Source organism: Helianthus annuus, chromosome 12 (genome assembly GCF_002127325.2).
Source record: "Helianthus annuus cultivar XRQ/B chromosome 12, HanXRQr2.0-SUNRISE, whole genome shotgun sequence".
NCBI lineage: Eukaryota > Viridiplantae > Streptophyta > Magnoliopsida > Asterales > Asteraceae > Helianthus > Helianthus annuus.
In genome coordinates, this window is record NC_035444.2 from 29,509,616 (window position 1) to 29,581,704 (window position 72,089).

Here is a 72,089-nt window from a genome sequence, read left to right on the forward strand (position 1 = left end):
CATGGTTTTCTTTTAATCGTTGTAACTCTTCGAATATGAGATAATTATTTCTATAGAACTAGTTTGAAGACCCTTTAATACACGGGTTGAATGAGTAAAAAATTGTTTTATTTTTTGTAATAATAATTGATCCATGCTAACAAATTGTTTGTAAAAGTTGTTGGGTGGAGATGAAGATCAGAGATAAGATGAAAAAATGGAATTTTATAATTTAAATAGGATCAATTTTCTAGGAATTATGTACTTTTTTCTAGAAACTTGATACCCTAAAATACTTTCCTCCGAAACACATTATGAATTATTAAGATACTAAGTACTAAACCAATTCAACACATTCTAATCGTACGCCATTCAAAAAAAATTAAGTGATAAAAGAGTTTTTTCTTAAACTAGTATTTACCAAAATTATATTCCTTTAAAACTAGTTACCAAAATAATGCTTCTTGTTTATTTTGTGTTTGTGTTTTCTTTTTTAACCAACATATTAAAACATTTTTTATATTTCTATTAAATTTAACCAACATATTAAACTCTTTTTAACCAACATATTAAACTCTTTTTACATCGATTAAATCAAAATTTAAATAATATTTATTTTAGTAAATTGCCATTCTGGTCTTTGTGGTTTGGGCACTTTACCATTTTAGTTCAAATCTCAAACTTTTTAAATCTGGGTCCCTGTGGTTTCAATTTTGTTGTCATTTTAGTTCAAATTTCAAATTTGGCTAAATTCCCTAATTTAAACCCCCTGTTTTTTCCTTTTGCTCAGGGGTATTTTCGTCATTTTGGTCATTAAAAAGTTTGAGATCTGCACTTCATTAACATCAGATCTGCACTGCAACACCCCCTTTCTCGTCGAAACTGCTCCAGCCAAACACCACAACCTCCACCACCACCGTCATGACCCCCACCGTCACCTTCACCACCCCCTGTCACTACCTATTCCCATCGCTCACTACCGTCGCCGCTCACCACCATCAATAACGTCATTCCTACTGTCGATTAAAAAACCGTTTCATTTGTTTGATTTGGGGGTTTCATAAATGAACATACATGTATACATAACCTGATTCCAAGCTTCATCCGCCATTTTCTCCAACTCTGACATAACCTGATTCCTCTGCCTTTGCCTCACAATATTACCGGCGGTAAACCATCATTCATCTCTTCTTGAGGCAAACAAAAATCAAATACAATGCAGCTAAACCGAAGATTTTGCATCTGAATCCTAATTTGGGGGTTGAATTTTTAGGGTTTGGGGGTTGAATTTTTAGGGTTTGGATACAGAGGCGATGGTGGTAGAGGATGTAGTGGCGGTGATGTGGCATTGACGGCAAGGGGAAGGTGAGTGGTGGTGACAGCGGCGGTGGGGACAGTCAATGGAGGTAGATGATGATGATTCAGTGTAGATGGTGGCGGTGGGTGGCGGTGAACGATGTAGTGGCGGTGGGGTGGGTGTTGATGGTGGTGGTGGTGAGAAGGGGGAGGAGGTGGCGGTAGAGGAGGTGGCGGTGGTGGTGCTTGTGGCGGCAGAGAGGAGAGAAAGAGAGAGAGGGGGTGAGAGAGTAATGTAAGAAGGGTTTATATATATACATATATATATATATATATATATAGGTAGAGGATCCTGCAAAAAAAGAATAAAGTGTGAGAAGGGTAAGAAAGAATCTCAGCCATTAGATCTTTTGATCTAATGGTTGAGATCAATAGGGACCAAATTGTAAAATATTTTCATTAATTTGGACTGATTTGAAATATCTAGGGGCAATATAGTCTTTTAAACTCACTAGAAATTAGGTAATGCACATGTAACTTCCCCCCGTCTTTTTTAAACGTCAATAACTTTTTATACGTAACTTTTTTTTAAAAAAAATAAACCATAATAACGAGCGTTTTTTATCTTTAATATGAATACCATATTGCTATACTTATATAGAGAAAAAAATATGTTTCGATCAGATGTTTAGTAAATGAATAGTGTTATATACTTGCAGAATGGTGTTATATACTTGCTAAATGGTTTATATACTTACTGAATGGTGTTATATACTTGCTGAATGGTGTTATATACTTGCTGAATGGTGTTATATACTTACTGAATGGTGTTATATACTTGCTGAATGCTGAATGGTGTTATATACTTGCTGAATGGTGTTATATACTTACTGAATGGTGTTATATACTTGCTGAATGAAGTTATATACTTTCTATAATTAAGGTGACGGTTATAGGAAGTTTTTAATTAATTGAATTAATGATAAAATTACTTGTTTACCCTTTTCAATTAATTTAGATCTAATAGCTGAGATTCTTTCTTACTTTTCTCACACTTTTGGTCTTTTTTACAATAACCTTACCCTATATATATATATATATATAATGCTTAAAATGACTAAAATGCCCCTGAACAAAAGGACAAAACAATCAGGTTGCAACAGTCAAAATAGGAGTTTTTTGGATTTTGGACTAAAATGACAATAAAAGTGAAACCACATGGATCCAGATTTAAAAAATTTGAAATTTTGACTAAAATGGCAAAAGTACCCAAACCTCAGGAACCAAAATCGCAGTTTACTCTATTTATTTATACATTAATATGTGCAACTCTTTTGTACACACAAAGTTACGTCTGCACATGCATTTGGCTTCATCTAAAGTTAGGTTTACTATTTTCTCTATTATATATGTATCACACACGTATGTGTATCTGAATACATTTGGCATCATCTAAACTTAGGTTTGCTATTTCCCTATTATGTATGCATCACATCTACGTATCTGTATACATTTGGCTTCATCTAAACTTAGGTTTACTATTTTCCCTATTATGTATGCATCACACCTACGTATCTGTATACATTTGGCTTCATCTAAACTTAGGTTTGCTATTTCCCTATTATATGTGTATCACACTCACGTATCTATTATTATTTATGCTATAATTCCTAAAGAAAGTTGAAGAGTAACCTAATTTTATTGTATATTTTTAGTTGTCTGTTATTTTATTATTATAATTACTTTTAATTGTTTATAACTTTTAAAATTAAATTATTTATATAGTTACGATTTACATTTGTGACGTGGTTATTTTCATCTACGTCTAGATATAAATTTGACTAAAAAACAAGTTCTGAATAGTAATATACACTATCAAAGCACAAATGCAATTCTCATAATCTCATCAAAGGTAAACGATGTCAGTTTATATATAAAAAACTTACGTGTACATTCATATTCACAACTCAGTTTTAAACAAAAGTTATATTAAGACGTAGATAAATATAAGAATAACGTAACAACGTACTTGAAACTTTATAAGAATATCAACACATAGATAAATATTCATTCAAAAAAACTAAATATATATATATATATATATATAATATGATACAAAAGGAAAAAACTTGTGAACAGTAGCGTTTGTGAGTAAACAAACATTATATAATATTTTATTATTTATTATTTTTCATATATTAAAAAGAAACTTTCATAAAGAGTAACTTTAATAATTTAATAATATATTAGTTTTAATCTTATAATATTTAAATTTTAAAGCAATATATTCAAAAAAATAATTAGAGTAATAAATAAAATAAATAAATAAAAACTTATGAACAGTAGCATTTATGACTAAACACACATTTACTATTAGTAAAGAACTACAAATAAGCCAAATATGTCTCCTTTATTTTATTTATTTTTTTTGAACGGCAAATTTGGATCACTGACGGACCACTGGAGTATTATCGTGCTACCAGCGGAACCACCCGATCATATTCATCTACACTAGGCATAATGCCTATACACCAATTCAGGAGGAAACCCAATAAATATGGGAAAAACCCCATTGTGGGAATCGAACTCAGAACCAATTAGTTCAAAAGTCTTATTTCACCCCAAAATGCCACTAGGCTATAAAGCCATGGGCATGACTCATTTATTTTACACCCTTCAATTTACTAACCACTTTCAGTAGCGTTTGTGGGTAAACAAACATTATATAATGTCACACCCCCAAAATACCACCTAGGGAGTGTCCCTGTTAGGCGTGTGACGTACCAACAATGAGCCACTAATCACATTGAACCCATACAAGTCTCTAAATAACTTTTTCAATCATTCACAAGTTTTAAATGAAAACCAACATGTTCAGCGGAAGCAAATATTAAACCAAGTTAAACTGTTTCAAAACCAAAGTATAGTATCAAGAAATCAATCACATAAACCCTTCTAGTCGACCCATGACCACCCCAGCTACTCCAGACAGCAAGTTCCCAAATCCAAGATATCTAACAACCTGCGAGCATGCAACAAGTGTATCAGACAACGCTGGTGAGTTCATAGTTTTGCGAAAACGTTGGTTACCAAGTGTTTAGTTAATCCATTGAAATTAATTCCGAAAGTAATGCTGAAAACAATGTTGATAATACCCCGATACAAGACGGCTTCTGATTATTTTGCCCTTTCTCCAATGCTCCTATCAAAGCATTGGTCATGACTAGGTCATTAGTTCAACACCCGTCCTCCCAGGTACGGGGTGAGGTTGCCAAACCTAAGTAGCGCTACTAACTAATATCTTGTTACCTCTCAGGTAACCAAACAAAACGGAGGGACTTTAAAGGTGATAGGATGAGTATATTATCCAACATTCCCGTTTTTTACCCAGAAGACTTATCCCTCCCCGGGATACCCACTGACTGTCCCAACCACCGGGACGCATGCTCAAGAGAGATGAACTCACCTTTGATTTGCTCAGTAAGATTGTCTACTTAATTACCAGTTGATCAAATGCGTCTTAACATGGTTATCGGTAACGATCAGTTTTAATGTACACATAGATTGCATATCTCATATACAATTAACTCTCGCATTCCTTATCCACATAACACACAACTACCGTACATGTAGCACACACGTAAAGTTCAAGCCATAACAGTCAATCAAATAGTCTCTTGCATAGACTTAGCTCATAAGCCAATCCGTCACATTGATTCATATGAACAAAACACGCAACAGTTAATCCGCTAATCCGAAAGTGTGCATCGTACAAATCAGTAATACACAATTAATCAACACATTTCATGAACACATAACCAACCCTTCTGATGTGCATTCTATGTATCGGCCCAATGTAAATAATTTAATACGAGTGTGTGGCCAGTTGCTTTACCCAACCCAAGCCAAGGTAGCGTGGCCTAATGGTTAGCCCGCTGCTTCCATATGCAGCCCAAGACTTATCCATTTTTAACTCATGGCACGTGAGTTACACCGAAGGTTTTCCATATTCATAAATGTTTTCTTAAAATCACACAATCCTCCACTATCATTAACAATCAATACCCACTTATCAACCCAATCATGACAATAGTTTTCATAAGTTTTCATAACCCTACCTATGATTTCTATATATCAGTACCCCATATTTCTATTTAGTCGATCACATTCATTACTTCAATAATCTGAGTATAAGTTTATGCCAGAGTAATTTCCATATCATGAATCCATATGACCCTACAAGCCCATGATCCAATCAGGTTGATACCACATACGTACATTATCACATGATTTCATTAATTAACATGTATTCCTAACTGGTAACATCTAAAAACAACATGCAATTAATCCCCCAACTGATTATCATAACAAGCTGGTAACAATTACAACCAATACATAGATGCATATCATATTCTCACTATCCGAATCTAATATACATGCAACCCTAATCAAGATACAATTCAACCGATAACGTACACCACACCCGAGCCTATTTACTACACATATATAGCACTTCACGTACACTTTCTTTGTAAATTAAGCACACATACGAACAAGATCACACAATTAAACTTAACACAAATACAGAATTACTAACCAAGAAACTTGTTCAGATGAGATGATGTTGCCTCGAATGGGGTATCTTCTGCCGTTACGGAATAAAGGGGTGTAGGGTTGTTTTTGGTTTAAAGTTTATATTAAATAGTTATAACAAGTATGCTATAAGTGATAAAAGTGTGGGGCGGTTACTGTTGACCGAGGTGGGCTTAAGCCCATGTAAGTGGGCTACCGCCAATGTGTAACGAGGGGGTGAATGAGTATACAAAAAAACTATGAATCGCAGGGACCGAGATATACAATCACATGGCCAAAAATTAAGAATCATATGGACCGAGATGGACACGTGATTGACTGTCGAAGTTAATCTTTTAGTGGTCCTTTTGTATTGGGCCGAGATACTTTGTCAGGTCATCATGATTCCCACTAAATGAAATTTGCAACATTATCAATTCACCTCTGATTTACTATTGGATCAAATGCTAGGTTTGATATAATTGTAGATCACATGGGTTATTAATTGTATTAAGATAAATTCTTACATTACTCATTAACAACTCTACATCACATTAGATCAACTATTCGTCAAATATGTAGGTTACAACACAAACAATTATGAAAGAATTAGTGTGAAACAAGTAACGTGTTAAGGAAAGACGTTGAAAACTCGGGTTGCCACATCATCCCCAATTTGAAAGAAATTTCGTCCCGAATTTAACAAGTAAGCACAGAGGAGTGAAGTTAGAAATCAAGATTGTTGCGGATTTTCCTCAAGTGCCACATCATCCCCAACTTGAAGAGGAATTTCGTCCCGAAATTCACCAGTTTTACCAGTATTAGATTGGTCATTAGGAAAGAGTTGGGGATACTTGAGCTTCATCTGATCCTCGCGTTCCCACGTGAATGCCGGTCCACATCTTGAGTTCCAACGAACTCTCACAATCGAGATACGACTATGTTAACTAACCTTGATTTCCTGGTCCTTGTGTTTGATAAATTACTCCAGTAAAAGGTATCGCACGTGTTTCATCAGACAACCACTGCCTTAAATCCGAAACATTAATGACATCGCGTACGTTACCCGATTCACCGGGTAACTTGTGACACCCCGCGAAAACGCTTAACAAAACTAGCTTCTTCAGTGACCGTTTGCTAAATTTCGGGACGAAATTTCTTTCAAGTTGGGGATGATGTGACAACCCGAACTCTCATGGTTTGTAACGCTGAATCTTGTTATCTTAACTCCTCGAACTCCTTTCTCTCTGTATTAAACGTTCTGTTCGTATAACTCCGTTAAGTCTACTCGTACGATAACTTGTTATTTTAGGTATTGGCATTTTGGGCCGCACCTCTTTGGGCCGCAAGTTCACTATTTAAAATCTGTTAATGCATCAGCCCACAACATTCGGAACCCACTATACACTTGCATGTTTTCACAATTTGTATATCTTGTAGTCTCGGCCCAACTTTTGTATCGTCTGAATAATAAGCCCAACAGACCGTTGATTAGTTAACTGGCCCAACACCCCATATGTATTGATCCTTAGTGATTAGTAATCGGCCCAACTGTTGTCTATTGTCTAGATGGTGTAACCAGCCCAACACCTTAATCCTTTCAAATGGGGAATACGTATTATATTCCAAATAGAATTCTATCTAGTTTAAATCCATAACAAACTCTACCCTTCTCTCTCTCTCTCTCTAATCTACGTTCGGCAGCAGAGAAACCCCCCCCCCTTTCGAAGACATCAGCCTATCGATCTTGTCTTTTGGGTTAGTAAATACATGCTTATTCTAAATTGATAATTGGGTTTATGTGTATTATATGTTTGATATTAAACGTGAGCGCTCTTGCATGATTATCAATGCTTAGGGTTCATGTTAGCACATATTAGTAAGAAACAAATTTATATCAAATTGTGATGCTGAAAGGCTTATAATTATGTCGACTATGTTTGTTGTGATATGGGCTAATGATGACAAATCCACTAATTATATCTGGTCCAATTAAAAGTGTCCACTAGATTTACAAAATTCAAGTAAACTAGTTATGAAGTATCAGTAGACTAACATGATGGTCTTGAACTAATCAAAAGTGGGTCTTGAACATAAGTGGCGGCCATGTGTAGTCACATGGGTATTCTAGTGAGGTTGACATTTGATAGCCTAGGGAATGACAAACATTATTCTATGATGGCTTGTGAAGTATAGGGAAATTAAATAAATAGGACTAGATCGATCAGATTCTATATGATAATGACAAATTGTTTTTTTTCAAGATTAGTAAATTGTAAAATACCACTCATGATTATCTATTTGATTGACATATGCCTTTATTGAATGATGAATTGATTTCTTAGTACCATGTGTATCTGCTAAATGATAAGAGATTGTGGATTGATCTTTGTTATTAATTGCCGCACACATTTGATTCGGAATAGGGCCGCATGAAGTCCGGTTGGTTTTGGGCCGCCCAAACCAGAAATAAAACATGGATTTCAGGACACGGACTAGACGGGTTGTACAAAAGGGAGGGTGTTGGGCTGAGTAGTCGATGTGGGTAGAACCTGTTTGGGCCAATCTCATTTAAATATCCTATTGAGTAATTAAGGGAAGTTAGGAATGCATGACTTGTATCGGCTTAAACAGTAGTGAAATGATAAAACATGATTAACCGTGTGACGTACGAAACTATGGTATTAAGTGAAACTGTGAAGCTTAGGTATAATCCGATGTGTGCACTGAATGACAAAAGTTATCATGGGAGTATGTTGTCTTATGCAAGACGGTAACTAAGTGCTTTGTGTGTATCAGAATAAAGTGCTTGCTATGTGTTGGTTGTGAACTGATAGGTGCCTAAATAACTTACATGATATTGTACGGTGTTACTTGGGTAATGTGTGTATGGAATATGAGATTAAGTAATACACGACTGATTGTCAATGGTAATCATGTTAGGATTGTTTTGAGCAACTTGAGCACGTAAATAGTCTACCGAGCAAACCAAGGTGAGTTCACTGCACTTTTCTCAAGCATGCGTCCCGGTGGTTTGGGACAACTGGTAAACATTTGGAAGGGAAACATTGGGTAAATAACTTAATCGGTTTTGGTTATTGCCTGGAGGGCAATGGGGGTGATTAGTTGATAGCGCTATTAGGTACTAATTATCTGGGTTTCACTATGGTTGTTTAGAGGCACACTCCTCGGTTACGTAAGGGCGGTTCCCCTAGGGTAACTAACTGGACAACATAGTGGGTTGCTAAGAGGCACACTCCTCGGTTACGTAAGGGCGTAGTCCCTAGGGTAACTAACTTGAGCAACATCGTAACGCACCATTGAATCGCATTAACATATAACTGGTAACACAACACGTAAGCAACACTTTGAACTCACCAGCGTAGTCTGACACACTTGTTTGCATGCTTGTAGGTCATTATCGTTTGGAACATGGACTTGCTATCTGGGAGTGCTGGAGTGGTCATGGATCGAGACTCTTGGGTGATTTATAAACGTTACATTGATTTTGAATGTTATCATGAAACTATTACTAAACGAATTAATACATGCTTCCGCTACACAACTTTTGAGAATTGATAACATGTTGACATTTTATAATAGTAGTTAATGTCATGACTTATTTAATATCTATCATTGGTTCAATGTGATTGGTGGCTCGAACTCTGATGCGTAACACGCCTCGCGAGGTTTCCGCAGGTGGAATTTTGGGGGTGTTACAGTTGGTATCAGAGCCACTGGTTATAGTGAACTAGGTTTTAAAACGTTTTGTAAAACCAGACTATAACCGAACAACTTCGAAAATCGATCATGACACTCAGCTCCAGATTGCAAGGTTCGTCTCTCTCTCACTTTATGCATTGCTTGCTTAGTAGTCACACACTCACAGCATACATGAACTGAAACGTTTAACACCATAAGTGACTTGATAGTGTGACACTACTCTTCGACTCATTTAAACCATAGAACTGTGATATCATCTGTTGTGTTGTTTGAACGGGGGAAACTTCGAGCGCAAGCTAAGAGGCACTGAGATAAGCATGCAAATTGCCTTATTATTATGGGTGCACACTTAATAATAACGCGGGGTGCATGCAAATCCCAGTGAGGCTTAATGAGCGTGAGAAGGGTTCTGCCCTATTGTGTGTAAACTTGGTAGTTTGTAGATTTCAATGTGATACTCGACTTTTACCCCATTTCGACCCTTAAGATTGTTCCCTTCTCTTATATAGAACCATGAGGGACAACGGAGGACGGAGGTATAAGTTAATCAACTCCCGGATAAACATGATGATATAAACAATAATCTTACTCCTTGTATTGCTAGAATTGCTATTACATAACAGTTTTCCTCTCTAAACTAGTCTATCCCCTAGCCCTTGCCTTGGCCGACGCTTACCGTTTAAGGTGACAGTTAGATACTGTTCTTGATATAGATAAACCTATCATTCCATTATCATGGTCACACTACATTCTCGATTGTCTACGCATAAACTCCTATAAAATTGTGCTCTAGTTTAAAAATAACCTGATAAACTCTTCTTTTGATACGTAGTGATCACTTCTTGTACTCTGAGGATGGTTGTGTATTATTTTATGACCATATCATTTCGAAAATATTTTCGTGTCCTTGTAATGAAACCTTTTGGTGACGTACTTGATGTTCCTAATACACACGCCTTAGTTCAACCCTTCAAAGTTGGCTTCATACATGTTCGACTAATTACACACTCAATTTCGTACATAGATTTTAGTAAACCATTCTTATTCGCATACGGCAGGCTCGATGACTGTGGAAAACGCTCCGATTAAACCGGATCACTATGAATTCGACCAACCGTTACTCTTCAACATAATTCTTATTGTGTCAACACCCTCAATGTAACGCTTCCAATGACCGGTAGTGTCACCTTATTTATACTTATACCGCTTGTGTGTGCAACCAACTACACCATCATCATCGGATTTGCTACTTTACTCATGATTCTAAAACAATTAGATGGAACAGATTGATGATAAACCGCGTTTTGGTATATTCTTCGCGTCTTATCTTGTTGTGCTAAAATGAATACCATAGTTCTTGCATAGCCCTGTTATACGCTAATCCTCGTTTGGCTAAATCACTCTCTACGAACGTCACTCGAGGAATGAGTCATACTTAAGATCATCAATGTGCAATAACATAAAAATAAAATTATTACTTACGTAAGGTATGCCAAGGTCAAAATTCCCTCTTGTGTGAAAGCACCATACTCGTGTATAGCTTCATCGACCTCTTTGTTCCATGCTTATCTCCCTTTGACCGAAGGCTGGTCATCTACTACAACCAACTGCGACCAAAATATCACGATCAATATCAACTGAAAATCTCTTTTCCCTCTGAACGAACGAGTCAAGATGATACCAGTCTGAAATAGGGATTAATGCCTAACTTGAGTTTTCATTCAATCGATTGATTGGATTGCTTGAATCACCTGTTCCAAGAAATTATATTTTCTTTCTCGAATTCTTACATACGATGGCATCACCTCTGATCTTCGATAGGGGTGACTGCACCAGTTCTGATCGCCGGTAGCGATACCATATATAAACATATACCTCTTACACTCACTTTATCGCATTCACATATTTTGCTTCGAAAAAAATCTTGGTAGTGCGCCCGACACACGTGATTTGAGGGTTGAGCATTTTAGCCTGTAACAAACTACCTTAACACATTTCCAGTTCGGTTTATCTCGTCGACCCTTCGTTTATGATGTACGACATTCGCCTCAATTCTGGTAAGCTCTAGATATACAAATGATACACTCGCGCGACCGCAATGCGACGAACCTCCCTGTTGTGCCATGCCGCCATGCACCACTACTGGAAATTACTTCTAGACAACAAATTTGCTGGCCAAATCCTTCGGATGTTTAATGGACCCCTGTTTCGCTCGATTCTTTGTACGAACCTCATTAATTCCCTATTTCTTTGATTGGCAACTGATATAACAAAACGCTAACCACCATACCATGATTTCCACCGATCACAAGATTAGCCCCCAGACGTTGTAAGGTATCTATAGATCGAGTTCGTCGGAACTCACTTCAAGCCATTGTTTTAGATCAATTTTCGGGACGAAAATTCTTTCAAGTAGGGGATGATGTGACACCCCGCGAAAACACTTAACAAAACTAGCTTCTTCAGTGACTGTTTGCTAAATTTCGGGACGAAATTTCTTTCAAGTTGGGGATGATGTGACAACCCGAACTCTCATGGTTTGTAACGCTGAATCTTGTTATCTTAACTCCTCGAACTCCTTTCTCTCTGTATTAAACGTTCTGTTCGTATAACTCCGTTAAGTCTACTCGTACGATAACTTGTTATTTTAGGTATTGGCATTTTGGGCCGCACCTCTTTGGGCCGCAAGTTCACTATTTAAAATCTGTTAATGCATCAGCCCACAACATTCGGAACCCACTATACACTTGCATGTTTTCACAATTTGTATATCTTGTAGTCTCGGCCCAACTTTTGTATCGTCTGAATAATAAGCCCAACAGACCGTTGATTAGTTAACTGGCCCAACGCCCCATATGTATTGATCCTTAGTGATTAGTAATCGGCCCAACTGTTGTCTATTGTCTAGATGGTGTAACCAGCCCAACACCTTAATCCTTTCAAATGGGGAATACGTATTATATTCCAAATAGAATTCTATCTAGTTTAAATCCATAACAAACTCTACCCTTCTCTCTCTCTCTCTAATCTACGTTCGGCAGCAGAGAAACCCCCCCCCCCTTTCGAAGACATCAGCCTATCGATCTTGTCTTTTGGGTTAGTAAATACATGCTTATTCTAAATTGATAATTGGGTTTATGTGTATTATATGTTTGATATTAAACGTGAGCGCTCTTGCATGATTATCAATGCTTAGGGTTCATGTTAGCACATATTAGTAAGAAACAAATTTATATCAAATTGTGATGCTGAAAGGCTTATAATTATGTCGACTATGTTTGTTGTGATATGGGCTAATGATGACAAATCCACTAATTATATCTGGTCCAATTAAAAGTGTCCACTAGATTTACAAAATTCAAGTAAACTAGTTATGAAGTATCAGTAGACTAACATGATGGTCTTGAACTAATCAAAAGTGGGTCTTGAACATAAGTGGCGGCCATGTGTAGTCACATGGGTATTCTAGTGAGGTTGACATTTGATAGCCTAGGGAATGACAAACATTATTCTATGATGGCTTGTGAAGTATAGGGAAATTAAATAAATAGGACTAGATCGATCAGATTCTATATGATAATGACAAATTGTTTTTTTTTCAAGATTAGTAAATTGTAAAATACCACTCATGATTATCTATTTGATTGACATATGCCTTTATTGAATGATGAATTGATTTCTTAGTACCATGTGTATCTGCTAAATGATAAGAGATTGTGGATTGATCTTTGTTATTAATTGCCGCACACATTTGATTCGGAATAGGGCCGCATGAAGTCCGGTTGGTTTTGGGCCGCCCAAACCAGAAATAAAACATGGATTTCAGGACATGGACTAGACGGGTTGTACAAAAGGGAGGGTGTTGGGCTGAGTAGTCGATGTGGGTAGAACCTGTTTGGGCCAATCTCATTTAAATATCCTATTGAGTAATTAAGGGAAGTTAGGAATGCATGACTTGTATCGGCTTAAACAGTAGTGAAATGATAAAACATGATTAACCGTGTGACGTACGAAACTATGGTATTAAGTGAAACTGTGAAGCTTAGGTATAATCCGATGTGTGCACTGAATGACAAAAGTTATCATGGGAGTATGTTGTCTTATGCAAGACGGTAACTAAGTGCTTTGTGTGTATCCGAATAAAGTGCTTGCTATGTGTTGGTTGTGAACTGATAGGTGCCTAAATAACTTACATGATATTGTACGGTGTTACTTGGGTAATGTGTGTATGGAATATGAGATTAAGTAATACACGACTGATTGTCAATGGTAATCATGTTAGGATTGTTTTGAGCAACTTGAGCACGTAAATAGTCTACCGAGCAAACCAAGGTGAGTTCACTGCACTTTTCTCAAGCATGCGTCCCGGTGGTTTGGGACAACTGGTAAACATTTGGAAGGGAAACATTGGGTAAATAACTTAATCGGTTTTGGTTATTGCCTGGAGGGCAATGGGGGTGATTAGTTGATAGCGCTATTAGGTACTAATTATCTGGGTTTCACTATGGTTGTTTAGAGGCACACTCCTCGGTTACGTAAGGGCGGTTCCCCTAGGGTAACTAACTGGACAACATAGTGGGTTGCTAAGAGGCACACTCCTCGGTTACGTAAGGGCGTAGTCCCTAGGGTAACTAACTTGAGCAACATCGTAACGCACCATTGAATCGCATTAACATATAACTGGTAACACAACACGTAAGCAACACTTTGAACTCACCAGCGTAGTCTGACACACTTGTTTGCATGCTTGTAGGTCATTATCGTTTGGAACATGGACTTGCTATCTGGGAGTGCTGGAGTGGTCATGGATCGAGACTCTTGGGTGATTTATAAACGTTACATTGATTTTGAATGTTATCATGAAACTATTACTAAACGAATTAATACATGCTTCCGCTACACAACTTTTGAGAATTGATAACATGTTGACATTTTATAATAGTAGTTAATGTCATGACTTATTTAATATCTATCATTGGTTCAATGTGATTGGTGGCTCGAACTCTGATGCGTAACACGCCTCGCGAGGTTTCCGCAGGTGGAATTTTGGGGGTGTTACATAACTCGAGTTTGTAGATTACGCTACCGATTCTTCCCAGACCGTTGAATAACTCAACGTAACGTAAGTTAAGCTTGCCACGCTTCTCAAGCGTACCACACCCTCCCAGGGTTTTCGACATGATTCGACCGCCTACAATGAACTTCCAGTGTTATCCGATCCCATCAATCTTCCCAAGAGTTTCGAGTACAAGTCCTAAACCTGTGATTAGGTTGTCATCCATCCCAGTCTATCAAGAAGGTTGGCATTATTGTCTTATGTAATGCCTCAACAGAGCTGTCTGGTTACCAAGATGATAACTGTCGCAGTAGTACTCAACCATAGGTATGAGTCCTTCTAATTTGCACCAAAGCCAGTCACACACATGCTCGCAACATGTCTTCGGGTGACAGGAGAGTTCGTTCTCTCTGATCGTCTGCCCAACGGCGATAAGCAATGCTCTGGTCCTAACGTGAGCCAAGGGTGTTGTGTATTGCCTGCATAGATCAAATTCAGAGGTAACAGGAGTTGGCACCTCGTGCCTAGAAGCCGCCTCTCTCAGAGGAACATTCACAACTGTGAAGACTTGTCAGTTTTCTTGCTTGCAAGAAAGTGTGCTAGTAACGTGTGGCCATCAACGATCATCCAGGTGATAATGTTTCCGTTTCAAGTTGTAAGTAGACTAGTGATAAAATCCATGGCAGTCCGTTCCCATTTCTTGTGTTTTTGGTTACCAATATCCCACCTTGACTTTCCCACAAGTCAAACATCGTTCTCATGCGTTGCTATGTGGGCATTCAGGCCCGGTCATCCGTACATGGTCTTCAGGTTTTAATTCATCCTATCTAAACTCAGATGAATATGATATCGAGGCCTATGTGCTTCGCTTGCACCAGTTCCCTAAGGTTGTTGTATAGTGAGGTCCATATTCGTTCCATGAAGTAGCAAATATCGTTCGACCTGCCAAAGGTTGCTTCCCCATGCCCCGCATGGGTCAATCTTGAGAACTCTCTACCTTCAGTTCTTCAGTTCGAGCAAAGCGAGTCTGATCAGGTATGTTAGAGTCAATAGCAAGCTGCAAGGCTCATGCACGTCCAGGTTTCACGGTCGTACTCATTCAAAAGTTCCATCCAGCGATGCCATCACATGTTTAGCTTTCTTGAAACAAGGGTACACGGGAGGCTCTTGTGATCGGTCTAAGTGGTGCATTAGGTACCGTCCAAGTAATGCCTCCAATTTAAACCCAAAGTCTACGGTTTCCACCGCAGGTCGTGACTCGTGCAGTTCTTCCTGTAGGTCCATTACGTAAGTCATCGCTCTCTCATGTTGCATTGGCGTGTAACTGGGACTCTGATCCGGAGCATCATGGTATACAGCTAGATCATCAGTACCCTCAGGTAGAAGCAATGCTCAGTGCGTTGCAGGGTTGGGTTTCAAATGCTGAAAAGACGTCCTCCTGTTTTATTTCCCATGAATTCACAGCTCCCCGTCGTGTTAAAGAGGTTGAGGTTGCGCAATCTTCGAGATTCCCTTGATGAATCTGCGATAATATACAGCGAACCCAAGGGATTGTTGTATCCCAGAAGGAATCCGAAATTGCATAAGATCAATCTGAAATTCCACCTGATGAGGTGTAGGTAAACCAGGTAACTCTTCAGAAAACATACCAGAGAATTCACGAACAACTGGAAGATACTCGATCTCCCTTTCTTCAGGTTGCGAATCGGTGACGAGAGATAGAATAGCAGAGTAGCCCTTCTGTAGACACTTCTGGGCTTTTATGACTAAGACGATGCCAACAATGGCACCACTACGATGATCTTGAACTGATAAGGATTCCCCACTATGGAGAGGGATACGCACGATTTTCTCTTTACAGAGGATTTCCGCTTGTTGCATAGATAACCAAATCCATGTCAACGACCATGTCAAAACTTACAAGGGTATCGAGAAGTAGGTCAATATCGAACACTTGACCCATGAGATCAAGTTTACAACCAAAAAGAACATAAGAAGCTTCTATCGATTTACTATCAGCTAATTCTACTACATGCTTATATTACAAGAGGGGTGGGAGTCAGTCCTAACTGGCGACTGAACTCCAAAGACACATAACTCAAATCGGCACAAAAGTCGAATAAAACATAAGCAAAAGATCATTCAAAGGAAACGTACCGGTCTCAACATTGCCATCATTGCGAGCTTCCCCCAGCACCAATAGTGAATACTCTTCCACGTGCTCCGTTCCCACCAGTGTTCCCATTGTTGTCGCTCCCAATATTGTTGTTGTTGCCAGCATTCTGATTAAGCTGAGGGCAATCCCTCTTAAAATGACCCTCATCACCACACTGAAAGCACCCCTTTTGATTTCCCCGGTTCTGTTGAGACTGTTGCCTCTCCTGTTGCTGGGGATGCTGCGACGGCTTTGGGAGCCAGACCCTACAATCTTTAGCCATATGGCCCACCTTGTTGCACCTATGACATACCCGGGTGCACGGCCCGCGATGGTGGAACATACACTTATCACACTTCGGTAGCTTTCCCGCGTAAGAACCCTGATTTGAATTGTTGCTCTGATTCTGATTCACAAAAGACGACTGGCTGAAACTACGATGGATGCTGTTGTCTGCCCTTTTCTGAGATTGGCTGGCACTGGTAGCTTTGTCAGTATCATTCCATTTTCGCTTGTGATCACTAGCAGGTGTGGTAGCTGTAGCAGTCGAGGTAATAGCAGAAACACGTGGCGGCAAGTTGCCACGTTCGACCTCTTGGTCAGTAATCTTATGTGCCAAACGGACGATACGGGGCAGATTGTCTAAGTTTGCAGCAGTAATGTACCCCTTAACAGCTGGTGCTAAGCCCTTGAGATACAACTCAATCCGCCAAGGTGGGGGTCGAGACATGTTAGGGCACAAAGTTGCTAAATCATTAGACCTCCTAGTGTATGCTTCAATCTCAGATCCCTCCATTTTCAGATTATAGTACTCGTTTTCTAGTTTCTGAACCTCATCACGAGGACAATACTCCTCCCTCATCAACTCTTTGAAATCATCCCAAGTAGTAGCATTCGCCATCTCAATACCCAACATCTGAACTTGGGCATTCCACCATGTCAGGGCACCATCCTCGAGTGTGCCTGTAGCATACTTCACTCTGTCCCCAGCAGGACAATTACACATTGCAAATACCGACTCGGCCTTCTCAAACCATCGCAGGAGTCCTACAGCCCCTTCAGTCCCACGGAAGGTCTGTGGCTTACAATCCATGAACATCTTGTACGTACAAGCAGGTGGATTGTTTTGATTCACAGGTTGACCTAAAACGTAAGAACGTACAGTGCACGGGTAAGATTCGAGTATACGACACAAGGATAGAGAGTAATTGGCACATATCGTACCAGCCTGGTAAGCCGCTAGGGCTTCAGCTACACGAGTGTTGATCAAGTTGGTTAATTCGGCCTGCGTCATAGCAATGTGGCCACGTCCATGGCCTCGTCCGCTCATGTTTCTATACAAGAAGATGAAGGATTTAAAATGCAAGTTCGAGTAAGAGTCAAGTATTACTATGACCTCTATAGACTACTGAATTCTAATCATAAAGCCAATCAACAGAGCGGAACCCTTTTCACACTCGTTAAGCCTCACTGGGACTCACATGCACCTCACGTTATTATTATGTGTGCACCCATAATAATAAGGTAACCTGCATGCTTATCTCAGTGCCTCTCAACTTGCGCTAAAAGGTTCCCCACATTCAAATAACAAACGAAAGGTTTTACAGGATCAAGATTCACAATAATTGAAGGGTAGTGTCACACTAACAATTCACACAACAAGGGTTGGTAACATAAGGGCTCATACTGTTGTGCCAAGTGTGCATTCACGTGCAATGTCATACATAAGTGTACACTAGATATACTATGCAATAGTAAATGAGAAACGAACCTTGCAGTCTGGAGCTGAGTGTCATGGTCGATTTCGGTGCTGTTCAGTTATAGTCTGGTTTTATCAAAACGTTTTAAAACCAAGTTCACTATAACCAGTGGCTCTGATACCAAACTGTCACACCCCCAAAATACCACCTAGGGAGTGTCCCTGTTAGGCGTGTGACGTACCAACAATGAGCCACTAATCACATTGAACCCATACAAGTCTCTAAATAACTTTTTCAATCATTCACAAGTTTTAAATGAAAACCAATATGTTCAGCGGAAGCAAATATTAAACTAAGTTAAACTGTTTCAAAACCAAAGTATAGTATCAAGAAATCAATCACATAAACCCTTCTAGTCGACCCATGACCACTCTAGCTACTCCAGACAGCAAGTTCCCAAATCCAAGATATCTAACAACCTGCGAGCATGCAACAAGTGTATCAGACAACGCTGGTGAGTTCATAGTTTTGCGAAAACGTTGGTTACCAAGTGTTTAGTTAATCCATTGAAATTAATTCCGAAAGTAATGCTGAAAACAATGTTGATAATACCCCGATACAAGACGGCTTCTGATTATTTTGCCCTTTCTCCAATGCTCCTATCAAAGCATTGGTCATGACTAGGTCATTAGTTCAACACCCGTCCTCCCAGGTACGGGGTGAGGTTGCCAAACCTAAGTAGCGCTACTAACTAATATCTTGTTACCTCTCAGGTAACCAAACAAAACGGAGGGACTTTAAAGGTGATAGGATGAGTATATTATCCAACATTCCCGTTTTTTACCCAAAAGACTTATCCCTCCCCGGGATACCCACTGACTGTCCCAACCACCGGGACGCATGCTCAAGAGAGATGAACTCACCTTTGATTTGCTCGGTAAGATTGTCTACTTAATTACCAGTTGATCAAATGCATCTTAACATGGTTATCGATAACGATCAATTTTAATGTACACATAGATTGCATATCTCATATACAATTAACTCTCGCATTCCTTATCCACATAACACACAACTACCGTACATGTAGCACACACGTAAAGTTCAAGCCATAACAGTCAATCAAATAGTCACTTGCATAGACTTAGCTCATAAGCCAATCCGTCACATTGATTCATATGAACAAAACACGCAACAGTTAATCCGCTAATCCGAAAGTGTGCATCGTACAAATCAGTAATACACAATTAATCAACACATTTCATGAACACATAACCAACCCTTCTGATGTGCATTCTATGTATCGGCCCAATGTAAATAATTTAATACGTGTGTGTGGCCAGTTGCTTTACCCAACCCAAGCCAAGGTAGCGTGGCCTAATGGTTAGCCCGCTGCTTCCATATGCAGCCCAAGACTTATCCATTTTTAACTCATGGCACGTGAGTTACACCGAAGGTTTTCCATATTCATAAATGTTTTCTTAAAATCACACAATCCTCCACTATCATTAACAATCAATACCCACTTATCAACCCAATCATGACAATAGTTTTCATAAGTTTTCATAACCCTACCTATGATTTCTATATATCAATACCCCATATTTCTATTTAGTCGATCACATTCATTACTTCAATAATCTGAGTATAAGTTTATGCCAGAGTAATTTCCATATCATGAATCCATATGACCCTACAAGCCCATGATCCAATCAGGTTGATACCACATACGTACATTATCACATGATTTCATTAATTAACATGTATTCCTAACTGGTAACATCTAAAAACAACATGCAATTAATCTCCCAACTGATTATCATAACAAGCTGGTAACAATTACAACCAATACATAGATGCATATCATATTCTCACTATCCGAATCTAATATACATGCAACCCTAATCAAGATACAATTCAACCGATAACGTACACCACACCCGAGCCTATTTACTACACATATATAGCACTTCACGTACACTTTCTTTGTAAATTAAGCACACATACGAACAAGATCACACAATTAAACTTAACACAAATACAGAATTACTAACCAAGAAACTTGTTCAGACGAGATGATGTTGCCTCGAATGGGGTATCTTCTGCCGTTACGGAATAAAGGGGTGTAGGGTTGTTTTTGGTTTAAAGTTTATATTAAATAGTTATAACAAGTATGCTATAAGTGATAAAAGTGTGGGGCGGTTACTGTTGACCGAGGTGGGCTTAAGCCCATGTAAGTGGGCTACCGCCAATGTGTAACGAGGGTGTGAATGAGTATACAAAAAAACTATGAATCGCAGGGACCGAGATATACAATCACATGGCCAACAATTAAGAATCATATGGACCGAGATGGACACGTGATTGACTGTCGAAGTTAATCTTTTAGTGGTCCTTTTGTATTGGGCCGAGATACTTTGTCAGGTCATCATGATTCCCACTAAATGAAATTTGCAACATTATCAATTCACCTCTGATTTACTATTGGATCAAATGCTAGGTTTGATATAATTGTAGATCACATGGGTTATTAATTGTATTAAGATAAATTCTTACATTACTCATTAACAACTCTACATCACATTAGATCAACTATTCGTCAAATATGTAGGTTACAACACAAACAATTATGAAAGAATTAGTGTGAAACAAGTAACGTGTTAAGGAAAGACGTTGAAAACTCGGGTTGCCACATCATCCCCAATTTGAAAGAAATTTCGTCCCGAATTTAACAAGTAAGCACAGAGGAGTGAAGTTAGAAATCAAGATTGTTGCGGATTTTCCTCAAGTGCCACATATAATATTTTATTATTTATTATTTTTCTATTTCTTACATTAGACTTGACATAAACTTCACAGTTGTATTTAAATTTACTTAAAAGATTATACATTAAAAGTTATAAAAGCTAAATAGAATTATATTTTAAGTATAAATCAAAACTAATAAATACAATGTAAAATAATCACATCAAATAAGTGTCACTGTTAAAATGATTAGTGGAAATAGGTTACCTCATTATCTAAAATAATATCATCTTCTTGCCACAGCTTAGATAATTTAAAATTGGTCCATTAAATAATAGATATTAAGAAAGTGTGAACTTAGCTAATGTATAATTAACAATTGTTTTTATTATATTAATAAACTATCATTTAATCAACTCATAATAAGATTAACAACAAACTCATAAATATTATATGGATTTTTGTAAAAATTACCCAATTAAAAGGTTATTTAAAAACTCATTTTTTTTCAAAAATAACAGCAACCAACTCCAGAAAAACTAAGACTATATATATTCTTATAATTTATTATAGAATATATGCGAAAAGTGAAAAAAAGAAGGAAAAAGAAAACGAGAATATATTCAAACAAAAATAAATAAAGAAATGAAATAAAGCTGTTTGGTTTATTATCCTCCATCACAATAACAATAATTGTTGGTTTATTCTTTTAAAATATCTTACAACTAAAAATGTTGATCGCACCAGAAAAAAAAAAAAAAAAAACAATATGTCAATATTAAAATCCTATATCTGATATTGGTTTGGTTTTTATGTAACTGGATCAACCGGTTGAACCGGTTAAATCGTGGAACGTCTGCATAACCGGTCAGCTATGTCGTTGACTAGTTGAACCATCTAACTAAATTGATGATTGAACCGAATTTTAAAAATACATATATTTTTATTTTTATTTTTTGCCTTTCAAAATCTCATTTAGTAACTTGTTAACAATGTTTAATTTTGGTTTATAATGACTAAAAACCGTAGTTAAGTAACTATTTGGCCTATAAAAAACATCCAAACTGAACTATGAACAACCTACAGTTAGATATGATTCAAGCACAAAGAAAAAAGTTAAATTTATTTGTAGCACAAAGAAAAAAAAAGTTAAATTTATTTGTACTTATTTGAATATTCATATAAATCTTAGAGCATTCACATCCATTCCATCATATTTTCACCCTAAATTACACTAAAAAACACTATATTTTCTCTCTCCGTTTCAATTAAATAATATTTTTTATACCTTTATTATTACCTTTTCTCTCTCCTCCACTCACAAGCACTTTCAAAATATATTAAAAAATTATAAGGGGTGAACAGTGTCCCCCCAAATATACAAATGAACAGTAACATTTTCTCTCTCCTCTACTCACAACCACTTTTTATAGTCTTTATATTATAAAAACTCTACACACATAATTTGATTGTTTGGATGTGAATGCTCTTATTTGAACCATCCTTGATGAGTCTAATAGGAAATTTATTTACGTGTTACTAAATTCAATGGTTCAAGTTTCCTCAACCGCATTATCCTTCATAGTTTTATGTTAGGTGTTTTTAAGGCAAATAATTTTGACGAGTTAATTCCATAGTTAGGTTTGTGGAAAGTAACAATCCTTAGCACTAATAGTTAAAAATAACAAGCTGAGTTTTAATATTTTATAACAGTGTGGGGGTACTAAGGGCATGTTTGGTTAAGCTTTTTGAAACAACTTATTGACTTATTGGCTTTTTGAAAAGTTATAAGCTTCAAAATGATGTTTGGTAATGAGGGTGTATGTGAGGGGGAAAAGCCAATAAGTCAATAAGTCTAGTAAACTGCAATTTTACCCCCTGAGGTTTAAGCCAATTGGCACTCTGACCCCTCCCTGGAAAAATTGCAATTTGGCCCCCCAACATTGTTGTTCTGTCACAAGATTACCCCCTGCCGTCAGTCAACAGTTGTTTGACTATTATAGGTAAGGGTATTTTGGTAATCTTACCCCATATTTATTATTATTATTATTATTATTATTATTATTATTATTATTATTATTATTATTATTATTATTATTAAAACCCATATAACCTAAAGCATCTGCATATCCAAATCTTGTATCCATGACCACCGCCTCCACACCTCCCATCACCACCCACTTCATCTCTCAAACACACCCTTTCAAACCAAGAACCATTTAATAATTGTCAACTAACCTTCACACCACAACAATTCCCCTTCAGAGTTTATCAATTTTCGTTTCAATTCCTCTCAAAACTCTCAAATTAAGAGAAACAAACATGGGGTTCCAGTTCAAACAACATCAGGGAGCTCCAATTAGCCACACAGTGGCGGTTTCAGATGAAAAATATAAGCCTGGAACTTTATTCGCATCTAATCGGTCAAGTATCTACTTGCATGTGGTTGAAATCTCCAACGAAATTAGAGGAATGGAAACTCCACCGGAGAAATAACAGCCTCCATTGTTCCTGTGAAGTCAGTTGCCGCCGGTGAAGATGAAGCTAATTGGAGCGGGCAATTTATGTTTTCAAGTATTAAGCATAAGTTTATGAAACCTAATAGTCTTAAGAAGACTTGTGATGGGCATATTCTGTTATTTAACATCAGATTGGAGGGCTTCTTTCCTTATTATAGTTTTTTTTTCGTCCCGTTTTCTACATTCACCTTAGCTTTCATTTCCCTTCCTTTTTTCCTTCTAAGTACTTTTGTTATTTGGTTACCAGTATTAAGTAAACTGCTTTGATTCTCTCTATAGTTGTGTTTCTTTCCACTCTATCTGTTGTTCTTACAGTTCTTAGAACCAAATATTTTTGGTAATGGCACTTCCTTTTCTGACATTTGAACTTGTGCAGCTCCTTACCAGAGTGCTGAAGGAAGTCAAGAAGAGAGTGACCCGAACAATACAACTGTGGGTGTTTCTGTGTTTATCTTTGGCTAATCTCTCCATTAAATCCCATATTGTTAGTAAGCATTTGGATTTACAGACTGTAATCTTTAACTTTGTCATTCCACTTAGGCCTTTGCTAGAGTGCTTTACTTGTTTATCAATCGAATTTTTGTTTATATAATTTTGTATCATTAATACTCATTTTCCTGCAGGGGGTAATGTTTGCAAGAAAATATAACACTGGGGGTTAATATTGCATAGTACAGAAAACCATAGGGGGTAACAGGAAAGGGCAATATAGTCATTTTACTTCGGGGGTAATATTGCAGAGTAGAACAAATCATAGGGGGTAATATGAAAGGGTAAAATAGTCATTTTACATACCATTTAACAATCAAACAACCTTTGACTGACGGCAGGGGGTAATCTTGCGACAGAACAACAATGTTAGGAGGGCAAATTGCAATTTTTCCAGTGAGGGGGTTAGAGTGCCAATTGGCTCTAACCACAGGGGGTAAAATTGCAGTTTATTCCAATAAGTCACTCCATACTAACTTTTCTAAAAAGTCAATAAGTCAATAAGTTGTTTTAAAAAGCTTAGCCAAACATACTCTAAGATTAACAGATGTTAGTTTTGTAGTTAGGTTTAAGGGCATTTAAGTCATTCACATCTAAAAGGACTAATTTTGTAACTTTATGGCTAATGAGGAGCTGTTTTTGTAATTTACTCAAAACTTTAATTATGTTCATCTCCATTTTCATCTAAGGGGCCTTATTAATCTCGAGGCTAAGAACTTGAAATTTATCCATGGTGAAGCACGTGCAAATTTGAAGATCATGAAAATTTGATCTGATATAAAAGTAGTTTCTTTGACTTGCTTAACTTTTTTTGCCTTCACCCCACTAATCACACTTTTGAATAAATAGACTAGAAGAACAATTCATTGACATTGTTGATAATCAACACCACTCTATTAGACTGTGGGGTGTGGAGTGGTTTGAGTTGGAGACATTACTTGACTCGTGACAGATGTGGGCTCCACCAGTCTACACCAAAAAAAGTGGGGTGTCAGAGCAGTGTGACCATGCCGGCGTGGGGTGCCATTTGGTTTTTTTTAAGTTGAAAATTATATAAAAAAACACAACTCATATTAATTTAAAAAAAAAGTTACATAAAAGACAATCTTAAATTAAAAAAAAAAAACCTACTTAATAAATCCTAAAAATAAAAAATAAAAACCTACTTATTAAATCCTAAAAAATAAAAATAAACCTACACTCCGCTTGTGGAATCGAGGACAATTGTCTTTACCGTTCGTTATTTTTCACCTTGTTTTTTTTTCAAATGCATCTGGTTCTTGGCATGGATTCTGTATAATATAAACATTAAAGAGATATACACTTTCTTAAATCATATATGCAATCATATAACTTTTTAACTACGTCTGGTTCTGCTCTTTTATCGTTTTCTTTAATTTTGCCGTCATTGTTATAGTAATAGTATGTAAGTTTGTAATTATTTTGTTTTTATGTATATCAAATTCATGTGCTTGTATGACTTTGATGATTAAAGATCTTGTACAAAGGGCGCAAAGTGTGAGAAGTTTGAGAAATATTATAAAGATCTTTGATGATTAAATACATGTATTCTCATTCTAAATTAATTCAAAAGGGTAAACAAGTAATTTTCTCATTGATTCCATTAATTGATAACCTTCCATAACCGTCACCCTTTATTATAGGAATACGGATTTGTATTTTTTTAAGATCCATTAAGATTATGTGACCTATCGTTCATCAATTATAATTTCTGAAGATCACAAAATGAAGATTTTTATACAGTATTATAGTGTTATATAGTTTTATAGTATTATATTTTTTGGTAGCAGGTCTATGATGGATATATAGTATTATATAGGGTTATATAGTGTTACATAGTGTTATATAGGGTTATATAGTGTTATATAGTATTATATAGTGTTTATATAGTGTTATAATCTTATAGTGTTATATTTTCTGGTAGCAGTTACATGTTTTCAGATTCGTAGAATAAGGATGAACAAGGATCGCTGGAATTTAGGAGAGGTTACCTTATTTTAAACATATAAAAAGACACTATTACCCCTACAATTTTCAAATTAGCCCAAATAATTAAAACACAATTTACAATTTGGTTCCTACTAATCTCAACCATTAGATCAAAAATCTAATGATTTAAAACACTTCTCACACTTTATGCTCTTTTTATACTATCCTTACCCTGATTTTGATTATATGACTTTGATTTTTCCTTCTTTCTAGTTCAACAATCTGAGGAGGATAAAAATAAGAATTTCAAATTTTTTTTTTGTTATTTTAGTTTAAGAAATTTACATAAATGACCTTTTAAGATATAAAGGGTGTTTTGGTTATCCAGTTGAAACTTAACAGAAAAAACTAACATTTGTCAGTCTTAGTACCCTAAATTGTTACAAAATCAAAAGTTAAAACCTTATATTGTTACTTTAAACTATTAGTATCGAAGGTTGTTACTTTCCACAAACCACATGGACTAATAATATAATTAACTCTAATTTTGATTAGGTATTGGAAAGTTTATAAATAATATTATACTAGTCTAAGTACCCGTGTAATACACGGGTGGCTAAACAACAAATAAATTATACTTTGACACGTAAATACTTTGTTACAGGTTCGTTCGAAATATTATGATGTATTTTAATCTACGTAAAGGTAAAGTTAGTACCTCAGAATATTATGATCAATGATGCCTATTGATAATACCCGCGAATATCGCGGTGTTGAACAATGATATGTTTCTTACTTTTTCAAAACAAAATACGTTGTTATCATATCAATTTGAATTTAAAATATAAAAAAAAACAAATTCATCGTACTACAAATGTAAAAAAGGGGATCGATGATGTGTATGTAAGAAATATGATTTTCGGATGTTCAATATAAATTTAAAATCTGTTACTCTAACACTTATGGTTGCTGGAGTTTCGTAACAAATAACTTCGTATTCGTTTTAGACCAATTGAAAAAACAATTAGTTGTACATTACTTTACTTGTAAATAGATTTACAATTAGTTGTAAAAATATTAAACATCTAATAACAAATTTATATCCTAAAATAAACAAAACAATAACTATTAAAATTGTTTGAGTAAAATATATAAAAGTAAAAATTTGTTACCAAAAATTACCGTCGAATTTACTATTATTTTAATAAATATTTACGGAAAATATCTATGAGGATAACATTTAAGTAAAAAATCATCATTACAAATATATCATATCAAGTTCTGCAAAATCAGCTTACCTTCTTCACATGCTTCAAGAAACATCAACGGCGGTTCAAAGAATTGGTAAAGGTAACTTCCGACTTCATCTCCGATCAGTTGTAAGAAGATTGTTACTTGATTTACCAACTAAATTTATCATCCGTATTACAAACAACTCACGAATTGTGTTTATTTGCAACGATTAATGAAGAATTAGACGTGAAATCAGAGTTAGGTTTTTATTAAATTGAAAGTTCTGTATGTTATATGTATTTAAGAAGGAGTATATGTATTGCATGTGTTTGAGTGTATATAATTTCGGTTAATAGTTTGATTTGGTTGATAGATTTTGATCATATTGTTATGAAAAAAAATGTTAGTTAATAGTGTGATTTGGATGATTGAATAGATATGATTATCATTTTAAATTTATGATCCAGAATTTTTTTTGTTGAATTGTATTCAAAACAAGATTATATTTAACTCATATTGAACACTATAAAAGGATAATTTTTGGTAAAAAATAATTGACACATTTAACTATTTGTAATATTCTATATAAATATAATGATCAGATAAAAGTTGCTTTAGTCTTGTTTATATGTATATTGTATATAGTAATTGTATCAGCAAAATGTGTGTGAAAATCTGTTTAAAAGGTTATTTTCTTATTGATATGAACATATATGTATCGATTCAAGTTCAACACTAAATGTTTATAACATATGTTGGTATAATGCAGGTTTAAAAAATGAGTCCCTCATGCATTGCAATCTTAGAAGAGCCATCCTCGTTAAAACTTGTATGTATAAAGCTTACAAAATAATATATATAACTTGTATTACAAATTATGTGAAACCTAAATTTAACCGCAGGTGCTGCCAATTGATTTTGTTAAGAATGTATATGGAGAATATTGGCAAAGGAAAAAAGTAATGATAAATCATGAAAGTCGTAGAAGTTGACCAGTTTCTTTAAGAAGTGTAAGTGGGGAATCCATTATAACCGACGGATGGAGTAATGTAGTAAGGGATCTTGAAATGACAAAAAGGACGATATTACGATTAAGGATAATGGAGGACAAAAGTATGGAAATCAGTTGCTTCGTTGAAAACATATGTGGTGAATCTTTTGTCACATTCAATCGTTACAACATTTTAAAGATAATAGTAAGTATACTATTATTTCTTAATGAATTTTTATTTTGTCATACTTGAAATATAAATGATTTACATAAATATATATCAATAAAATGTTACATTACTTTTCAGGTGCTACCAGAAACTTATGTCACAAAATGTTACTCGTACGTACCAATGAACGACTGTTATAACATAAATGCAGCAGGTCATAGTTGGAAAGTTGAGACGGACAAAATCAATGATAATTATGTTTTTACAAAAGGTTGTCCGAAGTTATTTCATGATCTTGGAATAGAAGAAGATGATTTACTGTTGTTGACGAAAACTGACAACGCGACATTTGAGATAAAGATATATCGTAGAGGAGTTGAGTTAGTTCTGAACATCAAAGAAGAAAGTGATGATGAATCTGTGCTGGAAATACCTAAAGACACATACTACAAAAACCTTGACTTTGTAAGTATTTTATACTAAATTATAAGAGTTTAGTAAAAATTCTGACTTACTTACGTATGTTATTGTATGACAGGCTTTCTGTGGAGATGATGATTCAATTGATCAGTTTATGTGTGAGGTACTAAGCTTCCATTTATGTAGATTAATATACATTAGAATAAGCTTTTGTGATTTTACTAAGTATCAATGTATGATAAACAGATGAATGAAAGTCGTAACAAAGAGGAGGTGAGTAAGAACGTTGGTGGAGAAGAAGTCTCGAACGTGGAAACAAAGAGTGTGATGAGAGAAGAGATAAACCAACAACCAAAAGAAGATGTAATAATTTGAATCATAATAATACATGATAGTACTTTTAATATGTTTAGCCATATTTATTTTTTACTTCTTGGTTATTGATGTCTAAAATAAGAAGTTGTGTTAACAGGTTAAGAAAAAAAGGAAAACAGATTGAGGGATATTGTAAGGCAGACGACAGTAAGGCGCTGATATGCGGAAGAAGTGGAAATGCAAACCGTTTCAACAGTTGAAAAAAGAACACGCAGCCGGTTGGTACGTATAACAACATTTATTTATGATTAACTGAAACAAATTAAGATATATAATACATATAATACATATTTTATTTTAAACATTATGTGTTTCTGTAATAATTAGGAAAAAGACATTAGAAAGAGATCTGGTAGTAAATTGAAGATATTAGATGTTGCACCAAAACGTGTTGCAAGGAAGAATTCTGTTGATAAAGATGGTAACTATGAATTTACACAGAAGGGAGATAACAGAATGGTATGTTTTTACAATACTAATTGATAAACAGTAAGACTATAACATTCATAAGGCTGATTAAATTGTTAATTATCATATTCATGCAGAGATTGCCTGCTAATGTTGTAAGAATTGGCGGATTCAAAAACAAAGTGCATGAGTTAAAAGTGAGGAACATGAAGGGAAAAACAATCGATATGAATCTTAGGCGGCAAAAGAATGGAGATGCTGTGAGGTATGCAATCGAAGGTTGGCCAATGTTCATGAAAGAGAATGGGCTTCGTTTGGGTGACACAATGCATTTCAAATTTGTAAGCACAGGAAATCTGCTGATCTTATCAGACGTGGATGAAGTTAATGCAGGTTGAAAAGGTAAATTTAAAAGCTAATGATGAAGGTTTTTGCGTACTTGAAATCACGACTCTTTAATGCTACTTATGTTATGTTTACTTTTGTTTTGGACATGTAATCAGTGGTTATGATGTTATGTTTACTTTTGTTTTGGACATGTAATCAATGGTTAACCTTAAAGACAATTAGTGTTATATCATCAACCAAAAAACCATATTTTTTAATGTAAGTAACCTTGGTATCGTCTATAAAAGGTTGTTGATTAAGAATGTGTATGTATATATATTTACATAATAAGTTGTTGTTTTTTATATGTGAATCGGATTCTTTATATAATGTTTTATTTTGTTCATAGGTAGTTTAAGGTTAAAGACAATTAGTATTATATCATCGAACCACGTACCATATTTTTTAATGTAATTAACAGTTGGTATCGTGTATAAACAGTTGTTGATAATCAATGTTTAAATAGATATATTTAGAAACTAAGTTTTGGTTGTTTATATGTGATTCGGATTGCTTATATAAGTTGGAAGTAAAGAGGTACTACAAATGTAATATAACACATGCCAATACATGTTATCTCCTTAATCATTAATATAGGTTCTTTCGGATTGCTAAATATTTAAATCATAAATACAGGATTAAAAAAAAAAAACATTAATTACAATTATGAAATGACTAAATATTTAAATCTTTTATTTTATAATGATTTGGAAATTGGAAATACGAAACTTTAATAAAGTGTTAATATCGATAGTAAATCAAAATAATATCGGTAACATCAACTCATAAATACTAAATAGGTGAGACAACAGTCTCTTCAAACGATGCTACTTTGTATAGTCCTCGAAAGGCCTCAGCGTCTCGTAAGTATTGAAAATCTTTCAGTCCAATTTGTATCTCAAGAATACCACAGCGATCGATCTCAAAAGACCAAGTGTCACCTTTGTTCTCAGCTAATTTGTTACGCCATGAATCAAATGAAATTGGATTTACGTTTGTAAAATACGACACTTCTGACCATCGTTCGTCTTCAAATTTAAATAGCTTCACATTTTTTTCAGGGGTGTTTCCAAAAATAAACATATGAAGTGTGTTGCGGATTTTGAAAAAACTGCTTTGGCGACCAATAACATCAGTACATTGTGGTATGGAAACCTTCGAGAAAGTTTCAGAATCCACATCAAAAGCAATCGTATAACTTTTAGCAGGCGTCCAATAGTGTGGAGATGGAAAATATAAAACATTATTGCATAAAGTTCCGGAAGACAACCAATATAAACTTGAACCGTAATCCGGTCCTTTCAAGAAAGTAAGAGTTTTCCATTCATATGTGTTCCGAGAATACACACGCAGTATAACATCATCCTTACGACGTTGGAGAAGTAATATTTTAACATCGTTAGATGAATCAATATAAATCCCAACTACATCTTTCTTTAAATCAAAAAAATTTTTAGCTTTCTTATCACACAAATTCAAAAATTGGTTAGTTGTTGGATTCCAAAGAATCAATTCGTTCAGTAACCAATGGATGGAGATCAGTAAAAGACCATATTCAAAAGCAAGAATTGTTAGATTTGAAAGACAGGTGTCAACGGGGAAGGAAATAATCTTACTTGAAGAAATGTCTACCTTTCCACTAATCAAGTTATGAAGATCAATTGATGACTTGGTCAGCGTGATAAGCTTACGATCTTCATATTTAGCGGTACGACGATAGTGAATAATCGCAAACAAATGTGACGGCAATTCGTATCGCCATTGTTTGGAAACACATCTTAATCGAGCAACACACTTTGTTGGTAGCCTTGATAGGATTTCGTTAGCAAACATTTGAAATTCAAGACGTTCCATCCTACAAAATATTTGATAAGAAATAATTGATGAGAATTATGTACTCGAATTTGTGAAGTAAGCAACCAAGTTGCATGAATGATATACAAAACATATAATATAGCAAAACTGAATCGTATGAAGATTAATGGCAAATTATAAACAGAACATAATGAAAGATACATAACCAAACCGAAATTCTGAATTGGAGATAATTACCTTTTCTCTCAACACAAATAATCTGACCAATTAAAATGTGCTTTATTTATAATTGCATTGGAAAGTAAACTTTATAATTAATGGGGATATTTTATTTTAAGAATATGATATATAAGATATAATCCATTAATCCATTAAATTTATTAAATAAGAAAATAAATGAAAATATTGTCTCCAAAATTAGATAAATGAACCATTCAGAACCATGTAAGTTGGAAATGATGTACCTAATGATAATTTTAATTTCGACATTTATTAGAATATATAAATAAGTGTAACTAATTTTATGTGATTGACCAATTTTCATATTTACATATAAACTATAAATTTTAAAGTAAGAAAGTTTGGAAAATGATGTACATAATTGTAACTTAAAATTCGACATTCATTGAAATAAATAAATAATTGTAACTAATTGTATGTGATTGTGAAATCTCCATATAAACTATATATTTTAAATTTAAAAAAATTGCCTAAAGTTAAACATAAGAATACAAACTTTTATCTTCTATAATTTGTTTGAAAATAGTTTGTTCTATTTAAGATGCTAGATTAAATAAGGAAAAAAATAATTAATGATAACATATAGCTTATTAATCGTTAATCGATTAAGAAAGTAATTAGTCGTTACTATATTAACATAGTCAATTCCTTGAAAAAAGAATTATAAATGGAATGATATATATCATTATTTTTTGTCAAATTAATTAATATAATATGAAGATGTAACAAATATAAACAAATAATAGAATATTCGTAAGGTAAGTTGTGCTAATTGATAATTTCCCAAAATTAATTAAAAAAAACAGTTGACTTATTTCGGTTAAGTACCCGGGCACTACACGGGTGGCTGAAACACCAAGTAAACACATAGAAATACTATACGTTTAAGCGTTAAACTATTATTTCGAAACCAAAATATTAAAAGATTGTTAACCATACGTTTAAGCGTTAAACAATAATGCCAGTACAATTTTGCACACGTATAGAAAGCCTAATTCTGTTGAATATACTTTAATGCGTAAATACTTCGTTATAGGTTTCTTCGAATATAAACAAAAATGATACAAAGTACGTGAAGTAAGATAAAAAGATGATAAACATAAAAACCTCACAATCCATTGAATATCTCTTTATATACAACATTCATTGTTTTATTTGTAGGTCTGCCTTCATTGTCAAGTATTACTAACTTGATTCCATCTCGTCTTGTAACCCTGGATAAAGCTACGTACAATTGACCATGTGTGAAAACTGGTTGTCTTAAGTACAAACCAACCTTAGATAGTGACTGGCCCTGGCTTTTGTTAATCGTCATCGCAAAACATACCGTTATTGGAAACTGCCTCCTTTGAAATGCAAAAGGAATCTTTCTGTCCGGAGGTACCAAATTCATTCTAGGTATGAATGTCCGAGAACCAATATTCCACCTGAAATTATCTCAGCTTCAATAACACGGCTGTAAAGTTTTGTCACCTTTAACCTTGTACCGTTTCACAAACCATTTCATTGGTTAATATTTCGCAACAACATTATTGGAACACCAACTTTAAGCACTAACTTATGATTTGGTAAACCAGACACTTTAAGACCATTCAACACGTCGGGTGAGTATATTTTTTGCTGATCAACATTGCCATCTTCAGTAGGGCATAGACTATCAGAACTAAGATACTCTTTTTCTTCACCTGGGAAAACTGCCAACAATCTGTCATTAATCTCGTGAACAACCTCATTCTTAGGCGCAAGTATAGCTCTGGTACTAAAGTAATTACGATCATTGTAGTTCTCCAAGATTGACGGATAGACAAAATCACTCAGGCTAGAAATTGGATCAGATATGCTGTCAATTAAAAGCTCAGGTGGTATTTCAATTATTGCTTCTCCATCATTGGAACCACCAACATTTCCCTCACCAACGTCCAACAACCATTTTGCAAAATTACTGATCTCTTCAACTTCAGATGATGGTCTTCCAACGGTTAACCTCATGTTTCTAGTTAACGTCAACAACTTACACTTACTCCACAGATAAGACGAACATAATGAGGCATTCACAATTTCTTGTCGTCCACCGTTTGGAACAACAAGTAATATTTGCCTAAAATCACCACCAAATACAATTACTTTTCCTCCAAATACAACATCAGACCTGGATGAATTAGATATATTGAAAATGTCATGCATAGTTCTATCCAAAGCCTCAAATGCATGTTTATGAACCATAGGAGCTTCATCCCATATAATGAGTTTGGTCTGCTGTAGTAATTTAGCTACATCATCGTCAGGTTTAATATGATAAACGGAATCCTCATTAAGATTCAAAGGTATATGAAACCTAGAATGCGCCGTTCTTCCTCCCTCCAACAGCAATGATGCAATTCCCCTAGATGCAACGTTTAATACGATCTCACCTTTTGACCTAATTGCAGCAGACAATGTTTTCCATAAAAATGTTTTACCAGTCCCGCCATAACCGTAAACAAAAAATACTCCTCCATTGTCTCCATCAACTGCGTTCATAATTTCTTCATATACTGAACGTTGTTCATCCGTTAACAAATTCACCTGACCTTGATAAACATTTTGTAAATCTGTTCTGTCGTATGCAAGCTCTTCGTTAATCAATCGGTAGCGAAAGTTATCTAAAGATGAAGTATCCGGGTAAGGCATTGATACAAATCTTCGAAGCGATGAATTATTCCGAGTTAAAAACTTCTCGATTTCGCATAAAACATAGTTCTTTAGTTGCTCATCAGGAATTGATAAACCTGTGAAAAATCAGAACCACATATAAATTTAATGGTAAATTTTTAGTAACTGTAACAAAAACATAATATGAAATTTATAATTTTACCTGAAACACGTTGATACTTTGAGAATCTGTACAGAAAATCATCTGTCATATACTTCCATGTGCTTTCCCAGACTACTTCAGGTCTAGATAAAGTGCTTGACAGTAACATGGTGGCGAATAAATTGCGAATACAACCTGCGCTACCTGATATATTTGCTTCTTTGATGGCCTCAATGTACTCCGAGTCGTCATCCAACAAACCAAGCGCATAGCAAGCATCTCTAAAAGTATCGTACACTCGACCATTAACTGTTTTAATATCATCAAACGATGTTGGTCCTTTAACTTTGTTAAGAAGAATTCTTAAATAGTACGCTTCACCGGTAGACGGAGAAACGGAATGAATTCTTCCAATTGTTTTTCCTTTTATTCTCGGAACCCATATACGCTGGTCAAGCTTCCACACATAAAAACGTGGAAACTGTACATATGTTAGTGTACGTGCAACAGGGTCGTTAGGATCTTGATTACGTTGCATCCAAGACAAAAACATTGATGAGTTCACAGATGGTTTGTTTAGCACCTGATTAATATCTTCATCAGGACCGAAACAAACTGTTTGTTGTCCAGGAAGATGGAAAGGCAACCGCATAACAGAAGGACTCCTATAATTAACTTCATTCGAAAAAATCCTCCAAGAGGCTTCACAAGCCGATATATACCTACAATCATAATACTCTTTAATTTCATCATTTTCTGGTTGCTCGTTTTCATTATTGCTCGGAACCACAGCAACTGTTGCTCTATCAGGACCTTTATTAATATATTTGAACAAATACTTTATTGACGCCGCTTGGTTGCACCATTCAACGTTTATATGCGCCTGATATCTTTTCAAAAGTTTCTTGTTGTAAGGTACAACACTTCTGTTGTCTAACTCAATTCTATTTTTTAAAACGAAGGAACCGTCATCTCTTCTTCTGTATAAGGGAAATACGTTACAATCCAAGGTTAAGTGATCTTGAAATTTCTTAGGAAAACCTTTTGAACATTTTCTATCAACCATACATGGAGAGCTCATTCTAGCGTTACCACATGGACCATGAATCATATGGTCTTTCACAAGCGTATATAGTTCCGGGTCTTGGTTTATATCAGGGATTTCTACAGAAATAAACTGATCAACATGGTCTACAGTTGGAAGTTTGTAATCATTCTCCATGAATAAGCACATATGCGCATGAGGCAATCCCCGCTTCTGAAACTCAATAGTGTAAACAACTACACAAAAAGGTAAGAAACTATTAATTATCATTGAGATCATGTTCAAAAAAGAAAATTTAATAACATACCAGCTGAAGCTTTTCCAAACAAATGATGGTCTTTCAAATCTTTACAAATTGCATCCAGCTTTATTTTAAAGATTCGCGATAAAATATCAGGCCTATCCTCCGGATTAAGATTTGTGTCCTTAAGAAACCTTTGAACCTCCGGCCACTTGGGATTGCAGGTAATGGTTATAAAAAAGTCGGGATAACCATACCATTTACAAATGGCCATAGCGTCAAGATAGTTTTGCATCATATATCGTGACCCGCCTGTAAAAGAAGATGGAAGGAAAATACGTTTTCCAACCTTAGACAAATCTTTATGGCCGTTATATCTTAGTTTTCGAATATTCTCGTATGTATTAGACCTGAGATCATGTTGCTGAAATCTTATAAAGTTAAGTCGCTCGCTCTCAATCATCGTATAAGCATCAACCAAGAATTGTTGGAATAACCGTCGAGAATTTAGAATCAATGAAAACTGGTTACTACGATCTTGTATACGATACGCAAAAAACTCTCTCATTGTACAATTCGGACGTTTCTTGTTAGTAACATCAATGACACCCCTATGGGGTATGTCAATTCTGTAACCGTCGTCTCCATATGGGAACAAAATAGGATACTGAAGTGCAAGATAGGAAGGATGCAACTCACTTATTCTTTTTAATGACCCTATTTGTGTCTCGACAACGATATCTCTATTCTCAAGAGCATTATCAATATCTCCAACAATAAGAGCAGCAACCTCGGAGGAAGTAGGTAAGTTATAAGTCCGACCATCTTGTTCTCTTTTCCCAATAAGGCGAAGCTTTAAAGTAGTATTAGGATTCTGTTGGGAGCAATCTCTAACCATCCTATAAATTTTCACAAGCACATTGTTGGCATCCAACATTGCTTTGATTTGTTGTCTCAGCTTATTATCAGTTTCGTCTTAAGAGGTTGATGAGGAAGCATCGTCTGAAGACCTGTTTCATAAAATTGAAATACTAAGTAAATATATTTAAAATAAATGTTATTAAAAAAATTAGTTCATGCATGGTACCTAAAAACTGATTGCCTGTTTGCCAACTCATTTTCAGTATCATATATGTACAACTGACAAAATTTAGGTTTCCCTCCGTTTTCTGGCACAAGACTACCAATAGAATGATAATTTTCACCACTAATTCTGTAGCAAAAAGGAGCATTACCAGTATTAACGGTCTTGTCAACCTTACCACCCATTGACGTAAACGCAAACATAGAATTGTAACGTCGAATGTTCTTCAAAAAGTGCCTGCTTTCATTGTCATTGGACATGAATAGACTTTTATAATAAGGTGTCGCAGATTTGTAATCAGGTAACACAACTTTGGCATAACCACAACATAACATATGACATATTTTGCCACCCTCTTTTCTTCCGCTTCCTTTCTCTGCATCCCATGACTTTGCATAACAAACTTCACAAGTAATAACTTGATCACCATGATCCAAATATGTAACACCTCGTAAAAATCGTGTCCAATGATGTGATGACACGTGTAATGAACCCTAATAAAGTCAAACGTTGACTATGAGGGATTAATTTCGTCAAAATCGAAAACTTTGTTTATAGAAGGACTGAAAGTGTCAATGCCTAAACTAGGCCTCTGAGTGACCTTATACGATGTCCGTATTCTCAAATGAGCCACTTGTTGGATGAGAGGAGCCGTTTGCGAAATTATTTGAAAATTTGCGCAATAAGGGTTAAAAGTGTCAACATGTTAATTCTTACCTCTGAGTGACCTTTTAACAAACCGAGAGCTTCATTATGTTTCATAATATTCTCGGGAATGCTAAATATCGGCTATGTAAGGCTTTTATGCCAATAAGTGAAGTTATACGCAAGTTTGAAAGTTAGAGGGGTTAAAAGCGTCAACATGTTAAATTATACCTCTGAATGACCTTTTAACGAACCCGAAGCATCATGGTGTATTATAATACTCTCAAGAATGCCTAACATGGGCTGGATAAGGCCTCGACGCCATTAAATGATGATATGCGCAAGTTTGCGCATTAGAGGGACCAAAAGCGTCAACTTTCGAATTTAAGCCTCTCGGGGACCTTTTAAGCGAACCGGAGCGTTGTAATAATTGGACATACATTCGGGGAGGCCCATTATGGGCTATAGAAGGCTTGGATCTCATTAAACGACATTTTATGCTACTTAGCGCAATTAAAGGACTAATTGCGTCGAACTGCAAATGTAGGTCGAATCGTTGGATAACGGACCCTCCGGATTATATCCATGAGTTAAACATACCCTATTTATCCTTTAGATAGCTTAGGAATAGGCTTAGAGGTGTTTGGTGCGCAAAAATATACTTTTATGTCATGCAGGGACTAAAAGTGTCAAAAAGTGCACAAGTTTGCACTTTCGCGCATATCTCGCATTCTGAGTATCCCCGAACATCCAAAAATTTATGTAAGCACTAAAATATTTATTTTAGTATGCGGCATGATAAAATTCCACTCGTCGCGTGTTTTGGACCATTTTTAGCATCCGTGCGTATTTCGTCGTAATTCGACGAATAACGTGAGCGTACGGCCAAACGAGCCGACATCCGTCATGTTTTTGAGCATATCTCAGGTTCCCTATGTTTAGGCATTGTAGTGAAGCCTTGAAATGAGGTTGACGGGCCTCAAATAAGTCAGAAGGATATCTATCAAGACTAGGGACTAAAACTGTCAAATAGTAAAAACTATGACAGGGACCATTTCTGTCAATCTGCTATTTTTGTCTGGGCTGACCTTGTCTTGAGTCGCGACCAGAACTGACTCGTTGATCACGGGCTGCTAAAAACAGTAACATATCCGCTGATTGATGCTGATTAAGACATATATGAAAGAACAGGGGCCAAACCTGCATTTCTGTCACATTTATTCGTTGGGCCTGACACCCAGGCGGGCCGCGTGGGCCTGGGCCGCATGATTACGCGGGCTGCGTAATGAACAGCAGCAGCAGCAGATTTTTTTTGTTGGCTGTTTGTTTTTCCTTGGGCACCAATCTACTCCAAAACCATATTTAAGCAAATCCTTGGGCTGTAACCTGTTTTATAACAGCTGTAACAACAGGTGTTATGATCTAATTAACCCTCTAGACACATGTCTTAATCCTAGAATCACCCCAAAAACTATAAATAGGCCAAGAATCCATCCAATTCATTTGCACATTTTCATTCCTTCTCTATCCCTCTCAAATCTGGAACTTCCAAAGCTGAAGTGGAACTTAATTCTTGTAGAAAAGATAGCATGGACTCTTTGTAAGTGCTATAACCCATTCTATAGTTCAGATTTATGTTTTAATACCGAAAAGTCAAGTTATCGTATATTAGCTTTGACTATCGGTTTATACTCTCATGGTCCAGCCACTGATCGAATTGAGAGTGGGTATAAGACCATAGTTAGGTAGGTGATTAACCCCTGAAAGGGAACCTCCTAATTCCTTCGTTTGCTTAGTTAATTGTCGGGTCAAATCGTTTAGGTAAAAAGTCAAACTTGGCAGATTTGTGGGTATTAATTAAAACCATGGATGCAGAGGTTATAAATTATATTTTTACACTCTAATAACTTAGAAATGATTATTAGAACATGTCTAAGCTGGTCCAACTCGACAATTCTAAGTTTAAGGTCGGTTCACAACCGAAAGTCGCAAAAGCTTGACTTTGCTTTGACTTTTCAGTTCTGACCCGATTAAGCTTGATTCTTCCATGATTTAAGCTTCCATTAGGACCATATTATTCAGTAGTATAACCCTCTGGAGTTATATTGCATGGTTCCTTGTGGTTTGAATTATACGCTAGTTTCCGCTATTATGCTTATAAACGCCCATTTTGCCCTTTTGACATAAGAATGAGATTTTTAGAAATGTGAGAGGACAAAAACCTTTGTTACTAATATATAAGCTTGTCCCGAAAATTTGACATCAGTTCTTGGTCCCAAATAGGAGTTATGCTTGATATCGTAATTAGAAGCTTTTAACTAAGTAAATTGCGATATCTTGCATAAAGCATGTTTAAACTTAGATTTTGACCCAAAACTCATTACCTACTGTTAAGATATTATTTTTAGGGATTGTTGGAATTATTGATCGGATTATAAACTGATCATATCATAGAGTTCTTGTATTAATTCGGTAAAGGACGATAATGCCCTTTTCATGCATAAAATAAGATTTACAAATGATTTGAATGCCAAACCTTTTCCTACTGATTTTATATATTAAATAAATTATTTTGAGCATTCAAAACTGATCAAAATCTCAGATTTCCATAAAACCCCTTAATTATCGTCAATTAGCGATTTTTACGCTATTTAGGTACATAGTATGGTTTTAAACCATAACTAACACCTAAGACTTGTTACCTACTGAATTCTTAAACAAATTTTAATATTATTACAATAGGTATAAGTCGAGAACTCAGACTTCCAAAAATGCCCGTAAAAGCATATGTGAAAAGACCAAAATGCCCTTTCGGGACATAGTTTGGCCATAAATGGTAAACCTCACATATGTATGATATCTTACTGATGTAATGAGATAAAATAAATATTTTTACTGATTAGAAAGGACCAGAACTTCAGTTTGTTATAAAATCTCTTTTATAAATATTAAAATGACCAAAATGCCCTTACGGGACCTAAAATGGTTTTAAATACTTTTTGGGCATATATGTTGACATCCTACTGATGTATTGACATATTCTAAGCATAATAACATATGGAACTTGTATATGATTCATTTGGTTACCCGTTACGCATTTTACGCGTTCGGGTCGGTTTATGTAACTACTTTACGTATATTTACCGAAACGGGTTTAACCTTATCATTTTTGTCTCAAAATCCGGAATGTGTTTAGTTTACCCATATTATACAAGTATCCAAACTTGTTGGGTCTAAATAACGTTCTATTCCGGTCATCGCTTAATCTAGCGTGTCGTACCGCTTTAGATACTTCAAGCTAGCCGGTCTAAGTCTATGACTTAAATAAAGACCATTAGCATTCTGAATTTGGTTATATATTACCATCACTCCAGACTAGAGCCACCCGGTAAAAGCTACCTGCATTTAGATAGATTGGATACGACTGAGTTATTTTGCTGTGAATCAAGTATTAGCTCAGGTAAATACTTTTAACTTATTTTTCCCTTATGCGGGCTTGGGATACGGTAAATTAATACCACTTGGTCGGGTGTGGATCAATCAAATGCCGGATTGTGGCTAGTAAATCCACAAAACCTGTTTTGATACTGTTCTGTTAATGACTTAAACATTGGGGGTTAACGACCGTGTCCTGGATATATCCTTGGCTCATTCATTTGTAAATGGCCACAATAAATGCGCAGGGTGTAGGCATACACCGAAAAGATGCCGATAATAAATTATTACCCACATGTTGGGGATAACTCATTTATGGGTTTTAAAAGTGGTGTGTCGTTTAATCATGTCTCAGTCTCTGTACTGGGCCCCAGATGTACGATAAGCATGTAATTCAGTATACAAGATTTTTATTAAGAATTGTCCCAAGTTATAAAAGGTTTTGTGCCTCGTGCACTTAAATCAATTTTCATAAACTCTTTTCAAATGAGTCGGTTAAATTGTATTTATCAGTGAAAACTGACGTATTTTCAAAAGGCTAAGTGGCAGGTACTACTCGTAATAGGCTGGGAGTTGCTCGGTGTCGAAAAAGAGGATCTTGCAAATCCTTAAAGATACCATAAAGTCTGCTAAGCTTCATTTTAAACATTCTGTAATGATCCTCCTGTGGATTTGATATTACAGACTCGTCTTTAATAAATACTTTGATATTTTCAGACATTGAGTTTGTAATAATATTTTATATTCCAAGACTTCCGCTGTGCTATTCTGTGTATGTTTGACCATGATGATATCAACTACGTCACGATACTCCCCACCGGGCCCACCGGTGATATGTGGAAATATCGGGGTGTGACAGGTTGGTATCAGAGCCAACATTGAGTGAATTAAACACTAGTCTTTTGTGTTTAATCTCAATGACACAGTAGCATATTCCTTAGACCATCTGAGTCTAGACTTAACATAGGAATGTTCTCATCCCTATTAAGTAAACATTGTTTTTGATTTTATGTATTTTGAATATGTCGCCAAACAAGGAAGCCGTTAATGAAAATTCTCATCATCCGAAGTCAAGGAATGTCAAACATCACAATACGACTGGAATAAGCATGCGACCGGTTTGGAGGAAGACCTTTATGGATTCGTTCCTAAAACCAAACCTATTTTGAATTGCAATCAGACTTCAGAGTCCATACCGGAGGTCCCTGAGGCTCAAATTTTAAAGTCTGCGCCAGTGGAGTCCATACCAGGTGGTCCCTGAGGCTCCCGTTTTGAAAATAATACCAGTGGATCTTAATGATCCCTATTCCTTACCTTCCAGTTTCGAAATCCCAAGATTTGGATTGTATCAGTCAAAACCTAATCCATAATCCATATTATTTCTTTAACCAATGAATCCTTGAATTTTATTTCCGTAACGGATCCTGATTGGAATATCTGCATTATTCACTAAGGTCTTTTGTACCTTCACCATGTATGGTAAACTCAGAAGAGAAACAATCGAATGGAGCAAGGAAGACATTAGATAATCATTCCTTCATAATATTCTTTGTCTTTTAAGTCCTTAAAAAGGACCTATCTTTTTTATTTAGTCCCTGTGTGGACATACCTTCGACTTAAGACCCTATATGGGCATTTGTTATTTAGTCTTTTCATGGACTTGATATCTCGATATAGTCCTCTTATGGACATTATATTCCTTCATAGTCCTTTCATGGACATAGTATTTCATGAAAAGTCTTTTCATAGACATATTATTTTATCAGAGTCCCCTGACGGACATAATAATTCATCATAAAGTCCCTTCTTGGGCAATTGTATATTGACGTCCCTTCATGGACATGTTATATCATAAAATTCCTTATACGGATGTATTTTATAGTCCCTTTATGGACTATTATTTCCTTTTAGTCCCTACGTGGACTAGAGTTATTTAAAAGTCCCTGTGAGGACACCTGTACAGCAAAGCCCTTTTGTGTGCACGTTGTACCAATATAGTCCTTTCATGGACTTGTTACCTCATTAAGGTCCCTTTGGGGATACGCTATTTTGAATTAGTCCCTTTTGAGGACATTGATATTTCGTTATAATCCGTATTTGGATTTGTAATATTTTCTAGTCCTCGTACGGACTTATATTTTCTTTAAGTCCTCTGTGGGCAAATATATTACTAAAAGTCCTGTTTAAGGCACTATTGTAAATTCCTAGTAATCTAGGAAGTTTTTGAAAATTTCATGTAGGTATTCAGTTCGTCCCTTATCCAACAATAGTTCTGAGTTTACTCGAACTTTATCGATCAGCTAAAATGTCACACCCCGAATTCCACGTGTCACCGGTGGGCCCGGTGGGGGTATCGTGACGTAGTTGGCGTCATCATAGACAAACAACACAATATAATAATGCACAGCGGAAGCAAAAGATAAATATAATACGATCCGAATATAAAGTAATATCAAGTATTACAACGGAAAGTAGAGGATCCATAGGCGGATCGAATAAAATAAGATAAATGTTCAACAGACTTTAGACGCCTAGAACTTGCAAGATTCCTTACTAACGCCCTGAGCAGCTTCCAGCCTATTACGTACTTGTACCTGTCACTTAGACTTTGGAAAATACGTCAGTTTTCACTGGTAAATACACTCAACTGACTCATTTGAAAAGAGTTTGTGAAAATTGGTTTAGGCGCACAAGGCACAAAACTATTTTGACACTCGATTAAGATGCACAAGGCAAGATTAATCTTTTATACTTGGGACAAACTATATCTCATGTTATCAGTTTTACATAACTTGCTCTACATGCGGGGCCCGGTCCTATGCCGGTTCAAGATTAACCGACACACCACTATTCCCTTATTGGGAATCCCATATTGGGTATAATCAAATAATAAGCATGAAGCATCTGTCAGGTGTATGTCTACACCCCGTGCTTAGGTCGTGGCCATTGCAATTAATGAGTCAAGGATATCCAGGACACGGTCGCATTAACCCCCAATGTTTCAGTCAAGCAATACGAATTAAAAACAGGTTATTTGGATTTCCCGACACATTGGTCTTCGAATCCCATACCTGACCATGCGGTAATTATATTACCGTATCCCAAGCCCGTAATAGGGAAAATAAGTTAAGAGTATTTACCTGAGCTAGCTCCTGTCTTAAATAGCAAGAATTATAATAACTCAGCCGTATTCACTTAAGTAAGCGTAGGTACAATTTACCGGAAGGCTCTAGTCTGGAACGATGGTATAAATAACCAATTAGAATACTAACGGGTCTTTAATTTAAGCCTAAGCTTAGACCGGTTAGTTTGAAGGAAATATACGGTTCAAGCGCATGATTAAGCGAAGACCGGATAGAACGTGATTTAGACCCGACAAGTTTGAATACTTGTATAATATGGGTATACTAAATACATTTTGGATTTTGAGACAAAAATGATAACGTTTGACCCATTTTGGTCAATTTACGCAAACTAGTTACGTAAACCGAACCGAACGCAAAAAGGGCGTTACGGGTAGCCAAAAGAGTCAAATGCAAGTTTCCTGAGATAATATGCTTTTAAATATGTCATAATATCAGTAAGTTATGTCCTATATTGCCCGAAATAATTTTAAACTCAATTTATGCCTTGAAAGGGCATTTTGGTCATTCAAAAGATCATAAAAGAGTCAAATTAGAAATCTGAGTTTCGGGTCTGGTTCATACAGTAAATAATTTAACATGTTATAACAGTAGGGTATGACCCATATATCAAATTTATCATTTAAAACCAAACTATGCACCGTAGGGGTATTTTAGTAATTTCACAAGGGCTAAAAACGCCAAAACTGGAAGTCTGAGTTTATATACTTATACTTACTGTTATTATATGAAAATATGATAATCACATCAGTAGGTATAAGTCTTATATGTTTAAAACAAGTATAACGCTTACTATGCGCTTAAAATGCTAACAATGCGATTTAAGGGCGTTTTCGGGTTTTCACAATAAATCTGAGATTTTTATATTTCCAGAATACTTAAAATAATTTATTTAACTTATAAAATCAGTAGAAAAAGGTTTCGGGTCAAAAGAATGTGTAAAACTCATTTTATGGCTTAAACGGTCAAAACCGACATAACCCGAAATAACTAGGCGATCTAGGATCCGTTCAGCCAAAAATTAATTAAAAATCATCAAAATTCCCAGAATATTATAATACATTAGTTGGTAAAAAGTTTTGCATCAAAACGTGGCCAGAAATAGGTTATACGCGAAAAGGACCGATTATGTAAATTTATAATATAGTTTTACGCTAATGGCCATAACTCACAATCTGGACCACCAACTGATCCGAAATTTTCGGTGCAAGTTTATATATTAAAAATAAAGATTTCTACTCTTTCACTTTTCCAAAAATCACGTTTTATATCAAAAAGGGCAAAATAGTCAACTTTATGCATAAATCGGAAACATGCATTCGAATCGGCTAAGCATAGACTTAATCAACGAAAATTCCAGAAAGTTTAACTAAGATAAAAATAGTCAAAAATACTCTCCAATACAGATCTCGAACATGCATGTGTGAATCTGAATCGATAGTCTACGAAATAATCGTTTTACAAGACTTTCGGTTCCGATTCGTGTCTATACTATAGATTGTCGAGTTGATCGTGGTAAAATACATTCTTATATTCATAATAAAGCTATCTATGAAGATCAAACATATTGCATGTCATTTATTTTACCATTTAAGTTATTTTTCTCAAAAATCACTTCTGTTGACTTTTTAGAATCACGTTTGACTCGACAATTAGCATGCATGTAGTGGGATTCAGATAATACCCTTTAGAGGGTTTGTTTCCCACATGAATACCAACATATATCAGGTTTCAATTCGGGAAATGACTGAAAGAAATCCGTTTAATCAGAAAGTCAAAGCTTATGAACAAACAGTTTGACTTTTAGCAATAATCAAAGCAAGAACGGATTAGAGAACGAATTGGAAGCTTACAAAGGTCCTATAGGTGCTTAGTGAACACTAGGAATCGGTCTTGATGATCAGATTAGCTCCAGGAAGTCTGCCTTGAAGGTTCTTGCAATGAGAGCTTTTTGGTTACTATGAAAATGCCCAAGAATGAGGTGAAGATCTGATTTAAAGCTGAAAAATGAGGGTTACTGTAGTCATAGCCATGCATGGCTTTTAATTGGAGCTTTTGGAGGCAAGAACCAGCTGTATTCAACTAAATTTCGGACCCAAACCAACCCAAATCGAAATTTCTGTCGCTGGCAGCCCCACGCGGCCCGCTTGGGTCAGTCCAGGCGGGTCGCCTGACCCCCTGTTCAGCCAAACAAGTTTCAATATTTGACAGCTTTGGCCCCTGAACTTGCACGCGATGTTTCGGCTACTTTTCTCGACCCGTAAACCCCCAAACTTGGTTTCTAAGAATCTTAGGACTTTTACCAACATGGAAATGTCCTCGGAACATTTTGCGCTCAACCGAAAAGCCCTGAAATTCGACGTTGACGCTTTTAGTCCTTCAAGTACGGTTTTGGCCATAACTTTCTCATACGTTGACGAAACTTCATGAAATTTTTACCACATATTCTAGTGAGTATATTTTAGCTTTACAAAGCTTCGGGTCTGCCAAAACTTCACTCAGAGGTATAAATTCAACATGTTGACACTTTTGGCCCCTATAGTTTGTAATACTTCACTTTTGTGCAATTTCCGCGTCGTATGATCCATGAACCATCCGTTTAAGGTTATAAACATTATGTGGGGTTATCATAGAGCCTAATTATCCATTGTTGACACTTTGGACCCTTACGTTCCATAGTTTTCACTGTTTGTCACTTTTAGTCCCTCTAAAGTATGTTTTCACATACCGGAACCTTATGACACGTGTCAAGACATTATTGGACGAAATTTTTCGAGGTGTTACATCCTCACCCCCTTAAAAGAAATCTCGACCCCGAGATTTATTCAAACAAATGGGGATATTTTTCTTTCATCGTGGATTCCACTTCCCACGTGTATTCGGGTCCTCTACGGGCATCCCACTTGACCTTAACAATAGGCACGTGCTTCCTTCGAAGCTTCTTTACCTGTCGATCCTCAATCGACAAAGGTTTTTCCACAAATTTTAGACTCTCGTCTATGTGTATATCTGTATGCGGTATAACCAGTGATTCATCAGCGAAACACTTCTTCAAGTTACAGATGTGGAACATATTATGAATAGCGCTAAGTTCCTCAGGCAAGTTTAACTTATAAGCGACTGCCCCGACATGTTCGATTATCTCGAAAGGTCCTATGTATCTCGGGCTTAGCTTGCCTTTTTTTTCCAAATCGCATTACACCTTTCCAAGGTGATACCTTAAGCAACACTTTATCACCTACATCGAAGTGAAAATCCTTGCGCTTAGGATCCGCATAACTTTTCTGCCTATCCCTGGCAGCTTTCAAACGATCACGGATCTGAACGATTTTGTCTGTCGTCTCAAAGACGATATCTGGTCCAGACAACTGGACATCTCCAACTTCTGCCCAACAAATGGGCGATCTACACTTTCTACCGTATAGGGCCTCAAAAGGCGCGACCCTAATACTAGTATGGTAGATATTTTTATAGGAGAACTCTATCAAGGGTAGGTGGTTATCCCAACTGCCACCTAAATTAATCACACATGCTCGAAGTATGTCTTCTAATGTTTGGATGGTACGCTCGCTCTGTCCGTCCATCTGCCAACCGTTATGTGATAGTGCTTCTCGACTTATTGGCGGAACATATCCTTTAATCCTTAGGGTGCAATCCATCGCGAGCTCCACCAAGCTCCTTAAATAGGTTTTAGCTCATAAGTCATTTGACCTTGATATATTCGTTTACTTTGAATGGTTTCATATATTCAGAGCTTACTAGCCTGACAATTAACAGATTGGCACACCTTTCCAGGGTGATATCTTTTGTGGAACCTTATTTCTTAACAAGAACTTAGGAGGTTTGCTATTTCCATGAATCCTTGATTTTCTGCCGAATACTGGCAACTTATAGATGGTTATGGGTTTGCTCGATCTTATTCGTTGTTTCCAAGGCAACTTTTAGATCCTGATAATTGGACTTACCAATTTTCTGTCTAGCAATAGATGTTTCACATCTTATCTATACAAGGTCTTCCCAAGAGAGCAGCGTTGATACTTATATAACAACTATTACCGAAAAGCTTATCTTAATGCGATATGGTTATTCCAATCACTGCTTGACTAATCTCAAAGAATAGTTGTTCCTTACAGCTAGTCGAATAAATCGACGATCCTGGCAGCAATCTGGGGATTCCTAGTTATTGCCTAAATAGGGTTGCGGTAATCAATGCATAAGCAAGATGAACCGTCTTTCTTATTTACTAAAAATCGGAGTTCTTAGAACCTTGAATTTTGGCACTACGAAACCTTATCCAAAACTTATTTTTTTTTTGGCTCTTAGTTCCTCCTATTTCGATGGTAATAACAGATATAAGATTCTTACAATAACTGCAGCCCTAAGCGGGATGTTTGTCCTAACATCCTCTTGCATTTCAGAAGGTAACCATGGTAATTCTTATAAATAAGGTAATTATGATACATAGAGATGTCAGAGATTTCCGTATTCTCTGACTTTGGCTCATCTATCGCTGCCGGTGTCAGATAAATGACACATTCCCTTTACCATTGCAAGGATGTCCTAAGTAGCGATACTTATAAGGACATTTTTATATTGGATATCTTCTTTGAATACTACTAGTCGATTTTAGTACAATATGATCATTGGGATATCTTCGGGGATCCCATGCATTAAACCTCCATACTGATCAGGCATGGAAGCAATCTATGGGACACACTAGGATACACAAATCCTCATATGGTGCTCATATCAAACATAGTTTGGCATTCGCAGACGATAGAAAACAATGAGAAAAATAATAAAATAAAATAAATAATATATATTGTCGTACTCTTTCTGGGGAAGAGTACTCCAGATTCTTATGAAAGGATTTTCTCCGAGGATGGGAGAGAGGTCATTAAAGATTCCATTGGTAACTTATACCTCATATTTAATATATGGAGTCCTTATGAGTGTAATCCATAGTTTGCTAAGCTTATGGTTTGCTAAAGGTTTATTATCCCTTGCATCAATGTAAAAATACTTGTCAGTCATTATCAATGCTAAACGGTAAAGGACGTACCTATTGCTATTATCGATGTGCACTATCTCAGGTATTCAACTGGTAGTCTAGGCGGTTCCTTTCTGATCCTTTCCCGATCTAGCTGCTCCTTTCTTGGCAGCCTTAGGGCAATTAGTACTGATGTGTCCCTTTTCACCACAGCTGAAACAGTTTGCATCCTTCATGTCCCTACATTCGTGGGACTGGTGGCCAGCTCTTTTACAGATGCCACATTGCTTTATCCTTTGGCTTAATCGACACTGCCCCCAATGTCTTCTTTTGCAGGTTTTGCATGTAGGCTTTTTGTTGGAACCCTGTTGGTTATTGTTGAGCTTGGATTTGCTCTTCTTAGGATTCTGAGAGTTATCCTCCTCCCTTTGTCTTTTGTCTTTAGTTTCATTCATGAACGACTTTTGTCTCACTACATCTAGAGTGAGAGACAAGGATAGATCTACAGCTGATCTGTAGTTGGTTGGCCTTGAAGCCTTAACATCCCCATTTATTTCTGGTGCCAAACCACCGATGAAACGCGCAATGCGTTTTGGTTCTGGGGTGATTAAATAGGGTACTAGTCTAGATAGGGAGTTGAAGTCGGTAACATATTGCTGACAATTTAGGTTCTTCATAGTGAGATTCAGGAAATCTGTCTCCACCTTTTCCACTTCGTGCTGTGGACAGTAGTTCTCTTTGATAAGGTCCGCAAACTTGGACCATCCCATAAGGTATAGGGGAATTTTCCCCGTGGACTGCACCATGGCCTTCCACCATACAAGAGCCTCTCCTTTAAAGGATTGTGAAACAAATTTTACTACGTCCTTATCAGCACAATCGCTGATGTCCACAACCGTTTCCATTTCCTCAAGCCATTCCATAGCATCAATTGCTCCTTTTTCGCCATTGAAATCTCTGGGTTTGCATGAAACGAAATATTTGTAGGTGCACCCGCCCTCAGTTGAACGGGGCTTATCATAGAGTACTAACTCCTGAGGTTCGCTCTTTTCATCTGAAGAGTGAACGGAGCTCTCCTTACGAGCTGATGTATGCGTTTCCGTATGGATCTTTGAGTGAGTGACACTCGGTTCCTTTTTGTTCTCAAGGACCTTATCCACAACTTCACTAATTGCTGCGCTAATCAACGCCTGAAGAGTAGTGCCATTAACATTTATATTTATACTTGCATCCTTGTTTTTAGCCGCTGCACTGCTGTGTGCTTCGTCGGAAACCTCCATTCTGGAGCTTTGGTACTAACACCAAAAATAACATATGCTTAGATGCAAGTTATTATGGAATCATCGTAACGGATGATTTATAAAGTCATGGTATTACTAAACCATAATGACTGTTAGGTTTATAACTTCCTTATAGTATGCTACTAGAAAGTATGCCAATTATATTTAGCTTAGGTCAAAAAGGACCATCAATTGAGCTTATGGTTTGGACCAAGTCCATTACCTTTTGACTGGGGGTCACAATGTCACAACTGTCCTTGTCACAACGACAATCTTTAGATAGTTGGAAGGCTTGCCGTGAAGGACATCAATAATCATAGGCCCGAAGGCCTTGTCACAAAGGACATACAAAATATGACACTTAAGGCATCAATATATAAGCTGCAATCCTATTGGATTAGAGATCTTAAGGTTCGAACATAGTTCCTCACCTTTGGACAGAGAGTCAAAGACTACAACCGTCATCTTGTGGAAGATAATTTATTTTGCCACAAAGGCTAGTCAATGTACTTCATTCTAACTAACTAGATGATTGTGAGCCCCAGAGGAGTCAGCCATGGTGAAGCTTTAAAGGCCAACTAACCATGAAGTAATAGCTTACTTAATTATAGGGAATTGTCGAACTTGATAATTTAAATAGCCATGGTGCACACAAACCATATAGGCTAAGAGATAGTATTTAGTTTATTTGATCATGTTTTGCCTAGATTTTTAAATAAACCATCTTTGGCGTTTAAATGGAATAAATCCTTTATACTTACTAGACAGGGGACATAAGTCACGTCTGTCAATGTCATAGCGACACCTTATATAGCACAACGGCTTGTTCCATAGGACTTTTCGATGGCACAGAAGCCTTGTCACTAGGGAAATTTTTAATACATAATCAATGATTCCTCCAGATCGGAAAATTTCATAATTCGTTGTCTTGACAAGAAGTTATGAAATAAAACTATCGTTTTCATGTATGCATCTTTGCCCGTAGAGATACATCCCATGTGGATGTTTAGATGTGTACATCATGTTCGACGTTTATTAGCCATGACTCCTATCGATCATATAGGCTAATTAAGGGGTTTGGAAGTTCCTAATATAAAGGTGACAATCGCGATTTTATCGCATCATTATTGTCGGGAGTGTTAACACGCTTTCAAGTGTTAAACAGGATCTGAATCTCTTCTAAACGGGTTTTACCATCTTAGCAAGGTCTTCAATGACATTCAAGCTAGGTCAACCCTTTTAAGATTCTCTTTTAATACATACACTCAACAGAGAATGAATAATATTTATTTTATTCAGGATTTTTATCATGAATCCTAGTTTATAAGTTAGTAATAGCACAAATGGCATAGTCGAGAAGACAAGTTTAATTTATAAGCCATGATTCCTGAGAATCGAGGCATTACAATTTATCCTAGTTATAAAACATTACGGATATTGAGGTGGCACAAACGCCTAGTCACAAGGACATTCATAAATTATAAGCTAGGATTTCAGAGAATCAAAGCCTTGAGGTTTGAACCTAGTTCATTACCTTTTTCTGACAGGGAGTCATAGGTTACGACTGTCTTTATTAAAATTTCTGGCCCGTGGGCCTATCAATTGACATCTCGTAAGATGTTAAGACATATAGTCATTGTACTGATGATACGTTCAGCGGTCACAGTAATGACATGACGCCATGATCGGTTTCATTAATTTAATCAACTGTCGTTCAGTGGTCATAATGATGACATGACGGCAGGATTAGCACTTATTTTAAATCAACTGTCATTCAGCGGTCATAATAATGACATAGCGACAGGATTAGTACTTAATTTAAATCAAATGTCATTCAGCGGTCATAATAATGACATGACGACCAAATTATCTTCTAGAGGGCTTTTGAGCATAGCTCACCCCCTTAGGACAGGGAATCTCAAAAGATTCACAACTGTCGATGTCGCAATCGGACAGTGTAGTATAGCTCGTGGCACTTCATCCTTAAGGGATGGTTATTTTACTTGCAGGGAATTTTAAATAAATCCCAATTTTCAAATTTATTACCCGTAGGCACTCCATCCTTAATGGATGGTTATTTTACTTGCAGGGAATTTTAAATAAATCCCAATTTTAAAATTTATTACCCGTAGGCATCAAGTCATTATCAGACTTGTATACAGATATAATCTGTAGATAATTTATAAAAAGAGTGGCTTGTGTGATTTTTCAGGTCACGCTCAGCCAGGAGTGTTAACATGTTTACAGATGTTAATAGAGATTTGAATCTTTTCAACCAGGTTTTTACCATATTGGCCAGGCCTTTTATTAAGACATTCAAGCTAGGTTTTACCTTACTAAGATTCTTGTTAATTGGCAAATCAAATAAAAATTGATATTTTCCATTTATTTTTATATTTCTTATTTAGAATGAAAGTCCAAACGTAATCATTCCATTATATAAAAGTAAAAGTATAAAGTTGCCCTAAGCGGGACTTGAAAGGAATAATGTTGTCCTTGTAGGGACTGAAAGATAATTATGTCCTTATAAGGACTAATAAGGAAACGATCTTCAATAAAAGGAGCTTCTTCTTCATTTCATTTCTGAATGCTTTCTCCTTAGATGTTCATTTCACTTTAGCCGTGGTACGAAGTTCAGCATCTCGGGACTCCGGGTGTGGAGAACTCCTATTACGGCCTCTTCGTTTGGCGACGTATCCAATATAAAAATATTTGGAAGCAGTAAATTCCGGATTAGAATCGGGAGTATTCCTATGTTAAGTCTAGACTCAGAAGGTTAAGGAATGTGCTATTGTGTCATTGAGATTAAACACAAAGGGCTAGTGTTTAATTCACTCAATGTTGGCTCTGATACCAACCTGTCACACCCCGAATTCCACGTGTCACCGGTGGGCCCGGTGGGGGTATCGTGACGTAGTTGGCATCATCATAGACAAACAACACAATATAATAATGCACAGCGGAAGCAAAAGATAAATATAATACGATCCGAATATAAAGTAATATCAAGTATTACAACGGAAAGTAGAGGATCCACAGGCGGATCGAATAAAATAAGATAAATGTTCAACAGACTTTAGACGCCTAGAACTTGCAAGATTCCTTACTAACGCCCTGAGCAGCTTCCAGCCTATTACGTACTTGTACCTGTCACTTAGACTTTGGAAAATACGTCAGTTTTCACTGGTAAATACACTCAACTGACTCATTTGAAAAGAGTTTGTGAAAATTGGTTTAGGCGCACAAGGCACAAAACTATTTTGACACTCGATTAAGATGCACAAGGCAAGATTAATCTTTTATACTTGGGACAAACTATATCTCATGTTATCAGTTTTACATAACTTGCTCTACATGCGGGGCCCGGTCCTATGCCGGTTCAAGATTAACCGACACACCACTATTCCCTTATTGGGAATCCCATATTGGGTATAATCAAATAATAAGCATGAAGCATCTGTCAGGTGTATGCCTACACCCCGTGCTTAGGTCGTGGCCATTGCAATTAATGAGTCAAGGATATCCAGGACACGGTCGCATTAACCCCCAATGTTTCAGTCAAGCAATACGAATTAAAAACAGGTTATTTGGATTTCCCGACACATTGGTCTTCGAATCCCATACCTGACCATGCGGTAATTATATTACCGTATCCCAAGCCCGTAATAAGGAAAATAAGTTAAGAGTATTTACCTGAGCTAGCTCCTGTCTTAAATAGCAAGAATTATAATAACTCAGCCGTATTCACTTAAGTAAGCGTAGGTACAATTTACCGGAAGGCTCTAGTCTGGAACGATGGTATAAATAACCAATTAGAATACTAACGGGTCTTTAATTTAAGCCTAAGCTTAGACCGGTTAGTTTGAAGGAAATATACGGTTCAAGCGCATGATTAAGCGAAGACCGGATAGAACGTGATTTAGACCCGACAAGTTTGAATACTTGTATAATATGGGTATACTAAATACATTTTGGATTTTGAGACAAAAATGATAACGTTTGACCCATTTTGGTCAATTTACGCAAACTAGTTACGTAAACCGAACCGAACGCAAAAAGGGCGTTACAGGTAGCCAAAAGAGTCAAATGCAAGTTTCCTGAGATAATATGCTTTTAAATATGTCATAATATCAGTAAGTTATGTCCTATATTGCCCGAAATAATTTTAAACTCAATTTATGCCTTGAAAGGGCATTTTGGTCATTCAAAAGATCATAAAAGAGTCAAATTAGAAATCTGAGTTTCGGGTCTGGTTCATACAGTAAATAATTTAACATGTTATAACAGTAGGGTATGACCCATATATCAAATTTATCATTTAAAACCAAACTATGCACCGTAGGGGTATTTTAGTAATTTCACAAGGGCTAAAAACGCCAAAACTGGAAGTCTGAGTTTATATACTTATACTTACTGTTATTATATGAAAATATGATAATCACATCAGTAGGTATAAGTCTTATATGTTTAAAACAAGTATAACGCTTACTATGCGCTTAAAATGCTAACAATGCGATTTAAGGGCGTTTTCGGGTTTTCACAATAAATCTGAGATTTTTATATTTCCAGAATACTTAAAATAATTTATTTAACTTATAAAATCAGTAGAAAAAGGTTTCGGGTCAAAAGAATGTGTAAAACTCATTTTATGGCTTAAACGGTCAAAACCGACATAACCCGAAATAACTAGGCGATCTAGGATCCGTTCAGCCAAAAATTAATTAAAAATCATCAAAATTCCCAGAATATTATAATACATCAGTTGGTAAAAAGTTTTGCATCAAAACGTGGCCAGAAATAGGTTATACGCGAAAAGGACCGATTATGTAAATTTATAATATAGTTTTACGCTAATGGCCATAACTCACAATCTGGACCACCAACTGATCCGAAATTTTCGGTGCAAGTTTATATATTAAAAATAAAGATTTCTACTCTTTCACTTTTCCAAAAATCACGTTTTATATCAAAAAGGGCAAAATAGTCAACTTTATGCATAAATCGGAAACATGCATTCGAATCGGCTAAGCATAGACTTAATCAACGAAAATTCCAGAAAGTTTAACTAAGATAAAAATAGTCAAAAATACTCTCCAATACAGATCTCGAACATGCATGTGTGAATCCGAATCGATAGTCTACGAAATAATCGTTTTACAAGACTTTCGGTTCCGATTCGTGTCTATACTATAGATTGTCGAGTTGATCGTGGTAAAATACATTCTTATATTCATAATAAAGCTATCTATGAAGATCAAACATATTGCATGTCATTTATTTTACCATTTAAGTTATTTTTCTCAAAAATCACTTCTGTTGACTTTTTAGAATCACGTTTGACTCGACAATTAGCATGCATGTAGTGGGATTCAGATAATACCCTTTAGAGGGTTTGTTTCCCACATGAATACCAACATATATCAGGTTTCAATTCGGGAAATGACTGAAAGAAATCCGTTTAATCAGAAAGTCAAAGCTTATGAACAAACAGTTTGACTTTTAGCAATAATCAAAGCAAGAACGGATTAGAGAACGAATTGGAAGCTTACAAAGGTCCTATAGGTGCTTAGTGAACACTAGGAATCGGTCTTGATGATCAGATTAGCTCCAGGAAGTCTGCCTTGAAGGTTCTTGCAATGAGAGCTTTTTGGTTACTATGAAAATGCCCAAGAATGAGGTGAAGATCTGATTTAAAGCTGAAAAATGAGGGTTACTGTAGTCATAGCCATGCATGGCTTTTAATTGGAGCTTTTGGAGGCAAGAACCAGCTGTATTCAACTAAATTTCGGACCCAAACCAACCCAAATCGAAATTTCTGTCGCTGGCAGCCCCACGCGGCCCGCTTGGGTCAGTCCAGGCGGGTCGCCTGACCCCCTGTTCAGCCAAACAAGTTTCAATCTTTGACAGCTTTGGCCCCTGAACTTGCACGCGATGTTTCGGCTACTTTTCTCGACCCGTAAACCCCCAAACTTGGTTTCTAAGAATCTTAGGACTTTTACCAACATGGAAATGTCCTCGGAACATTTTGCGCTCAACCGAAAAGCCCTGAAATTCGACGTTGACGCTTTTAGTCCTTCAAGTACGGTTTTGGCCATAACTTTCTCATACGTTGACGAAACTTCATGAAATTTTTACCACATATTCTAGTGAGTATATTTTAACTTTACAAAGCTTCGGGTCTGCCAAAAGTTCACTCAGAGGTATAAATTCAACATGTTGACACTTTTGGCCCCTATAGTTTGTAATACTTCACTTTTGTGCAATTTCCGCGTCGTATGATCCATGAACCATCCGTTTAAGGTTATAAACATTATGTGGGGTTATCATAGAGCCTAATTATCCATTGTTGACACTTTGGACCCTTACGTTCCATAGTTTTCACTGTTTGTCACTTTTAGTCCCTCTAAAGTATGTTTTCACATACCGGAACCTTATGACACGTGTCAAGACATTATTGGACGAAATTTTTCGAGGTGTTACATAAAAATTTCAATAGATCCTCTTAATGGTATAACCTAGCTTATATGTTTATAAACATGGCTATGATGGTAAAACCCTCTTAAGATAATTAATCTTTGTTAACATCTGAGAACATGTTAACATTCCTGGCTGTGTGACTTGAGAGACCACACTAGCTTCCAAAAGTACTTGGACTTTTTCCAAGCCACCTTCATAGCCTATATGATCCATATGAATCACGGCTATTAAACAACAGAATGAAGAATACATCAAAACATCCAACTAAGATGTATGCCATTGGGCGAAGGTGTATTCATGACGATGATAGTTTTATTTTATAAACTTCTTGTCAAAAGGCGATGAACTATGTTCGACCCTTAAAGATCACTGATCCAAGAGATCATTGATTACGCTTTAATTGTCCTTGTCACAAGGCCTTTTGTGCCATCTAACTGCCCTTCGGGACAAGCCTTGTGCTATATAAGAACGTCTCTATGATATTGACAACGTGATCTTTATGATCCCCTGTCCAAGGTAATGAGCTGTGCTCAAGCCTAATAGTTTATATGATCAATGCGATCACGACTAAAATCATTAGTACGATGATTAAATCTGACATCCTTAATGATGTTTCGCCTAAGGGCTATATTATATTGTCCATCTGAGACTAGGCAATTGTAATCTTTTGTGATTCCTTGCCAAAAGGGGGTGAGCCATGCTCGAATCCCATAATTCTATATGATCATTGCGATCCTGACCCGTATCATCAATACGATGATCATAATAATAACATCCCTTGTGATGAAATGCCTACGGGCCATACTATACTCTATTGTCGATAAGACAAAGTTAGTGGTGATCTTCAAGATCCCCTGTACAAAGTGGTGGGTTATACCCAACCCTAGCAGTCTATATGATCAGCGCGATCATGACTAATATCATCAAATGCAATGATGATGTATGAAAATCAATGAGTGATGTTTTAAACTCATCAATGACAAGCCAATGTTGTATAATTTGTCATTCGTGGCAAGTTAACATATTAAGTGTTAACATCCCTAGTCACAGGCCTTTTGTGCCAGCATCGATAAATGTCCTCTGTGACAAGGCCTTCATGCCATATAATCATCTATGTCTTTCATGACTAGGCTTTATGCCATATATTTCTACGTCCTTCGCGACGGGCATTTATGCTATATACGTATATAATTATAATAAAAGCCATGTAAGGCTAGCCTTCGAGCTATTCATAATCGTCTTTGTGACAAAGACAGTAGTGACATTATAATCCTCTGTCAAACAGATAATGGACTCGTTCCAAACCCTAAGCGCCGTTAATGGTCCTTTTGTGACCTAGGCTAAATGGGATGGATATACATTTAAATAACATTCATTAGAAATGTTTAGAAAATAATCGCCTATACGGTTTATAGATACCGTGGCTAATCTATGTCAGGTCATCAGGATGATGACTAACTATTGCTCAACGTGCTGGTTGGTACCAAGTTTCGAGTATGGCAAACTCGAATGAGGTGGATAGCAGTCGCGACACTATTGATGCGACAAAAGCTAATAATGATACAAACATAAACCTCAATATTAATGGAGTTAATCTCTAAGTTGTGGTGGACACAGCAGTTTGAAAGGCCACGGAAAAGGTCATGAAACAGTTCAAAGAGCCGAATATTTCTCGCTCTAAATTTCATTCGAAATCACACTCAATTGCTCATGAAAAGAGTTTTGTTCTCACTTCAAATGTGAAGAATGAACCAAGGGAGGAGGATAACTCCCAGAAATCGAAGAGTAAGAGCAAACTACGGGCTTAATAAGAACTATCATAAGTTCAGTAAGAAGCCTGTATGTAAGAATTGCTATAAAAGACACTAGGAACAGTGTCGAATAAATCAAAGACCAAAGCAGTGTGACATCTGCAAAGGAACTGGTCATCAGTCCCATGAATATAGGGACATGTGGAATACAGTCTATTACGACAATAGTGAGTAAGGCCACATTAGAATTTGATGCCATAAAGCTGCCAAAGAAGGCGCAGCTAAGTCTAGAAAGGCTAAGAAAGGAAATGCCTAAACTCACCTGATGAATGTCAAGAGGGAGTACATGATGTCATCCAGTACTTTTCTTATCATTTGGACAATGATAATCTCTGCCAAATATCATGTTTCAAATGCAGGCAATAATAAGTCTTTCATAAACCAAAAGCTTGGCAAACTTATGATGGTATTCATAAGAACTCCAGATTCTTAATCAGGAAGAACTTACCAATGAAACCTGAGATACCGATTCTCCTGTTATCGGCAATGATCTTTCTGTATAATCTAAGAGTACTCTTTCCTTGAATAGAGTACGACAATATATGTTATTTTAATTATTTTCTTTTCTCATTGATTTCTATCAACTGCGAGTGCCAACTATGATTGACAAAAGTGCCATATGAGGATTTGTGTATCCTAGTGCGTCCCATAAATTATGTCCATGCCTGATCAGTATGGAAGTTTAACGCATGGAGCCACCAAGATATTCCAATAGTCATATTGTACTAAAGTTAGCTAGTGGCGTTCAAAGAAGATATCCATAATAGAAATGCCTAAGTAGGCGTCTCCACTTAAGGCATCCGTGCACTCGTAAAACTGATGTGTCATTTATATGGCACAATCGAAGGTAAGTGGACCAAGGCCGAAGATTGAAGCTACATCTATTATATTTGGAAAACTTGATTATCCTCTCTGTAAAGATACTCCGTTTTACCTACTGAGAGGCAAAATGGGATTTGGATTGACATCCTGTTAGGAGCTGCATCTGTTACAACAACCCTATATTGGTAAGCATTAACGGAAATGGAAGAACTAAGATCTAACTAGATGAATTTTTGGAGAAAGGCTTGTACAGCCTAGCTCATCATCGTAAGAGCTCTGATTATGGTTAACAAAAGAAAGCGTGATGTAATACGCATGTGCATTGGTTGCTGCAACCTAACTAAGAAACGATTAAGAGTCGTTATTAGCTGCCCAGGATCGTCGACTTATTCGACCAACCATGAGGGTAGATGGTTCCTTAAGATGGATTCGGGTAATAGTTGGAATAACTATCTCACCCTAATTAAGTTCTCCTATAACTGATAGCAATATATAAGCATCAAGGCTGCTCCTTTGGAGACCTTGTTTGGAGGAAATAGTCAATGCCCTTGGATTGGGTAGGAAATTGAGAAAGCCCAATTATCAGGATTTGAGATTTGTCATAAAAATGATGGATAGGATATTATGAATCCGTAATCATCTGAAAACTGCCAGTATTCGGTAATAGAGCAATGCGAACAAGAGGCGCAAATCTCTTGAAGTTCCAAATGGGGAACAAAACCTCTATCGAAATATCAGACATGAAAGAGTACAATACATTTCGGTATATAGAGCAAGTTAAGCCTTGGATGTATAAATCATTCGAGATCATCGAATGTGTCGGCAGTATAGCTTAAGCTAAACCTGCCTAAGGAGCTCAGTGGAATTCACGATGTGTCCCACATTTCTAACTTAAAGAAATGCCTAGCTGATAAATCCCTAGCAATGTCTCATGAAGACGTATAGAATGATGAAAGCCTGAGGTTTATGGAAAGACCTATATAGATCAAGGATCGACAGGTTAAGAAACTCCGAAAAGGAGCATGCACCTATTGGATAAGTCAACTGGAATACCCGTAAAGGTGCTAAATGACTGTGGAAGTTAAGTTCAGTTTACGACAGAAGTACTTCCATCTTTTTGAGCAAATCTCGGGGTCGAGATTTCTTTCAAGGGGGTGAGGATGTAACAACTCGTAAAAATCGTGTCCAATGATGTGATGACACGTGTAATGAACCCTAATAAAGTCAAACGTTGACTATGAGGGACTAATTTCGTCAAAATCAAAAACTTTGTTTATAGAAGGACTGAAAGTGTCAACATGCCTAAACTAGGCCTCTGAGTGACCTTATACGATGTCCGTATTCTCAAATGAGCCACTTGTTGGATGAGAGGAGCCGTTTGCGAAATTATTTAAAAATTTGCGCAATAAGGGTTAAAAGTGTCAACATGTTAATTCTTACCTTTGAGTGACCTTTTAACAAACCCGAGAGCTTCATTATGTTTCATAATATTCTCGGGAATGCTAAATATCGGCTATGTAAGGCTTTTATGCCAATAAGTGAAGTTATGCGCAAGTTTGAAAGTTAGAGGGGTTAAAAGCGTCAACATGTTAAATTATACCTCTGAATGACCTTTTAACGAACCCGAAGCATCATGGTGTATTATAATACTCTCAAGAATGCCTAACATGGGCTGGATAAGGCCTCGACGCTATTAAATGATGATATGCGCAAGTTTGCGCATTAGAGGGACCAAAAGCGTCAACTTTTGAATTTAAACCTCTCGGGGACCTTTTAAGCGAACCGGAGCGTTGTAATAATTGGACATACATTCGGGGAGGCCCATTATGGGCTATAGAAGGCTTGGATCTCATTAAACGACATTTTACGCTACTTAGCGCAATTAAAGGACTAATTGCGTCGAACTGCAAATGTAGGTCGAATCGTTGGATAACGGACCTTCCGGATTATATCCATGAGTTAAACATACCCTATTTATCCTTTAGATAGCTTTGGAATAGGCTTAGAGGTGTTTGGTGCGCAAAAATATACTTTTATGTCATGTAGGGACTAAAAGTGTCAAAAAGTGCACAAGTTTGCACTTTCGCGCATATCTCGCATTCTGAGTATCCCCGGACACCCAAAAATTTATGTAAGCACTAAAATATTTTATTTTAGTATGCGGCATGATAAAATTCCAGTCGTCGCGTGTTTTGGACCATTTTTAGCATCCGTGCGTATTTCGTCGTAATTCGACGAATAACGTGAGCGTACGGCCAAACGAGCCGACATCTGTCATGTTTTTGAGCATATCTCAGGTTCCCTATGTTTAGGCATTGTAGTGAAGCCTTGAAATGTGGTTGACGGGCCTCAAATAAGTCAGAAGGATATCTATCAAGACTAGGGACTAAAACTGTCAAATAGTAAAAACTGTGACAGGGACCATTTCTGTCAATCTGCTGTTTTTTTCTGGGCTGAACCTTGTCTTGAGTCGTGACCAGAACCGACTCGTTGATCACGGGCTGCTAAAAACAGTAACATATCAGCTGATTGATGCTGATTAAGACATATATGAAAGAACAGGGGCCAAGCCTGCATTTCTGTCACATTTATTCGCTGGGCCTGACACCCAGGCGGGCCGCGTGGGCCTGGGCCGCATGATTACGCGGGCCGCGTAATGAACAGCAGCAGCAGCAGATTTTTTTTGTTGGCTGTTTGTTTTTCCTTGGGCACCAATCTACTCCAAAACCATATTTAAGCAAATCCTTGGGCTGTAACCTGTTTTATAACAGCTGTAACAACAGGTGTTATGATCTAATTAACCCTCTAGACACATGTCTTAATCCTAGAATCACCCCAAAAACTATAAATAGGCCAAGAACCCATCCAATTCATTTGCATATTTTCATTCCTTCTTTATCCCTCTCAAATCTGGAACTTCCAAAGCTGAAGTGGAACTTAATTCTTGTAGAAAAGATAGCATGGACTCTTTGTAAGTGCTATAACCCATTCTATAGTTCAGATTTATGTTTTAATACCCGAAAAGTCAAGTTATCGTATATTAGCTTTGACTATCGGTTTATACTCTCATGGTCCAGCCACTGATCGAATTGAAAGTGGGTATAAGACCATAGTTAGGTAGGTGATTAACCCCTGAAAGGGAACCTCCTAATTCCTTCGTTTGCTTAGTTAATTGTCGGGTCAAACCGTTTAGGTAAAAAGTCAAACTTGGCAGATTTGTGAGTATTAATTAAAACCATGGATGCAGAGGTTATAAATTATATTTTTACACTCTAATAACTTAGAAATGATTATTAGAACATGTCTAAGCTGGTCCAACTCGACAATTCTAAGTTTAAGGTCGGTTCACAACCGAAAGTCGCAAAAGCTTGACTTTGCTTTGACTTTCCAGTTCTGACCCGATTAAGCTTGATTCTTCCATGATTTAAGCTTCCATTAGGACCATATTATTCAGTAGTATAACCCTCTGGAGTTATATTGCATGGTTCCTTGTGGTTTGAATTATACGCTAGTTTCCGCTATTATGCTTATAAACGCCCATTTTGCCCTTTTGACATAAGAATGAGATTTTTAGAAATGTGAGAGGACAAAAACCTTTGTTACTAATATATAAGCTTGTCCCGAAAATTTGACATCAGTTCTTGGTCCCAAATAGGAGTTATGCTTGATATCGTAATTAGAAGCTTTTAACTAAGTAAATTGCGATATCTTGCATAAAGCATGTTTAAACTTAGATTTTGACCCAAAACTCATTACCTACTGTTAAGATATTATTTTTAGGGATTGTTGGAATTATTGATCGGATTATAAACTGATCATATCATAGAGTTCTTGTATTAATTCGGTAAAGGACGATAATGCCCTTTTCATGCATAAAATAAGATTTACAAATGATTTGAATGCCAAACCTTTTCCTACTGATTTTATATATTAAATAAATTATTTTGAGCATTCAAAACTGATCAAAATCTCAGATTTCCATAAAACCCCTTAATTATCGTCAATTAGCGATTTTTACGCTATTTAGGTACATAGTATGGTTTTAAACCATAACTAACACCTAAGACTTGTTACCTACTGAATTCTTAAACAAATTTTAATATTATTACAATAGGTATAAGTCGAGAACTCAGACTTCCAAAAATGCCCTTAAAAGCATATGTGAAAAGACCAAAATGCCCTTTCGGGACATAGTTTGGCCATAAATGGTAAACCTCACATATATATGATATCTTACTGATGTAATGAGATAAAATAAATATTTTTACTGATTAGAAAGGACCAGAACTTCAGTTTTTTATAAAATCTCTTTTATAAATATTAAAATGACCAAAATGCCCTTACGGGACCTAAAATGGTTTTAAATACTTTTTGGGCATATATGTTGACATCCTACTGATGTATTGACATATTCTAAGCATAATAACATATGGAACTTGTATATGATTCATTTGGTTACCCGTTACGCATTTTACGCGTTCGGGTCGGTTTATGTAACTACTTTACGTATATTTACCGAAACGGGTTTAACCTTATCATTTTTGTCTCAAAATCCGGAATGTGTTTAGTTTACCCATATTATACAAGTATCCAAACTTGTTGGGTCTAAATAACGTTCTATTCCGGTCATCGCTTAATCTAGCGTGTCGTACCGCTTTAGATACTTCAAGCTAGCCGGTCTAAGTCTATGACTTAAATAAAGACCATTAGCATTCTGAATTTGGTTATATATTACCATCACTCCAGACTAGAGCCACCCGGTAAAAGCTACCTGCATTTAGATAGATTGGATACGACTGAGTTATTTTGCTGTGAATCAAGTATTAGCTCAGGTAAATACTTTTAACTTATTTTTCCCTTATGCGGGCTTGGGATACGGTAAATTAATACCGCTTGGTCGGGTGTGGATCAATCAAATGCCGGATTGTGGCTAGTAAATCCACAAAACCTGTTTTGATACTGTTCTGTTAATGACTTAAACATTGGGGGTTAACGACCGTGTCCTGGATATATCCTTGGCTCATTCATTTGTAAATGGCCACAATAAATGCGCAGGGTGTAGGCATACACCGAAAAGATGCCGATAATAAATTATTACCCACATGTTGGGGATAACTCCTTTATGGGTTTTAAAAGTGGTGTGTCGTTTAATCATGTCTCAGTCTCTGTACTGGGCCCCAGATGTACGATAAACATGTAATTCAGTATACAAGATTTTTATTAAGGTGCTGTTTGTTTTTTCTGCGGGAAAACGTCTGTAGTCTGCGGACCACATCTGCAGGCATCTGCAGGAGAAGAGTGGACCAAATGTCTGCAGTCTGCATGGAGAAGAGGGTTTGTTTTTTTTATATAAGAAGATCTTCACACACCCTACACACACAAACACACACACAGATCTGCTCTCTCTCTCTCTGCCTTCCTCACAACCACCAAGCACCACCGCCTTACACAACCACCGTCGTCACCTCTACACCACCGCCCTTCACCGTCTCTCTCTCTCCTCCCTCGATTTCTCTCTCTGCGTTCACCACCACCGCAAACCCTAGCCTTGAACTCTCTCTCTCTCTCTACAAACTCTCTCTCTCTACAATCTGTCACCACCGCAAACCCTAGCCTTGAACTCTCTCTCTCTCTCTCTACAAACTCTCTCTCTCTACAATCTGTCACCACCACCGCCATCTCCTTCTCCGGCCAGCCTTTTCCCGCAGATGATGACGATGATGGTGTTTTGATAAAAGATCGATTTAGGGGTTTTGATAACAGATCGATTTGGGGGTTTTGATAACAGATCGATTTGCGGATTTGGGGGTTATGTTTGCCATCGGTGGAGGTGGTGGCGGAGTGGAGGTGGTGGCGGAGCAGGGGTGTCGGAGGTGGAGGTGGTGGCGGTGGTGGCAGGGATGTGGTGGTGGAGGTGATGGCAGGGAAGAAGAGGTCTGCGTGGTGAAGAGGTTCCAAGAAGACATGGGTCATTGTCTGCATGGTGAAGAGGTCTCGCAGACCTTTTTTAAAGAAAGGTCTGCGAGAAAACAAACAAGCTGCAACATCCAAATGTCTGCCCGCCTCTGCCTGGCGCAGACATAAGTGGCCAGAAGTACTTCTGGCCAAAAAACAAGCACCACCTAAGAATTGTCCCAAGTTATAAAAGGTTTTGTGCCTCGTGCACTTAAATCAATTTTCATAAACTCTTTTCAAATGAGTCGGTTAAATTGTATTTACCAGTGAAAACTAACGTATTTTCAAAAGGCTAAGTGGCAGGTACTACTCGTAATAGGCTGGGAGTTGCTCGGTGTCGAAAAAGAGGATCTTGCAAATCCTTAAAGATACCATAAAGTCTGCTAAGCTTCATTTTAAACATTCTGTAATGATCCTCCTGTGGATTTGATATTACAGACTCGTCTTTAATAAATACTTTGATGTTTTCAGACATTGAGTTTGTAATAATATTTTATATTCCAAGACTTCCGCTGTGCTATTCTGTGTATGTTTGACCATAATGATATCAACTACGTCACGATACTCCCCACCGGGCCCACCGGTGATATGTGGAAATATCGGGGTGTGACAAAATAATCTGTTGAAACATACAACATTAGAGTTATATATACTCTTTTAATTAAAAATATAAGATATACATATTTATGAGTTGATATTTTTACATTTAGTAACTTTACTTGTGAAGAAACCTAACCTGTAGATACACCTTTATAAGGATCTCGTTCTACGGTTTCCTCTGTGTTCAAGTCGATCATTGGTATAGGAGATGAAACACGTGCTTTGCATACCAACTTACATTTCCCAGATGATAGCCTTGGCAAATTACACTTCAAAGATGATGTCTGGGTGGTTGATGTGATGCCAGTTGAAATATTTATTCGAAAACCATTTGCTCTCGTTGTCAGATTGCTAGTACTACAACTAATGTTACCTAGTACAATTAATAAAAAAGCATAGTCAAAATATCGATGCAAAACAATAGAAACATAATAAAGTATATAAACATTAAATTAATAAATTACTTACTTGTTACCATACTTGAGGGACTTGGAGTAACATTATTTGCCACATCAGGAGTGGATTCAAAATTGTGACAACCAATAAGATTGACTATGTTATCCGATGTAACACCAATGGTATTAGATCTTCTTTTGTCAATAATAGATCTATGTAATCGCATGTTATCTCTATCCTTGTTTTGTAGAATCCGATTCACTAATAGAAAATATTAAAGCACAAAAAAAATTTCATTGACACGTATTTATATAACATTTACTTCATACTAAAAGTAATTAAAATAATCTATAACATATTATTAAAAAGTATAATTTGTAAAATAGCATACCATCAGGTGAAACTGGACGATGTTGTGTAACACACGGAATGGAAGTGGAATTAATATTGGTGGATACAATATTGAGGGATGAGGATGTAGTTCCTCCATTTAATCTCTTATTATCCAAGTATAATTTCCTTAATTTCCTTCTATGAGATGCCTCGTCTTGAGTAACAATTGGGAGGACAACTAACAGAAAATCGTATACATATTGACAAAATTTATAATCAACAAACAAAAACAAATGAAAATAGTTAGTTGTAAATCAATTTCCATAATTTTCATTTTGTTATAAAAATATAAAGCTAAAATAATGCCATTGGTTATGCTTGATAAAGGTTTTCTGCCTCGTCGAACTCTGAAGAGAAATAAATAAAAAAAATGGAAGAATTAATAAACAATTCCAGCATAATAGTTAGCTAACTAAGTAGGCGTAAAAGAATCGAAATGGATAATGAAAGAATTAGTGTTATACCGTTAACAATGTCGGTGGATGTGTTTCCATTTCGGTGAACTGCGAATAAAAAAAATATATATCTATACTCAAATAGTTGTTAAACTAATTATCATGTGCCCGCTAATTTTAAATTTTTTGTTTTTTAGGAATGAGTAGGAAAAAAACTGAAAAAGTTAAAAAAACTTACCGTCTTGAGTGTTTTCTTTATCAATGTCATTGTATACGGAGTCAGTCTTTGGTCGTTTAGGCATTGCTGGAAATAAAAAAAATGTTACATTAAAGAGTTGGTATGTTGGATAACAGGTAAAGTAATATTTAATAAATCCAGATTCATATATAAAATATAACTATACATTATGGTGGTAATTGTGTACATCGATGTCTATTTTATACGGACTCATAAATCATAAAATTTATGTAAACGGATATAAACAAAAAAATGTTAGACACCAATCTATATCAACAATAGAATGAATTAACATTAATGAACAACAAATAATATGAAAAAACATCATAATTTATAAAAAAAATAACACAAAAAATTTATATAAATAAAGTAAGTACTTGGGAATAATAAAAACAGAACCAACACAAATTATATAACTTCTAACTAAAAGGATAAATAATAGACTCTATGAATAACGATCCGTTAACTCCGTTAAACGTATCAACATCTTGTAAATAATGCAACTCTTCGCATTTTAGTTTAACGGTAACCATATGTCACCAATCACTCATTAAAATCCATGTGTTGTAATGCATTACATGTGGTTGGTGCAGCCTACTTTGGAAATAAACTGTTTGAGAATTCTGAAAAGATAAAACCTTATGCCATACTTCACCTTCGAGTTTGAAGAGTTCAACAATAAGCTCTTTATTTTCGGAAACAACAAACATGTGAATCTTCCGGTTTAATGTGATAAGATGCCCTTGGATAGGAATAAGATCTTTACTCAAAGGAAAATAAATAAGTTTGAATGTATAAGATAAAACATCAAAAGCAACTATAAACTTCTTTCCAATTACCCAAAAAGATTTTGAAACTATGAAGTATACAGTCTTAGCGGATAGTGTTCCAACAGACCACGCATAAGAACTTGAAACAAAGTTAGTTGCATTCATGAATTGGACATCTCTACATGTACCAAAACGTCGAGAATAGACACTTGCAAATACGTTATTGTATCGACGTTTGATGTGGAGTACTTTAAGGTCGTTAGATTGATGGTAGTAGATAGCGCCAGTATCATATTAGTGATCGTATACGTGTCTAGGGTAGTCATCAGATAAAATAGTAGACAAATTAGTATTTGGATCCCAAAGGATAAGTTTTCTAATACAGTAAACTAATAAAAGTCCGTCGAGAGAAGAAACAAAACGTAATGACAGTGATGGAGTCTCGAAAGGAAAAGATATACTTTTCGTTAAACCAAATTCAATCTTGCCACAGATTACGTTATCAACATGTATTGACATATCATTCAAAGATATTAGCTTCCGATTTTTAGCTTTATTATGGCATACACAATGCAAAATGGCAAACTTATAGACTTATATATTCTGCACACCATGCTTTACTAACACATTTGAATTGAAAAATTAATATAAAGATTCATTATATTCACAACAATGTAACTTAAGTGAATTATACTATGCGAAAACAAATGTTGTGAAAAAAAAACATACAACTCTAGTTTTAAAATGTTAAATAATTAGAATAACAATAGATTAAACTACAAGGTGAACATACTAACCGAGTTCAAAGGGTGAAACACCAAGACCAAATTAGCAACGGAAGAAAAGTGTTTTGATCAATTCTGATTGAATGAGACAATACGAAATGAAATGGTGATATATAACTAACAAATTGAAACAACTCTATATCAATATATAGAGATATAATATACCAAAAAATGGAAATATATTTATGTAATATGTTACTTTTGGAAGTGATTAAAATGTAGTATAGATTTCCATAAATAAATTTACTTACCTTATATTCAAATTTTTTTAAGGAAGATGAGATTGATAACGTCTTACAAATTAAATAACGAAATTGAATTGTGGAAATATTAAGATTGTAACTACTTACTAAAATAGATAAATCTAACACTAACACCATTGAACATATTACAAAATAAGTTATTGGTATCATTACAAAACATCTAAATAAACTAAACCATAGTAACTAAGCAAAGTTTTAATGTTCATCAACAAAAAACCACCAAAATGTATCTATTTAAAAGACTAACAAACAACTTACCGAACCATAGCTGTTTTAAACAAAATGTATACCAGTCTTCCTTAGATCGAAGTTACATCATTCAACACAATTTTCCTTTGTGAAGTTACATATGTGAAGTGCAGCATGTGTCCAAACTGCAACTGGTTATCTTCCATGAATTTCCTCCAACCATCAACGGCGTAACGTAACGTACCACCGTTTAACTCAGTCTTTGTTTCGTAAACTTCAACATCACCATTCATGTTTTGCACAGAGATAGGTTGCAAGATTTGAGACAGGCCTGCTCTATTTACAACCTCAACAGGAAGCCGCTAAATGCGTTGAAAGAAAATAAAACATAAGTGAACCAAAAAATGAACAAAATATGAAGGTAAATCATGAAAAAAAACCTACCAGCCTATGCTCTCCTTTACGACTAAACTTGAAGAATTCAGGATCCATGCCGACACCGGAAAGTTTGCGTGCATTCCTTGTAACCTTCTTACGATGCTTCACATTTTGAACAGTAGTTGACAGTTTCTTTGGCTTGTTTAAGATAAAAAATATATAGAGGTAATTAACACCAAATATAGTGTATCAATTAAATTTATAATGTACAAAGAATAATTATGAAATTTTATAACATACTGCTATGGCTGGCAAAGAATTTAAAAGAATTAGTAAAATTAATAAAAAGAATGTAAATATTTAATACCTTGACAGTTTCAGCAGATGGACGACAGAGAATAGAATCAGATTTTGTAGAACGTTTTCGGCCTTTGCATTCTTTGTTCAAATTCTCGACTGTGTCGGATCCGTCTGCAAAAAATTTAGCTTTTCCTTTTCCTTTAACCTATTGTAAAATAATAGATTTAGCATATCCAATATAACCTCTTATATGTTTTAATAAATTTTAAGCAAAAACTATAGTGCATCATATTAGATATACAAAATACAAAATACTATATATTTAGAAAACAAAAACGGCTAGAAAGCAACACATACAGACTTTAAATTAGATCTAATAAAGATGAAGTTTATTTTTCTAATATACTAAACTTATTAAATTAATAGTAAAATGTCATCAGTACTTAAATACTATTTGATTGGTGGTAAACTTACATCTTGCATTGTGTCTTGAACATGAACATTCTTCGGTGTACGTGATGGGACTGCTCCTGATGGACTTTCATCCTCCTGTATGTCCTGGAAAACATAATTTTGAAAAAAAATAAAAGTCGGGTAAACATGGATACAAAATGTATTAATTAATATATACAAACCTTCAAAAGCGTTTTAAAGTAATCGGCCTTAGATATCTGAAATACATCATCATCATCATCAGATTCAACTTTCTTGCTCAACCTTATCTCAACCTCGTCTCGATACACGGTTAAGCCAAACATAACATCATCAAGTTTTTCAAATACCAAATCATCTTCTTGAACGCCAAGATCATTGCAAAGTTGAGTCCAACCTTGTGAAAATACATACTTTGAATTAAACTTACTGGTTGACACTGTCCACGGAGAACCCTTATAGTTTATTTCATATGAGTCAGCCAATACATTGTCTTCAAAACATTGTTGAACAAATGAATCTTCAATGATCTACATAATATGAAACATAACACATTCAATGTTCATTTGTACGTTAGATTATAATGTGTGAAATAACATGTTAACGATAAAATGTAAAGATAATCAATGAGTTTAAGTACCGTAAAACCCAATCTTAGATGATGATTAATTGTAAAATAAGATTGATTACAGACACCGTTAACATAAGATGAGAGATGGAGACCAAAATGGTTAATTGGAAGAAAGGTCAACAGACAATCCTTTTGAAGTTTGAGTTCTGAAACAACTGTTTGCCAGCCATCAGTTAAGACTGGCATACATTGTACTCGTTTCAACATTACGACCCATTTTTTCCCACTTGAGTGATATATACGAAGCTTCCGATCGGCCCAATCCTCTCCGTAGAATTCAGTAACAAAGATGATCGGGACATCCTCTATATATATTAATATTAACTATATTTAGTATTATAAGTTTCAAACATCAAAATAATAAATAATACTACT

General features: G+C 36.1%; 1 protein-coding gene across 1 annotated transcript; it reads right to left on the reverse strand.

Moving 5' to 3' along the window:
- Nucleotides 1-30,959: 30,959 nt before the first annotated feature.
- Nucleotides 30,960-37,239, reverse strand: LOC110943733. The gene is made up of 5 exons (XM_022185466.1): nucleotides 36,369-37,239; nucleotides 35,077-36,297; nucleotides 33,781-34,990; nucleotides 31,800-32,022; nucleotides 30,960-31,601 (listed from the first exon to the last, which is right to left on the reverse strand). The coding sequence occupies exons 1-5, from the start codon at nucleotides 37,237-37,239 to the stop codon at nucleotides 30,960-30,962; spliced, it is 4,167 nt and encodes a 1,388-aa protein (XP_022041158.1).
- Between the last annotated feature and the right edge of the window lie 34,850 nt (nucleotides 37,240-72,089).

What these genes read in the sequence shown, in the direction of transcription:
- LOC110943733 (XM_022185466.1), bottom strand. Translation starts at nt 37,239, where the DNA reads ATGTTGGATGCCAACAATGTGCTTGTGAAAATTTATAGGATGGTTAGA. An exon ending in AAAGTATCAACGTGTTTCAG is followed by an intron (nt 34,991 to 35,076) that starts GTAAAATTATAA and finishes GATTTTTCACAG; the next exon opens with GTTTATCAATTCCTGATGAG. An exon ending in ATAACTTGATTAGTGGAAAG is followed by an intron (nt 31,602 to 31,799) that starts GTAGACATTTCT and finishes TTTGATTTAAAG; the next exon opens with AAAGATGTAGTTGGGATTTA.